The sequence below is a fragment of the Puma concolor genome, chromosome B4, assembly GCF_028749965.1.
Source record: "Puma concolor isolate L17-30 chromosome B4, mPumCon1.1.hap2, whole genome shotgun sequence".
Taxonomy (NCBI): Eukaryota; Metazoa; Chordata; class Mammalia; order Carnivora; family Felidae; genus Puma; species Puma concolor.
In genome coordinates this window covers 63709122-63767820 of record NC_141673.1, presented here as the reverse complement: position 1 = coordinate 63767820, position 58699 = coordinate 63709122, and the positions used below count along the sequence as shown (strand labels likewise).

At 50.9% G+C, this 58699-nt stretch overlaps 3 protein-coding genes across 4 annotated transcripts; all 3 read right to left on the bottom strand.

Moving 5' to 3' along the window:
- Nucleotides 1-2343: 2343 nt before the first annotated feature.
- On the bottom strand, nt 2344-11186 carry KRT74 (keratin 74). Its single transcript, XM_025930821.2, has 9 exons — nt 10649-11186; nt 9825-10039; nt 9321-9381; nt 8732-8827; nt 8092-8256; nt 6765-6890; nt 5081-5301; nt 4588-4622; nt 2344-3643 (listed from the first exon to the last, which is right to left on the bottom strand). Exons 1-9 carry the CDS (start codon nt 11117-11119, stop codon nt 3453-3455), a joined length of 1581 nt encoding a protein of 526 aa, XP_025786606.1. The 5' UTR covers nt 11120-11186; the 3' UTR covers nt 2344-3452.
- A 10422-nt stretch (nt 11187-21608) lies between these two features.
- Nucleotides 21609-33589, bottom strand: KRT72 (keratin 72). Its single transcript, XM_086713307.1, has 9 exons — nt 33059-33589; nt 30963-31177; nt 28225-28285; nt 27780-27875; nt 26929-27093; nt 26228-26353; nt 23613-23833; nt 22948-22982; nt 21609-22188 (listed from the first exon to the last, which is right to left on the bottom strand). Exons 1-9 carry the CDS (start codon nt 33515-33517, stop codon nt 21998-22000), a joined length of 1569 nt encoding a protein of 522 aa, XP_086569433.1. The 5' UTR covers nt 33518-33589; the 3' UTR covers nt 21609-21997.
- A 6481-nt stretch (nt 33590-40070) lies between these two features.
- Nucleotides 40071-51126, bottom strand: LOC112867796 (keratin, type II cytoskeletal 73). 2 transcript variants are annotated; one of them, XM_025930820.2, is made up of 9 exons: nt 50608-51126; nt 48900-49114; nt 48044-48104; nt 47077-47172; nt 46195-46359; nt 43594-43719; nt 42976-43196; nt 41714-41748; nt 40071-40938 (listed from the first exon to the last, which is right to left on the bottom strand). In XM_025930820.2, exons 1-9 carry the CDS (start codon nt 51052-51054, stop codon nt 40682-40684), a joined length of 1623 nt encoding a protein of 540 aa, XP_025786605.1. In that variant the 5' UTR covers nt 51055-51126; the 3' UTR covers nt 40071-40681. The 2 variants fall into 2 exon arrangements, with proteins under 2 accessions (XP_025786605.1, XP_086569432.1); XM_086713306.1 differs by having other exon boundaries at nt 40071-40935.
- Between the last annotated feature and the right edge of the window lie 7573 nt (nt 51127-58699).

Genomic DNA, 58699 nt, shown 5'->3' with positions numbered 1-58699 from the left:
TTTTCTTTTCACTGTCTTGATAGTGTTGCGTCATGTACAGAAGTTTTAAATTTTGATGAAGTCCAACCTCATCTATTTTTTCTTTAGGTGCTTGTGCTTTGATGTCATATCTAAGAATCCTTTACCAAATCCAAAGTCATGAAGATTTATTCTTATGTTTCTTCTAAGAGATTTATGGGTTTAGCTCCTATATTTAGCTTGTTGATCCATTTGATGTAATTTTTGTATATGATGAGAAGTGGGCGTCCAACTTCATTCTTTTACATGTGGCTAGCCAATTGTCCCAGTATGTCTAGGCATGGCATTGGCATCCTTGTCAAAATGGTCATAAATGCATGGGTTTTACTCCCCCAAATCTTTTGAACGCATTTGTGCTAGGTAAAAAGATCCCAGGAGCATTATCTCCTAGGTGCCTCTGTTAGGTAAAGCTCCCTTAAGTGTAAAGCCCGGAAAAGAATAAGGCAGTCCTTGCCCTTGAAGCCCCCAAGTCTGGCCCTGATGGAATCAGTCACACAGAGAGAACATCTCAATCACGTGTGGAAATGTCATGTTGGAGTAAGCAATGGGCACTGCAAGATCCTAGAAAATAGGCACTCAGCCCAGCCTAGGGATTCGTGGAAGTTTCCAGAAGGAGTGGGTACCTGAATGGAATCTCAAAGGAGCATTAAGAGTTGTCCAGGTAATGAAAGGTGCAAATGACAGTCTATGCACAGAAGCTGAGTACGAGCATCACCTGGATAGATGATTCAGCTCCTAAATACATCTTCATTGGAGGTCTACACAGAGCAAGTAAACCAGATGCTTACCCTCCCAAACAGTGTGGACACTCCCTCATTCCCCGGGGCTGCTCTCCAACCAAAAGTTCCATGCACACCTGTTTCTTCTGGTCTCTTTGTCCTGTGTGCTGAAGTCAGACCTACAGAATTGAAGTCAGTCACCACTGGTCCTACCTCTACGATTTCTCCTTCTTGGGCTTCACAGAGATCTCCAAATTGAGTCCCAAAGCAACAGCACAGTCACCCCTGTGCACTTCTCAGGATCTTAAGTCAGCCCTAGATAACAAAGAATCTGTCCTTTTCTCAGGTGGATAAACTGCAACCAAAGGAGCTGCCCCTCTGCTCTCCTCAACACCCCAGCACAGGACACGTTGCCTCAGTCCCTCAAAACCACATCTATCTAGCCTCCTTCACTGTGCACCCAGGACTGGGCACAGCACCCAGGCCTTACCACTCCATGGTCAGAGGTATAGCTGCACTGTGGCCCTAGAGGAGGTAACCCCTATGAATGGCTCATGGGTTCCTCTAAAGGCTGTTTCATGTTACAGATCCCATCCACCCATCCCCTCCCCACAGCCTCTCTTACTGGGTCACTGGGAATTTGGTCTTTGAAGAAAGGCAGAGCATCAGTGCTGGGAAGGGCTTTAGGGGTTCATGACCCACAGAGTCCGTGGATGGGCTTTGTGGGTTTGCAAACCTCTGAACATGCAGACACATTTCTGTACCATTTTTCAGGGGGGATGGTCCACAGCTTTTATCAGCTGGTCTGAGTGCAACAGGTGATGGTTAGTGGCTGAGCCAGAACAGAACCCCCATAACTCCCAGGGCACTATTTCTAGTACCCACAGTGACAACAGCGGTGACATCAGAGAGAGGCATTTGGGCAGAAAGCCCACCAGACTCTTGGGCTCTTGTGCTTCCCAAGGTTTATTGCATCTTGGCACACACAGAAGGGGACTTCCTTAATACATGAAAGGCACAGTGAGGTCAATGGAGGTGGCAGCTTGGGACGAGAGGACCCGCCCTCGCAAGGCCTGCCCCTGTTACCCTGAGGGCTGGAGGGGCAAACATCTCAGGCACATTTATGATACCAGATGGATCAGAAAGCCAACCAGAGGGCTGAATTCTGCAGGCCAAAGCTGAGGGACTCGGAACCCCACCCAGCCCCACTGCTCACTTTGGAAAATCTAAGACCTCCCACTCCCCACCAAAATAAGCACACAAAAGCTATCGTGTGGTGTGCTTTAAGTTCTCTCTCCAGGAATCTATGTGCCTATCTTTCTAGTTATTTGATTAAACTTTCCTCCTCCTCCAGGAAGCCTTCTTTGCTTAGCTTCTACATCCTGGTCTCTTCTCAGCACTGTTGCATGGGACTGCCATTCCCTGATTTGTACGAGGACATGATTTGCATCTATGTACATCTGTCCCATCAGCCTGCGATGGCCTCCAGAGCAGCTTGCTCTGATCTGCCTCCTGACTTTCTAAAGGCTGGTGCATGTGGGTGGGGCGGGGCCCATTATCATTAGGGGGTGGGCAATTTGGTGAGATTGACACACTGACAAGAGTGTACCTCTGATATTACTCAAGGGCAGTTTATTGACTGTACAGCAGGAATCCAGAGTTCTTAAGTCAAGCAAAGAAGGGACTGGGTGTGACCACTTTTAGGAATATTTACATCAAGAGCCATGACTTCTGGCCTGGGCAGTACCATCAGAGATAGATCAAGCTCCCCCCACCAAGCACAGCTCATAGCAACAAGAATTGAGAATCACAAGCACAGCAGGATACAGCCCCAGAGAGAGCACTCAAGATAAGTCACACACCCACAGTCCTCAACACAAAGGCAACATAATCATGCTGCCCTCATCAAAAGAACCATGGGTTTAAAAAAACTCCCTTTGTGAAAGAGGCAGTGATATGCCAGGGAAAGTATATAGACCCTGGAGTCAGCCAGACCTGGGCTTGACTCGTGGCCCTGGTACTTCGTGGGTCACAGGGACAGATTCTACAGCCTCTCAGAGGATGGGGCTTCTCCTCTGTCCTGAGGATGCTGGTTACATCCACCCAGCAGGTTGGGTAAGAAAGACAGGCATGCGGGGAGCCTGGCACGTAGCAGGTGCTTAGCATATGGTTGTAGCTATTACCAGTAAGGGAGGAGTGGTGGGTGACCCAAGGTGGCAGGAGATCCCTACGTTCTCTGTCACTTGGCTTTGTAGAGACAGATACAGCTGGTGGTCTGAGAGAGGACACCTTTTCTCCTAAATAATGGAGTCATTTGGCAAAGATCTTTCTGAGGGGACAGGCAAGGGCTGGCTGACCGCTTGCCTCCTGGGTGCACGTGGAATGAGCCTCAGCCTCAGCACACAGCAAGACTATTCCCCCCTCCCCTCCCGCTCCGCCACCCCCCTCCCCTCTTCTTCTGGGGAGGACCAGAGCTTCCCAGGGCCAAGAAGGTAATTGGAGCCTGTGCCCCAAAGCCTCCTGAAGGCAGTAAGGGGAAACAAGAAGTCAGAGTCCACGCGGTACCCGAGGAAACAGGACAGTCAGGGGAGGCACGGCACGGGTGGCAGAGCGCACTACAGACAGTCCTGGGACTCGGGGGTGGAGGGTGGGGGACAGCAGACAACTCCAGGTAGGGCGGTGGCCAGGATCTCTCTTCTCCCCGGTACCGGGAGTTTATCGGGTAGCTTTCCTGGAGGGGGCGCTCTTGCCCCGGGCATCCTTGAGGTCTCCCACTCGTGCCCCTTTGGCCCTGGACTGTCCGGCCCAAGTGCTGCTGGAGCTGCCCGCCAGGCCACTGGGCCCCGTGTCAGCACTGCCAGAGGTGCTGGGGTGGTAGTAACTGTTTCCACCGCTGCTGATGACAGCTGAGGAGGAAGGGCCGAGAACAGAGAAGGGCAGTGAGGGTCAGTCAGCAAAGAAGCCATCCCCCCTCAACCCCCAGCAACCTTCAGCAGCCTGGAAACATCACAAAGACCCACAGACACCCTGCGATGTGCCAGGCTCCGCGTGAGGCGAGGACCACACAGCACAGACACGGTCCCTGTCCTCCTGGAGATTCTTGGACTGTTTGGCGCCCAATGTACATTCTTTTTTTTTTTTTTTAACTTGTTATTTAAAGTTTATTTTATTTGGGGCGCCTGGGTGGCTCAGTCGGTTGGGCGTCCGACTTCGGCTCAGGTCATGATCTCGAAGTCCGTGAGTTCAAGCCCCGCGTCGGGCTCTGTGCTGACAGCTCAGAGCCTGGAGCCTGTTTCAGATTCTGTGTCTCCCTCTCTCTCTGACCTTCCCCCATTCATGCTCTGTCTCTCTCTGTCTCAAAAATGAATAAACGTTAAAAAAAATTAAAAAAAAAATAAAATAAAACAAAGTTTATTTTATTTATTTTTGAGAGAGAGCGAGAAAGAGAGAGAGAGAGAATCCCAAGAAGGCTCCACACTGTCAGTGCAGAGCCCAACGTACGGCTCGAACTCACAAACTGTGAGATCATGACCTGAGTCAGCCGCTTAACCAACTGAGACACCCAGGCGTCCCTGCCCCTGTGCACATTGTTAACCTCTCTCTGGATGACAATGCCCTGGGAAGAGACAGGAAGGAAATGGGGTAGGCATGACTTCAGTCACTGTTTCCATGGGACAAAGGGAAATAGGTTTCCTTTGAAGCCAGAGAAGCTTCAAAAGACAGTTGCAGAAATTCCCAGACTGGGGGTGGGGCAGAACCACTAAAGGAGGTGGCATCGCCCTATCCTCGTGTCCACAGCTTTCCCATCCAGCCAGAGTCCCCACCCAACCCATCTCTCAGGGACACTTACAGATGCTCACAGACGATGGATTCTCACCAGACATCCTGTAAGACAGAAAGTTAGAGAAGGATAAAACCTCAAGGAAGTGTCTACATTCAGCTAAACCTTGATGAGCACCTGCTTTAACCTGTAGATTATTTTCATTCATCCTTAAAACAATCCTCGAGATGGGGATTATAATCTCATTTTACAGGTAAGAACATAAAGGTGCAGAGACGCTCAATGATTTACCAGGACTGCAGAGCTTGTGCGTGGCAAAGCTAGTGATGAAACCCAATCTGGGGTTTCTGTGTGACCCCACCTGGTATTTTCAGAGCACCCCTCATGCTATTTGCTTCATGTTTGACCTCCATCACAGGAAGGAAGGGAAGCTGAGCTCCCCAGTCAAACCACCACCTTGTGCTCATGTTGTTCATCTTCCACTTCCCAAATGTCCCCAGCCTAGCAGTGAGCCACCCACAGCCCCTTCTCCCCTGCTTCCCCCCGCCCACCCCCCCCCCACCTGCACTCCTCGCCCTCCAGCAGCTTGCGGTAGGTGGCGATCTCCATGTCCAGGGCCAGCTTCAGGCTCATGAGCTCCTGGTACTCCCGCAGCATCCGGGCCAGCTCCTCCTTGGCCTGGTGCAGGGCGGCCTCCAGCTCGTCCAGCTTGGCCCGGGCATCCTTCAGGGCACTGTCGCCCCGCTGCTCGGCATCGGCGATGGCCGTCTCCAGGTTGGCACACTGAAAGCCAAAGACCAGGGAGATCATCAGAATGCAAGAGAGTTTTTAGATCTTCTGGGTTAGGTAGCACAACCCCCATTCTTTACAGATGAGGCCCGAGGTGATAGCAATTAAGAGCTGCAGAGCCAGCACTCGACCCTGGGTCTCCTCTATTTTCTGTCGCAGATGGATATTTACAGGAATTGGTGTGAGAAGCTGTTGAAGCAGTTACATGTCATGAGTATAGGAAGAAAACTTTGATGTTCGCAAAGTTGTCTAGTCCCTGGGGTTGGAGGCCACCAGTGGCTATAAACTCAAAGGACACCAGGTCCAAGAGAATCACGCTGAGACCCCAGCCAGAACGCCTCTAAGGAGCAGACAGCATGCCAAGGTGCCACTGTAGTCAGATTCCTGCCTGCAGGACAGCTCCCAGTCAGGACCCTTGCTACCTGTTAGCACCAAGAGCAAGCATTTCTGGACCAATCCAGCACTCTGCAGGGAGTCTGGCTCAGTGCTCCCCCCTTGGCGGCCTGAATTGGGTGAAGGAGGCTTCCCTTAGAGCAGGAGGTTAAAGGTCTGAAATCACAACTACAACCTCAGAAACTAGATTCTGACAAACACCTAGCAGCACTGTGATCTCATGTACTGATGGGGAGGAGAGCTGTCCCCGGGCTCCCCCACATCGCCTGGAGTAGAGGCCTCAGGGAGGAGAGTAGGCTCTGGTCTCTCAGTTTGGTGACTCTGTCACTGGCAGAGTTGACCTGGTTCTTTGGGGAGAACCAGGACAGGAAGGATTCCCCACCACCTTAAAATCAGCTCCCCACTGACATGGTGTTTAAGTCTTGCTGCTTCCAGGTGAGACAGGATCCCCCAGCTGAAGTGGACATCCCACGTGGTACAGGGCAGGGCCACCCAGGAGGGCTTCATCTGCTGTCGTCCTCCCTCCGTCACCAGGACTACGCCCCACCCGGGAGGGCAGGAACTTAACGTGGCCATGGAGGGGCCCGGGATGCATTCCCCACGCATCCCACATGTGTTGAGTGTCCATTGGGAGGAGGAGGTGTGGGAGCTGCCGCCAGAGGGCACATCTGAAGGGTTGTTCAGCAGGTTTGTTTCACACAGAAAAGGTCTGAGAAAGAGGGAAAAAAGAAAGAGGAAACCTGATTTCTAATGTTGGCTCTGTTGATGACCGGCTGGAGACCTTGGGCAAGTCACTTTCCCTCTCCAGCTCATCTTCCTTACCTACGACCTGGGAGTCAGATGAGGTGAGCTCAAGGCATTTCCCAATCCTGAGCACAGTGCCAGCTCTGACCACAGGGGCACAGAGGCAGGTGGGAAACAGGGACAGTGGGTGGCTGAGGGGCTCCCACGCCCAGGTTGGGAGATTTGCTTTGCGCAAAAGGGTGGGCTCCAGTTTCTCCATCGCAGGGGATGAAATTGAACTTCACCAAGAACTTGACAATCTTTGTGAAGTTGCTGCCCACCTGCTTCTTCACATTGGCAATCTCACACCGGATCCTCTGGATGAGCCGGTTCAGCTCTGACATCTCGTTCTTGGTGTGTTTGAGGTCATCACCGTGCCGGCCGGCTGCCAGCTGCAGCTCTTGGATCTGGTTTCCCAGAGATAGAAAGTTGGTTATGAGACAGGACTGCATCCCCTGTCCCCCAACTTGAAGTAGGGGAAGGGTCCTGAGCAAACAATCCCATGGCTGGGACCAACCAGGGGAGGTGGTTCTGGTTCCAGAGCAGGAAGTGATAGAGCGGGGGCCTGGGCACCCTTCCAGGGGTTTTGTGGTGGTTCCGGCCCAGAAGTCCACCCCCTTCTCTAAGCAGAGCCCGTGTGCTGGGTCCATCCTTTCTCCTTGCTCTGCTTGTGTTATTTCCTCAGCTGGATGAAAGAAAGACGTAAGTCACATTTATTAAGCACTTTCAAAATATAAGAAGTGCTTTCAGCTTGTTTAGCACCTCTTTACAGAAGCATCTGCATAGGCCAGGCTCTGCTCCAGGTACTGGAGGACATAGCAGTGAGCAGGACAGGTGAAGTCCCTGTCCCCACAGAACATAAATTCTCCCATAGCCCTTTCTCAGTGACAAGTGGAGAGCCAGGAAACTGACCGCCGTGTGTACCCTTAAGATGGCGGGATTGTTGGCTCGGGGCTCGTAGCCCATATCTGCCCCTCTCCCCTTGCCCAGTCCTCCAGAGAAGAGGGGATGACATATCCATGGACAGGGGACGAGGAATCTGTGATCTTTGCTGTTAGTGGGATTTAACAAACATGAAAAGGGGGGCCAGAGCACGGCAGGTGTGAAGCCCTGAAGAGCACCCAGGCAGAGTCTCCTCCAAACACAATTGCCATTGCCCAGAAGGTGCCTAGACTTTCACTTCCTCATCTTGGAAGTCTCCCCACACTGATCAGGAAAGAGCTCGGGGCTTCCTCTTCCCTCCCCACCCCACCTTGGGTCTTCCCTAGTTACTCTCCCCCATATTTGTTACTCTTCTGCCCCATAATGACATGCCATAATCCCTGGAAACACATTTGTTTTACAGCAGGAACACCTCTCTTCTTTCTTCCGTCAATGGATTGCCTGTCCCTCTCCGTTGAATATGCCCATCCACACCAATTTTATGTTTTACCTTGGATAATAGTCTCTACTAAGAATTCTTTTCGAGTAGGATGTGGTTAAAGCATTGGTTGTAACCATTCTTTCTTTCAGCACATCTACAAAGATGGCTTTTGAATTCACTGATGGAGGTGTTCCTTCCCAGGAGAGGAGAGGCTGGTGGAGGACAGCGATCCCCCTGGTGCCCACCTTGCTCTGGTACAGGGCCTCAGCCTCTGCCTTGCTCTTCAGGGCGATCTCCTCATACTGAGCTCGGACCTTGGCGATGATGCTGTCCAGGTCCAGATCCCGGTTGTTGTCCATGGACAGGATAACAGAGGTCTCACTGGCATGAGTCTGGATCTGGGCCATCTCCTGAATTGAGAGAGGAGGAGAGTCAGTGTCACCCAGCCTCCCTCTGCTGCTTATTAGTCTTCTGGGCTGACGTGGTGGGAAGAAGTGCCTGCTCCAGATCTGTCTGTTGGAGCCGAGGGAGAAGGCTCACAGCAGCAGGATATACCCCACAGGGGCAGCAGGCAGTCGACGGCATTTCCCATAATTCACAGGGTTAAGAACCTGTGCTTGAGTAGAACTTCACAAGGTCATTTTTTCCTGCCTGCACACAAGGTCACTATCATAGCCCAGGTGGGATTGTCTCTTATGTATATGGCTTCTGGGGACCAAGATCCTACACTTCCGTGGTCTCGCAGTGCAGAGTTTTGCACCTTTCTATAAAAACAGGCTTCAGTCTATTTATTCTAAATCCTTCTAATTGGCATCCCAGGGAAGAGGCAAGTGAAGCCTCCAGCTGGCAAGAGGCAGGGTGGGGAAAGGGTAGGAGTATCCTCACCGCGTCATACAAACACTTGAGGAACTTGATGTCTTTATCCAGAGAGTCTACTTTGGCCTGAAGCTCCACCTTGACCGTGTAGGCTGCATCCACATCCTGCCAAGAGGGGCCCAGAACATTCAGTCAATACCATCCCATCTCATCAGCTTTCCCTGTCCCTGATCCCAGAGCCATCTGATTTCCTATTTTTTTTTGCCTGCAAATGGAAGCATATGGTTGAATAAAATCACTCAATATTGCTTTTTCTCATACTCACTTACTCTCTGAAAATAGGGAAAGGGGAATGTTGCTTGTTACACTGGAGAAAAACAATGCCCAGAGAGGTAGAATGAGTTTCCCCAAGTCACACAGGAAGGTCAAGCTGGACCAGAGTTTCCTGACTCCCAGGCCAGAATTCTCTGCCGTCTGTCTCTCTGCCCATCCCCTGGGTGTGTGTCCTGTCTCTCCAACTTGCTAGAGGCCAGAACAATGACTCCGTCCCCATTTAGGCGTAATCCCCTCCCGAGGAGCCCTGGGCTGGAGTCCTGAGTGGAGGCGGTTCAGATGGGGGTGCAAGAGACCAAGGTCCATAGGCTCTTCTCTTTCTTACCTTCTTGAGCACCACAAACTCATTCTCAGCTGTTGTGCGCTGATTAATCTCCACCTCATACCTGGGAGAAAGGAGAGAGGATAGCAGAGACCTCAGTCCCACTGGCCAAGTAACCTTCCCTTCCCACTGTCCGGGCAGATGCTTGGGTGCAGAGTCCCTGCTGGATCGCCTAGTGTTGCACAGGCTGGGAGTGGCAGGACTATGTCCCTGAGTTGCCTCATTTATATTCCACTCTCTGGATCCTAGGAAAATATCCAAGTGTCCATTAGGCTCCCTAAACTGGCCACTGAACCAGTCGGTGGATCAATGAGCATGGAACTCCTTCCAATCAACCAGATAGGACGTTCTTATCAACAGAGCAAGCTGTTGTGCCACAACCAGGGGAGGGGTGTGAGCCCCTGGCCCTGGTGCTTGCTCCCTCCCCACCGAAAAAGTGGCACAGAGATTGGGTTTGCCAAGAAGCCTCTGGGAATACGACCTATGACCTTGGTGGGCCGTGCTCACCTCTTCTTGTAGTCCTCCACCACGTCCCGCACGTTCCGCAGCTCCGAGTCCAGCCGCACCCTGTCCCCGGACAGCATCTCCAGCTGCTTCCGCAGGTTGCTGATGTAGCCCTCGAGGATGGGCTCCAGGTTCTTCCTGCAGCTGTTCAGGTCCAGCTGCTGTAGCAGCTCCCACTTGGTCTCCAGCACCTGGTTCTGCTGCTCCAGGAACCGCACCTGGGACCACAATGGAGGCTATTGTGTCCATGGACATGGGCCATTGACTCCCAGGTTATATGAATTTTTCTAAAGTCGTTTGGCTTAAGTGCTGACTCTCCACTCATGGGATTCCATGCAAACTAGACCTTTACAAGTGCTCATTCCATAGCCTTCTGGACAAAACCAATCCCTGAAATCTCGAGGAAGAAGGAAATTCCATAGCTTTCTTCCGTCACCTGACTCAGCACCTGGGAGATGCTCCCCCTGATGACTCAACCAAGGGTTTCTTCTGTACTGTGAGCCCTCCCCTCCCAATAGTGCTGATCCTACCTTGTCTTCTTTAAAGAGCTGGAGATTCATCAAGTTGTCCTCCAGAAACCCAGCGCTTCTTTCTCAAGGTGGGGCTATGCTTCACTCAATTCTCCACCCTTCTTTGCAAAATCCCCCAAGAAAGCAGCACATTCATTCATCTCCTTGTGCTACCTAGCTTACAAGATGTTATGATCAGGGAGCCCTTCCTGACACCCAGCTGCCACCTTCCCATCCACTGTGCCCTGTCTACTCCCAGGCAACAGGGATTTGTTCCCATCTCACTGGACTGTCTCGTCCTCCTCCTGTGAGACCCACCTTGTCGATGAAGGAGGCGAACTTGTTGTTCAGAGCTTTGATCTGCTCCCGCTCCTGGGTGCGCACTCTCTGGATCTCAGGGTCCAGCTCCACGTTGAGGGGGGCCAGGAGGCTCTTGTTGATGGTGACCTGGTGGATGCCCCCGGGTGGGCACATGGATGGGCACACGGGCCCCGAGGCCACACTGCCAAACATGCTGCCCGCAAAGCCAGTCGCCCGGCCCCCTCCATATCCAGAGCCAGGCCCAAAGCTGTAACCTCCAGTCCAAACACCACCGCCAGCCGTATTGAAGGAAATACACCGATTCCCTCCAAGACTATAGAGGCTCCGACTGCTGAAGCCAGCCCCAGGTCCTTTGCCAGCGGCACGGCAAGAAGCCATACTGCCCACAGCCTTCCTCAGCACCACGGCTGAGCGCCCACTGAAGCCACCCTTGTCACCACCAGGCTTGATGTTCAGCTGGCGACTCATGGTGGGAAGGATGGAGTTGACAGAGCTGGAGAGAATACCAACGGGTAGTGAACACTCTGACGGGACACCCAGAGTGCTGCCTCCTTTTATCCTGTTGAGCCCAGGACACCGGAAAAGGGCGTCTCTCCACTATCTCCTTTCCTAGTGCTAAAGGGCCAGGGGCCATGGGCAATTTGTAGAATAGAGATCTCCAACCCTTTGTGCGAACAAAGCATTTCTGATAGCAAGCGGAATATGCTGTCCTTGCAGACCGGAGTGGTCTAATCTGGCATTTATCTGTGCTCTTAATTAGGGAGCAGGAAACTTATCCCCTTCGGAGATCTCCTAGCTTTATTTTTCCAGGGCTTCCTCTGTCTTGTTTATGTATCAGTGAGGAGCAAAGGCAATGCCTGGCTTTATCCAGAGAAGACCCATCTGAAAACCCAAGGTTTCCTCCCAAGAGAACCCATCTCCCATTATTGGGTTGGTGGTAGTGAGGAGCCGAAGTGTTCATGCCAGAGAAGAGGAGACTTGGAAAGAACATGGTGTCTTCAAAGATCTAGATCCAAGACAGAAGTTCCAGGAGTCATTCTTTCGGTCACTGTCGGGACCCCAGCTGTTCAGCAACGGAACGAACCATAGGAAGATAATGGAAGCAACCACACAGAGTCTGCATGGCCCTCAGCAGGGGTATTGTCTGGGGCTTTCTGTGGGTGAAGCCTGCGGGGGGTGGTGGTTGGTGGTGACCTTGATGTTGCCTTTTCAACAGTAAAAACCTTTTCAGGCAGCTGGCAGTTCCCGCAGCCACGTTTTTGCTCCCGAATAAGGTTGTCCACCCCATACTGGGTCTCCCCAACCCCTGTGATCCCTGGAGAAACACTCCACACCCAGGGACCAAGCTGCAGGAGTCCCTGAGTTCGGGGTGGACTGTTCTGTCAGTTTCCTGATCATTTCAGGAAGCCACTCAATTAAGGGAGGGGAGAGAGCAGCTCTTTCTTAGTTCAGGTAGTCCTGGTGGGGTGAAATGTTACAAAATTCCTTCAAAAACAGGCATCTGGTAGCTATCCTGATGCAGGACTGCGGAAGCTCCTTCTCCAGGGACCCTGTCTCCCCAGCCCCCCACCCTCCCATCCCCCACCGCCCCAGCAGGGCCTCGCCCCAGGGCATGGGGGGGGCATAATGTAAGTGGTTTCTTGTGGCTTTCTAAGCCATATTGCAGGTGCTGGTTTGTGAATGAGTCCCTTGACCAACACACAGCCCCAGCCACCAAGGAGCTGCGGACCAATAAGAGGAATCTCCGTAAAGAACTTAATCTGGGGCCAGAGCTCCAGACAGAACAGCACTGTGATGCTGGGGGAAGCACACTAATTTTGACCATAGATGTCAGGAACCTCCAGAAGGCGGGGCTAGTACCCCCCCCCCCCCCCCCGCCCCGCCAGCACTCTTGGGGGCGGGGGCTGGTTCGCAGCAGCTGCTCCTAGGGGACTGACATATGACTTGTAGTGGCAGCAATGGTGGCAGCAATAGAACCCACCCACCGTAGTAATAGTGACAGAGCAGACAAAAAGAGTTCGCATCAATCGTTCACACCGCATGTGCCCAGCATTGTGCTCAGGACCACCAGCATTTCTACTTTAACCCTGACCTTCCACACTTTTCTTGACAGGTGAGAACCGGAGGCTTAGAGATGATAAAGAATTTGCCTGAGGGCACTGGGCTAGGAAGTCAGAGCTGGCACTGGAATTCGAATGCGTCTGGTCTCAAGGCCGCGTTCCCAACCAGCACGTAATGGGATAAGATGTCAGCTAGCAGCAAAGACGCAGGGCTTTCTGTGCTGGGGGCTGGGCAGTGATAGTGATGGCGGTGATGACGGCCAAGGGCTGGGGGTGGTGATGCAGAAGGAAGAGGAGGAGGCAGGGGGGACTTTCCAGACAGGTGTCATCATCGCTGCCACGCACAGGTGCCCCTCCCAGCGAATTCTAGGGGACGTAATTGCAGGGAATTGTCTCCGACCCACATTGTGGGATCTCTGGCAGTCCCGATCTTTGCTGTGATGGCCACCTTCTAATCAGCCACCACGCTCCCCACCCCAGTCTTTGAGTTCACTGGGCTACTGAGCATGCCAAAGTCTGAAGAGATCAGTTCATTCAATAGCCGGAAAATTGAGTTCCTACTGTGTGTACCGCTCTCCGTGGGACAGTGAGAGAGAAACGTCTAAGACACTCTCCTTCTTCTCTAAAAAACGGAAACTGAAGTGGAGGAGACAAAACACAAGCGTGTGAAACTTGTCTGGGCGTTGTTCTTGCAGTTTTAACGCCACATGCCTGCACTGGATTACGTGTGACTCCGACAAGCAGTTACTGAAATTCCGATTAAAAAAAAAATCAGAATAAAATACGTGGGGCTTGGGGCTCCCGGGGGGGGGGCTCAGTCGATTAGGCACCTGACTTCGGCTCAGGTCATGATCTCGCGGTTTGTGAGTCTGAGCCCCGCGTTGGGCTCCGAACTAACAGCAAGGCGCCTGCTTGGGATTCTCTCTCTCTCCCTCTCTGCCTCTTCCCCACTTTCTCTCTCTCTCTCTCTCTCAAAATAAATAAATAATAAAAAATACACATGGGGCTTTCTGAGGTGGGGGTCGGGAAGTGAGAGGTGGGCCAGGCTGCACAGGGGCAAAGGGGACAAAAGGGAAAGACGGTGGAGTGGCCGGGACACCTGCCCTCTCCCTGCGGACAGTGCGGCATCGTGTGAGGGTAAAGACGGGAAGAGACGTCACGCTTTAGCTTAATGAGCAGTCTCTGTGTTGCATGAGGACTGTCGGGAGACAGGTACCCCGGGGAGCCCCCAGGGAGCTGAGCCTGTAGACACCACCAGCTCCTGCCATCTTGGTTAAGGATACTTCCGGAGGGTAAGAGGCCCGCTCTGCAGGGCACACCACACTGGAGGTAAATCAAAAGCAGGGCCTCGAATAATCTCAAATGGACACAACCAAAGTCCCGTCTGCCTGGCTTGAGAATGGATATTGAAGGCCATTTTCCTCTAGTCCATTGGCCTCTGGACTACCCCTCAACGCAGTCTACGGAAACAGTGCTCTGTAGTTAAAGGCCATTAATGGAGGGAAGAAGAAACCTGAAGGGTCCTTGACCGAACCTTGGGGCTGTAAGACTTGGGGACACACCACTGCGCCTTAGAAATGGCAAAAGCCCTTGAAACTGAATTCCCTGATTTCCCTTTAAAAGTGAGCTCAGTGCAGAAACCTAAGACTCCTGACCTGTCTGAACCAGTTTGAAAGGAGGCTGTTTTTCCATCCTTGTCCAAATTTAGCTAGCCCCAACAATAGAGTTCATGTGCTTTTCTGCCATCCTCACCACACCCCCTCCCGGCACCCTTCCCCTCCCTGCCATGAAATGCTCTGCATCCTGGAGGATCCCATCTGACAGCAGATAGAACATGCACCTGCGAGGTGGGGCCCAGCCCACCGCGGCAATCTGGGGCTCCAGATGCAGGATGAGAGGCAGAGGGGCAGACGATGTGGAGGGAGTGAGACAGAAAGTTCTGCGTTAGGAAGAAGGGGCACGGGATATGAGGGAGAGCACCCCAGACAGGACGGCTGGGAGAAGTAGCTGAAGACCATTTTGTAGGGTGACCAACGATCCCGGTTTGCCTGGGACGGAGGGGTTTTCCAAAACACGCGTCCTTCAGTGCTGCCCCCTGGGCAGTTCTGAAACACCCGGACGGTTGATCACTCTAGCACCCTCCATATCGCACTGTACAGACTAGCAAATTCTCCAGCAGTTTGTAGGGGTCACTAAAGTTGCATCTCCCCCAGTCTGTAAAATGTCAATACCCAAGCAATTCTCTGGTCTCCCTCCCTCTCTCTCTCTCTCTCTGCTAATCCCCCCAACAGCCCCCTACCCAAGTGTTAGCATGAATTCCCCCCACCCCAGATTATTGAGAAGACGGGTAGCTAGATGACATCAATTTAACTCTATTCCACACTCACTCACTTAAATGCTTGCCCCATTATAAGGTGCTGTGCTGAGCGAAATCCCAGATGGGCCATCACCATGGTCCCCACTGCCATTTCTTGGTGCCACGTTAGCATAGAAGACGCTGTACAAGACGCCTCTACTGACTACAACTTAACAGAGGATGTTTAGTGACTTGAAACTTCTCCCTGCTAGTTCTCATAGAACTCTACAGACACGCCTTGGTATCTCTCCACAAACACCCTTCTCTGAGTCGAGGGCCTTCCCCACGTCCCCTCCTCCGCACCAGCATCTCTTTCCTTCTTGCTGGCATAGTCCAGCTCAGGAGGGGCGCGACTCCTCCTTCCCTCCTCAGGAGAAAAGCGGCAGGGCAGTCCCGTCCCCTGGGTGCACCACTGGATTTCAGCCCCACTCGCCCCCTCACCAGGTCCCGGTGCTGGGCACAACCCTCGTGGCCCGCAGGGCAGCCTTGGGTGGCTTGCCTGAGTCCCAAGGATGGGCTCATGACGTACGGTGAGTTGGAGCCTCTGGCCAGAAGTCTCCCTCCTCCCAACAGGAGGGTCGCCAGAGAGTCCTGGCTTCCCTGTGAGGTCCCCCCCTGCTTCTCCAGGGCTGGCTGGGCTCTGTCATCCAGTCCCCTGGGTCTCTTCCTCACTGAGCCCCTGGGAGAGGGCGGTGGTCTCCCAGTTCCCACCCCTGTCCACTCTGGGCTCTATCCACAGGGAACTCTGTCCTGCCCTCCTTCCCTCCGACTGGTTCTGCAGTCTGGTTTTTGATTTTCGCAGACTGGGTACCCTTTTGCCTTCAGCATATCCCGGACTGTGTCTCACTAAACTCCTCCATTCTTGTTTCCTTCTCTGTCTTCCTACTCCCTGGCTCCTAAGCCTTTAATGGCTGGACAGACCCCCAGTCCTTTAGTGTCGATCAAGAACTCGGTAGCTCTTCATCCCCCCCCCCCCCCTTTTTAAAAAGAAAAGTTCTCTAAACTCTCTACAGCTCCACCCCACCACCCACCTAGTCATCACAGGGCACTTTCCTCTCAGCTCAAGTGCACAGAGGTATGTGCAGACAGGCACAGTCTTGCTCTGGAAGAGGACACGTTTTCTTCCATTTGCTTGTTTGAAAATACCACTGGGCCCCCATTCCTGTATTACTTCATCTGTCTCCTTACCTCAGACCCCTCCACCCCAGCCGCTTCTGGAAGAAGTTTGCAAGGTATTTCCTGGTCCCCTTTATTGCTCGATTCTTTTTTTGAAAGACAATGGAGAGGCTGGAGGAAATGAAATGTCTTAATCTTTCCATCGTGACTGTGAACTTGGGTGCTTGATCTGCCTCTTTGCCCATTTCCAAAGCAAACAGGCTGGGCTGTGCAGTGGGCTGTAATTAAGCCACTCTTCACTAATGACATGCTCTCTATCTCCCATCGGAGCATGGTGCAGGCCTGCCCAAATAGGAGGGGAAACCCCTCCCCACCCCCATCCGGTTCCTAGGGAGAAACAGGAGTGAGTGGTGAGCTGGGCCTGGGGGGGACGGGCACCTGCTTCAGGTGTGGGGGGAATGGCCATCCCCCTTCCCTGTGCCCTAATCATACCTGAGCCTGGGGGGTCCTGGGGAAGGGCGTTGGGAAGGGGACCGGAGAAAGGAAGAGGCATCCAGGCAGGACCGAAGCACTAAGGGGTCTGGGGTGACCATAGGCAAGGTAGGAAGTGGGAGGAAAAAATATAAAAACGGGACATCTGGAAAGAAATACAAGAAATAAGAAGCTGTTGTTTTAGGAAAAGGAAGCTGGAAAAGACTGGGTCAGTGGGGGCGGAGGGAATGGGTTGGTCCCGGGGGGAGGAGCTAAGGCATATAGAGAGGGTACAGGAAGAGTCCCTGGAGGCAGAGGCTTGAACTGAGCTGTTCCAAGAAAGGCATTTCCATCCAGCCCCAGCCCCGGTGGAAGGGGACAGTTGCCTGCAGGCTACTGTGCTGGGAGGTCCTAAGTACCACTGTCTGGAACGCCAGCCTGGCATGGACCTAGAACCTCAGGCAAGTGGGGCTTCGGTGATGCCCCACGTTGGCACCTGAGGCTGGGGTCAGAGCTCCATTCAGAGCTGAGACCTGAATGAAGCATCTTTATAAGATTCTGTCAACCCTCCCTTCCAGAGCAAGAGGACTGGGGACCCCAAGTCCCCCTCTCCTCAGTATTGTGGGCTCCCACTGAGGCACGTGAGACTTTATGGCCAAGCTTATAGGTGCAACACACAGCTGTGGGCTCAGGAGGCTGGTTGTGAAAAGAGACTGCAGATCGGACAGTGGGGGACGGGGCCGCACACCAGGACAGGAACGGTCTGGAAGTGGGAGCCAGTGAGCACAAGAGACGGGGGCGCACTGGTTCCCATTAGGGCAGAGGAACAGCTGGGCAGCATGGAACAAGGGTGGGGGCCACATGTCATAACTGAGAGCCAAGGAGAGGGCTGAGAAGGACCAGCGGCTGTGGGAGAGAACCTTCTAGAAACCGATGTGAGCTGGAAGGGCTGAAGGAAATAAGACGGGGAAGAGCTGCTGGCCTGGGATTGGAATCCAGCAGGGAATCCAGCAGGGATTGGGATCCACACAGTGAAAGAGCTGTGCTCAGGTGTAGACACCGAGTGCTCGCTTGTTGAGGGCTTGCTGGGTGCATTTTGATGCATTTCATCCTCACACCCGTCCTGTAGGTAAATGCTCTTATTTTTCCCACTTGACAAATGAGAAAACAAAGGAGCAGGCAGACGGGGTTGCCCAAGTCACAGTTTTATAAGTGGCAAAAGAAATACTCAACTGGCCAACTGCAGACTGTGCCCTTCCACACAGGGCGACTTCCTGCACACAGGTCCCCTCTAGCCTGGGTCCACTGTGCTATGGTTCAGGTCACTTGTTGGGAGCAGCTTTAATCTGGAACTTGGTGCTGCATCTGGAGTGTTTGGACCCGCTGAGAGTCCTCCTGGGGAAGATGGATGGATGGATGGATGGATGGATGGATGGATGGATTGGAAGCAAGAAGGAAAGATTCAAGCAACAAGCCTCTAAGAGGGACCACATCTACATAGGGGTGCGGTGTGGACGTTTACCAGAGGGCAGCGATGCGCGAGGCCATGGAAAGTGGTTCACAGGAGAGAAGAGACTCTCACTGTCTCTGGTGGTTCTGGCAGCACTTGCCAAATAAAGCGATTGTCCTACAAGCAGTTGTCATCCTGAAGGTGATAGAAGTGGTGGAGGCCCTGGAAGAAAGATTGGACACAGCTAGCAAAGGGCAGCTGGAAATCTCAGAGCAGCTGCCAAATGTGACATAAAAGGTCTTTAAGATGCCCTTTCCACCTCCTCCAGGAAGCCTTCCCAGAATGTCTGTGTTCAGCTCTGATCTCTTCCTTCCTCTGTTACCCCTTGGCTGTGCCTTGCCAGCACCTCCATGCCTGTATCATCTACTGAGAGAGACAGAGACAGAGAGATAGAGAAAGAGAGAGATCTCAGAGGGGGCCGCCCTGCATCAAGGCAGGGATTTGCACACAGTGCAGATGGGGCTGGGGGAGCGTATTGCTGAGGGATGCGGGTTTCACCCCCCAGGACCTCCAGATCAGCACCACGATTCTCAGGCACTCATTGAGGAAGAGCTGGCTGGAAGCCCCAAGATCTCTGAGTAGAGATGAGGAGGTGCAGGCTTCGCAGCCAGCGCCCCTCACCCTATGTGAGTGAGAGGTCAGAGAGGAGAGGGAGGGGGCAGGAGCCAGGGTCTGGGCAACATGGAGGCTGGGGCCAGCCTGGGCGCGCCAGGGAGTGAAACAGCATCTCCTCCAGCTGGCACCCTGTGGCGGGCACAGAGCCTTGTTCCAGATCATTCCACACCCTCTGCACTAAAGGGAAGTCTCCTCTGGAGCCGCGGAAAAGGAAGGTGCAGCACCTGGGGCTGCTGGCAGAGGGCAGTGTGTGTGCACAAAATCCAGGCTCCAAGGAGTTCCCTCTCCTGCTTAGAAATCAGCAGTTCGTGACCGCATGGGAATGTGTTTCAATGAGAAGACCCAGTGCCCCCTGTCCTGCACTTAACCCCTCTCAGCCAGGTCCTTGGGCACAGTCCTGCGGTGGACTGATGGGTCGTGAACCAGTGCAGAGCCGGCATAGAAGGCCCCTGCACGGGCAATAATATTGTAACAACCAACATCTGCTGGCTGCAAACTATATTCCAGGCAAACTGTAGTTCTTCCATGATCCTTTTTCATTTATTCCTCTACAATGAGAATCTTGTCAGTAACGAAGTGTCCTGTCTGGAAGTATGGGCTCTGCAGCTGGGCTGGCGTTCGGTTCCCAACGCTGCCATTTCTTAACTAGGTGACATTGGATGGTTTCTTTCACTCCTCTGAGCCTCAGTATTCTCATTAGTAAGATGTGCATTATGATCATTGCATCTTGTAGCAATAACACCTATATCAGATTGTTGGAAGAATTAACTGAGTTGCCGGACGTAAAGTGCTCAGGAGAGTTGGGGTCGAGAACAGTGCCTGTCATAGGAAAGGCTCAGTGATGGCCAGCTTGTGTCGATCCTATCTTGCAAGGGCAAGATCTTGCACGAGGGCCACAAGTAGCCATTAGAAGAGCCAGGATGGGAAGCCACGCTTATGACACTCGACTGGTATGCTAGCAGGGGGACCGTTTGCCTGAGACAGGCTGGCTTATGCCTGTCATCTGACCATCCAGTTTAGCAAGTGTCCAGATCCAAAGGGTTCCAGATTGGTTGATAAGCTATATAAACTTCATATACATGGATGTCTATAAAACTCAAATTTATTAACACAAGTATGTTTCATTACTCACAAACCAAGTCATCAGGGCACCTGTGTATACCCCAAGCCCCTTCTCCCCAGCGAAGGTGGACTAGACTAAGCCATGCATTCTTGCAGCAAACGTGTATTGAGTCCCAACTGTGACGCAGACTGGGGACCCTGAAACACGGGGCTGAGAGGGAGTGGGGTGAGGTGACACACGTGTGTGCAACTACCAGGACACCAGGAAAATAAAGCACCAACTATAATGCAGATTCTGGAATGGTGCTGTGGATGTGTGGGGCTGTGAACCAGGGCAGAGCACAGAACCATCCAGGCCTCCATTTGCTGGCCTATAAAGTGAGGAGACAAGGAGGGATGCCTGGGTGGCTCAGTCAGTTAAGCATCCGACTCTTGATTTCAGCTCAGGTCATGATCTCACCTTTCGTGGAATCAAGCCCATGTCGAGCCCCATGTCGGGCACCATGCTGACAATATGGAGGCTGCTTGGGATTCTCTCTCCTCTCTCTGTGTCTCCCCTACTCACATTTGTGCTCTCTCTCTCTCTCTCTCAAAATGAGTAAATAAACATTTTTTTTTTTTTTTTAAGTAAGGGGACAGGGAGAACTGTCTGGCCACCAGCTCTAATGTTCCCTCTCATTTAATGTTCAATGACTTTGATGGAGTCTGCCAGGAGGGACCAGAAAAAGCATGAACGTGGGAGGTGGCATTTCAGCCAGGCCACAAAGGATGAGCGCAGACTTTCCCTAAATGGGGCACGGGCACCTGCAAGTGAAAAAAATCATATTTGCAAAGATCCTTGGGTATGAAAAGTCCTGGCCCGCTGGAAAGAAAAACCAAGGTTAAAGCTAGGGATGATGTGGGAGGAGAAGGCGTCATTGGGCACCTCGAATGCCCCCCTCAAACAAGGCTCATCCCTGGAAGGTGGTCTCACTCTTAGCACCTTGCTGGAACCAACGGTGGGAACTGAATCCGAGAAAACAACACCCCTGCAGAGACACGCGCGTGCCTCAGAGAGCACCCTTCTTCCTTCACTTAATTTCCACTCGTGGCAATAATCACTGCTTGACCGTGTGTTGTGGATGTCTCTGTTAGTTGCGTGGTTTCACTCTTCTCATCGGCTGTAAGCTCTGTTGAGAACACAGTCTGTGCCTGTTTGTTTACTCCAGTATTCCCAGTACCTGAAGACTGGTTCAGTGAGCCGCTACTTTCTGCGCCCAACAGATCCGACGCATCCAGAAACGTACACACAGGCAAGCCTCAAACTTTGGGGTGGAAAAGAATCGGCTGGAAAAACAGAAAGAGGCCCTCGGTGGGGCAGCAGAGTTAAGGTGGGTTGGCAGGAGAGTGAGGAGGTAACGAAAAAGAAGGAAATAAGAGGCACTTAGCGTGGGTGCCTTTGAGAACCCGGGCGAGAAGCCACGCCGAAGCTCGCGTGCCTGAGCGTCCTGGCGTGACCGCGATGTGAGCCTGTCTGCAACAGGGGTGATAGTGCCCACCTCACACTGTGTGCACAGGTGCCCCGGTGCCCCGGAAGCAGAGCCTGTCCAGAGGCATGTCAGAAACAAACCCCAGCTGCTGACCAGGAGCTGCCCTCAGCAGTACCTACCTGGCCACAACCAGACGGCAGAGACCCACGTCGGGCCTGGCACCCCAGAATTAGACCGAGGAACTTTAGAAGGGGCGCTGCCAACGTCAACTTCCTGGGCAACAGATTCAACACGGGAATCAAATGGCACTGATCATTTATTGCAGGAGAAGCGGAGAACCGGACATGACCCGAAGCAGAGGACAGAGAGACCCCCTGGGCCGCAAAGGCCCAAGAAAGGCATGGGGACAGAGGGGCTCACACCTGGCCAGGGGGAAACCTCCTACGTAGATGCGTTATCTCTGCACTGGGGGCAGCGACCCAATGATAAATGGCCAAGAAGGAGGTCACCGAGGGCACTCGTGACCGGACTTCCCACAAAAGAGCGTGCACCACCCGGACCACAGGGACAGGGGACGGCTCAGGGACTGGGGCTCCAGAGGAAGCACTTCAAGGCTGGGACAGGGTGGGGGCGGGCAGGGAGTGGGGGTGGAGCAGACGGGTTCTGCAGCTTTCTGCACACAGCCCTTCATCTCGAGGCCTTTTTGGTTGCACAGCTGCTGCCTGAGGTCTTGGGCAGGGGATCCTTGAACTCGCTGCCGCAGTTGCCTTTGGTTTTGACGTCCACGGCCGCGGGTTTAAAGCCATAACTGCTCGAGGCGCCGAAGCCCACGCTGAAGCCAGCCCCTCCTGCCCCAGCGCCAGTGCTGCTGATCACAGCTGGAACAGGGGGGAAGAGAAGACCCCTGGCCTGTGGCATCCCGGCCACTCCTTCAATTCCCTCCCCCTGGGGACAGATTCTCTCTGCAGTGTGCTTTTAGTTTACAAAGAGGTTTTCAGCAGCACTGATCATTTTTCAAGTATTTGGCCGCACGTATTAGACCCTGTCCTATCGGTCTGCGTCCATCCACCAGCGACACACTTAGAGCTCCAGCGAGCTCTGGCAGGGACCTTCCCCCACAGGAACAAAGACCCTTCGGTGCGGCCCCCAAGGAAGGGGCTGCTGGAGTACCCCCCCCCCCACACACACACAGTAACTCCCCTGCACCGTCCCTAGCTTTCCAGCCTGTTTCAGCTCCTTCCACAGTCCTGCCCTCAGGCTCCCCCCAGCCCCCACCACCCCCAGCACCACTACCCCCCCCCACCCCCCTCCCCACCCCACCGACTGCAAGCTAGAGCCTTGATTGTGCGCTGGTCTCAAGATCAATAGAATGTCTCCAGGAAGCCTCATGCTTACAAGAGGCGTTTGGATTATCCACTACTGGGCATCATTTGATCTTTCCATGGATTGTGCTTCTGTCTTTCACGGTATTATTATTTTTCTCCATCCGCTGCTTCTCATTGGCTACTAAAGCCTCTTCACACCCCTACATCTGTCCTGAACCCTCCCTGCTGTCCTGACTTCTCTCTGGTGTCATGGAATTGGAGGCTCAGACTTCTGGTAGGTGACCAAGGGCAGAACCAGGTCCTGGTACTTACAGATGCTCACGGAACTGGGGTGTTCCCCGGACATCCTGGAGAGAGAAAGTGGGGGAGGCAGATAAACCCTCTGTAAAGCAGCACTGCATCTATCCAGGGGGTCACAGGGATGCCCCTCAGAATGCACACTGCCCATCCATCCCTTCTTCCCACACACCCCAGCGGGACCTCTCCGGAAAGGAACAGAGACAAAAAAATCTGCTGTGAAGGCTCCCTTCTCCATCAGAGCGGCTCTGGAGTGGTCTGGTGGCTGGAGTGATCATGTCCCTGCTCCCCTCTATTATGCCAGTGGTCTCACACAGTCAAGAGGAACGAGCTCACATCCTCGCAGGGCCTCAGGCTTTGCCAGAGTTACCTTGCACTCAGATGACTCTTGGAAGCCATCCTGCCCGCCCCCTCCCCCGACTCACCCTCAAGCGCGCAGCACAAAGGGCCAGGGACACTCTGTTTTGCAACCGCTACAGATGTTAATATTTCCTCTCCCACTACCTCTCTGGGATTTTTACAACTCAGTCCTTCCTAGAGTCTAACTTTGGTCTTTCCTACTGCACCATGTCAAACCCATTGCCTCAGTAGGACCTGAACCGACCCAAACTGTTTGCCCTGAATCTTCCTACTCACGCAGACGGGAAACTGTTCCAGATTAGAGATATCTGGCCCCCCACCTGCACTCTTCACCCTCCAGCAGCTTGCGGTAGGTAGCGATCTCCACGTCCAGGGCCAGCTTCGTGCTCATGAGCTCCTGGTACTCCCGCAGCATCCGGGCCAGCTCCTCCTTGGCCTGGTGCAGGGCGGCCTCCAGCTCATCCAGCTTGGCCCGGGCGTCCTTCAGGGCGCAGTCGCCCCGCTGCTCGGCATCAGCGATGGCCGTCTCCAGGTTAGAGCACTGCGGAGCAAGTGCATCCAGCGCTTTGAGCCAGAACGCAGTTCTGAGATCCTGCTCAGACACCTTCCCCTCATTTGGTCCTGACCGATAGTAAATGCTCTGAGGTCCTCCCAGTGTCCCCCGCTTTGGACATTGCTACAGATGAATCTGTCCTTTCTCCTAACTCCAGCGTGGCTCACCTCCACTCATGCGTTGGCATGTGAAGCTGGAGCTTCCCTACCTTGGGAAAGAGGAGGAAGGGCACTGAGAAGGCAAGCTCCCTGGGCCTGTGGCCCCTGCCCTCTCCCTCCTGGTCTGTAACACTGGCTGCAAGATTCTAATGCCAACCCAAGACAAAAACCAAAAAAAAAAAAAAAAAAAAAAAGAGGGATTAATAAAGTTCCTTACTGATGAAATTTCTGTCCAGTAAACCTGCCACACTGAGTCTGGCCTCCAAAATTCCAAAGAGCATCACCCTAGGGGAGTAATAGCCTCAAAAGATACTCTTGTTACCAGGTTTCCCAAGTGGGCAGGCAGCTGCTGTCAGGTGGAGGCTAACGTGCAATATAAAACTGCAGATGAGGCTCTGGGCTGCGGCCATGGTCCCGGACGGCTGCCGTGGGCTTTTGGACCTCTTAGTCTTGGTGTGCGTTCCATCACTAGGCCAAGGTTTTGGTGGGATCTAAAACTCCGGCCTCTCTGTTCTGGTGTGTCCCCTTCCTCTGCAGTCAAATTTGCTTCACCCCAAGGAAAGCAGCTGATGCTAAGGCCAGACGGAATTCTAGATTGCGGTCCAGCCGGCACCACCCCTGTGCCGGGCAGGCCCCCAGCCGTGCAAACACCCATAGTGTTTTCGGGTGAGTGGCTCACAGCCTCAGGACCCAGCCACCCGACCACAGAAGACCACGTCCCATCCTCGGGACTGTGGAGGTCTAATCATTCAGGGCGTGGCAATACACTCTGTTGGGCTGGGGCAGGGCCTTCCTGTCTGACAGGAAAGTGTGCCAAATTCTGCCAAGCTGGCCTCTGCTCCTTTTCACTGACTGAGGTCCCGCACGGTGAGCCCAGGAGGCTTCTGGGTCTCGTGAATGTGGCGTGAGGGGAGAGGGCATGAAATTGGGGCATCCTTGACAACAATCATCCCATGGATCCTGGGGTCAGCAAATGTCAAGACAGTCTGCAGGTGAAACTATGTGCTTCTTTGGTGGGAAGGCCAGAGGGCCAGAAAGCACCCTGAGTGAGGGCCCTCTGGAGGAGCTTCAAGGGGACCAAGCATCGAGAGTGACCCCCATGGGCTCCCCCACGGAGGACATCTTCCCTGACCTCCTAGGTGGTGTTCTGATTGCAGACGTCACTTTCTGGTAATAAGCTCACCCAACCGTGAACACACGGCATTTTGCCAGCTACACATTATAATCTGATACTTGAGGGCAGCTTCAAACACCTTGTTGTTTTTCTTTCATGTATGCAGACCTTGATTAAATGAAAAACGCCATGAGTTCTTGTGTAATGTGGTTTTTTTTCTTTCAGCTGCCAGGAGCCTGGTGCACAGAAGAAGAGCGTGTGTATGTGTGTGTGTGTGTGTGTGTGTGTGTGTGTGTGTGTGTAGGGAAGGGAGGGGTCTATAAAGAAGAGGACAAGGGGACAGGGCCACTTGACTTGCCCAGGAAGCCTTTGTGCCAGCCTCCACCAACTCTGGGAATTTCCTGGGTTTGCTTCCTACAGACTCAGATAACCCAAATGATGCACCTGGGGTCATGGGGTCACTCAGTGCCAGGCCACCACACACAGCACTGCCACAGCAGGGTGCAAACACAGAGCAGAGCCCTAGGCCAAGTCTACGCTGGAAAGCTCTTTCTCTCCCATTCTCCTAAATTCCACTGCTGGGCTCTCCTTCCTCTGGCACCGATTCATCATCACATGAAACCTCCTTTTCACCTACTGTGTCGGGTCTCAACTCCACTGCCCAGCTTCACAGGTGCCCATAATCTGCCCCGTGCTACCCGGTGGGGGCCCGCCCCCTCGCACCCCACCCATCACAGAACTTGTGCTTGAGCTAGGTGCCTCTCACCCCTGCACACATGCCATGCAGCGCCCACCTTGGATCCATTGCTCATGCCGGCTCCCTCACCAGGACCCCTTCCCTCTCCTATCTGCCCATACCCTCCCACCTCCTGTAGGAAGCCTCCCTGGGGTCTTCATTCCGCTCTGGCCACTCCGGACCCCTACAGCCCTTAGGAAGCATGTTTCACAGTGGGTGGAATGCTTCATCCTTCTATACGGGTTCAGACTATTCTCTCTTCCTGGACTGTAAATGCCTTCAGGACGGACCATGTCTTATCCTTGTTCCGTATTTAGCCTCATACCCTTGGTGCTCAAGACAGCCCGTCAGCTGACTCATTTCATGGAACCCACCTGCTTCTTCACATTCCCTATCTCTGAGCGGATCCTCTGGATCAGGCGGTTGAGCTCTGAGATCTCAGCCTTGGTGAGTTTGAGGTCGTCCCCTTGTTGGCCCGCTGTGACCTGCAGTTCTTGGATCTGACGTTGGGGGGCGAGAAGGAGGAGCAGAGGACCATTGGGAATTCACCTCCCAAGGGTCCTGAGCATGGAGAGGGGGAGGGGGACCACATGCTGTTCTCACTGCCCAAGCAGCAAAGGTACTAGGAGGAGAGATGGGGGGGAGGGACTAGGAGGGAAGGAAAAGGGAGAGAGAGACCACCCTTTCCTTTCAGACAGGAAGGCCCTGCTCCAGCTCAACAGGGTCCTCAGGTCCACAAGGGTGAGAGCCTTGGTGGAGTTCTACGAAGTTGGGAACACAAAGAAAAGCCAAGATGGATGGATTACCCACAGAAACTGACAGAGTCTTCCCTGGGTTGTGGCTCATGTGACCTCTGCTGTCAGCTAGGGCCAACAGCCAAGCCCATATATGCCCCTAACACATGCCAAAGCTGTGGTTGCCCTCCCTGGACCACAGGGGGGCCTTTCCACAAGGCTCAACTCCAAGATAAAAGAGGTCTCAACCCAGCCCAATACACACACACATGCACATGCACACACGAGGAGAGAGTGGCAGCCGTAGTCACTGGGCCTTGCACACCCGGCACACAGCCCACCTTGGTCTGGTACAGGGCCTCGGCCTCGGTCTTGCTCTTCAGGGCGATCTCCTCGTACTGGGCGCGGACCTCGTCGATGATGCTGTCCAAGTTCAGGTCCCGGTTGTTGTCCATGGACAGGATGACAGATGTGTCGCTGATGTGGGACTGCATCTGAGCGATCTCCTGGACAACAGTTAGGGAAGTGGAGCCAGTTAGAGGATCCCCATGAAGAGAGCACATCTCCCAACCCTCCCTGGCCAATCCCTCACTGCCCTCCCTCAGCCTTCCACAGAGCCTACCAGTGCCGGTGTGTGCCAGGCACGAGGGGAGCGCGTTGGGCTTTCAGCCCCAAGGTGGGACTGCCCTCTCCATCATGCACTCAGGCCTGCACCTACCCCTATTCCACACTCTATGACTTCATCCGGAATATTAGATCTGAGCGTGGCACACAGAGCTTCTCTAGGATCACCGGCCGCCTTCCCTTCCCCAGGCCCCTCACGGTTTAGCACAACTCAGGCCACGCATCCAGCTCCCTCAGGCGAGACCCCTGTGCCATTCTCAGCACCCCCTGAGATTTTCCTCATCCTTCTCTGGGAACCTTCCCTGGCGGCTCAGGCAGAACTCTCTATACCTTCCTCTGCTCCCCGCCAGAGCTCATCTGCAGGTTGTTTTCCCTATCGGACTGGGACTTCCTGGAAGACAGGGATCACTTATTCTCCATCAGGCCCTCCTCAAGCCCACCTCATTGCTCAGCAAACGTCAGCTGCACTGAGCTGCCAACCTTCGGTCGACACGTCCATGCAGGCCGAGGGCCAGAAGCCACTTGTGAGTAGCACAGACCACACAGGAGAGCTCAGCGATATCCTTACCCCTTCATAGAGGCACTTGAAGAATTTGATCTCATCCGTCAGGGAGTCCACCTTGGCCTGGAGCTCAACCTTGTTCATGTAGGCGGCATCCACGTCCTGGGGGACACAGAGAGGAGCCAGCTGCCTTCCCCTGCCCTCCCTCCCTGCCACAAGGAGCCTCAGGTTCCCTACGGGCTCTACTCCCCTCTCCCTGGCCTCCACAGGGAGGCCCGGCTGCTGAGAGCAAACCATCCAATGCGCGGGGCGATGGCCGTGCCAGAAGTGTGGCGAAATGTGTGGTCTGGAAGGTGGCAGGTTCTGGGAGCATGCATCCCAGGCAAGGGGACTTAGGAGAGCAGGGAAATTAGAACCCCGGTCACCCTTTCCTCAGCCTACCGACATCACTGTGTCAGATGTTCAGGGAGCTTCCCTAGGCCTCCTCCAGCCCTTCCTGCTCCCCTCTTACCTTCTTGAGCACCACAAACTCATTCTCAGCAGCTGTGCGTCGGTTAATCTCCACCTCATACCTGTGTGCGGCAAGAGAACGGAGGTGGCGTTGCCACTGGGATAATTCAGTTCTGCAAATGCTCCCTGAGCAGTTGGTGATCACCTCCATGCCCAGAGCTGCGTGGCAGTGGCCTACAAACTGGGGTTCACGTACCCTTGGGGCATGCACAGCCTTCTAAAGGGGACGTGACGGGAACAGGTTTAAAGGAATTCACATCCAGCTCCTTCGTTCACATGTGACCTATCCTGCCGTGCAGCTGCCCTAGAATGCACCTGTGGGGGGCTTCACTGTCCCTCCTCTGTTTCACAACTACCCCCACCCTCCTGACAGCAGAAAGACGCACCCCTTCTGCCATCCGGCCCCTTAGCACAGTGCATTAGCCCATGGTGCAAAACGTCCCAGGCACCAAACAAAACACTATCCCCACCTTCGAGTTGTTTCTACTGGGTTTTTTTTATATATATATATACATATTTCTGTTCCAGATGAAGCAAGGTCTTAGAAACAGGATGCTTGGATAGGACTGGATGTTCTTCATGCAGATATATCATAGATTGGGGAGACAAGAGTATAGATGACTCAAAGACCTATGTCACCTCTCACTGTTGTCAAAGAATGTTGAATAATGAATCTTAATTAATGCTAGAAAATGGCTTGTTTCCACATGATTTAACACGAGCAATCCATTTCAGCTTTTCCCTTCTTCCTAAGGCATGCCACTGGCTGCCAAGGGGGAAAAAGGCCTGCTGAATGACTCAAGTAGTACAGGTTAGTGAAGTGGGTTATTTTAAAATGTGACTGGCACATTTTCTGAACCTGCCGGATTTTGTCAGTCACATGGATAAAATACATAAAAAACAGTTGATACGATTTATCTCAGATTCCATGTGGGTTACTTAAAAGACAATTGAATACCTCTTTTTATCAAATAGTTGTTTCTATTACAATTTATCATTATCTCACATTATCTTAGAAAATATTCCATCTTTCTTCCTCCCGTTAACAAGTAAGAGCATACCCTAGTTGCAGACCAATTAGTTTTTAGCCGATCTTTCTATTCCATAAAATACATAGAAAAAGTTTGATCATGATGGCTATCAAAATTAATCACGTTCATTTGGCCATAATTTTTCATTAGGTACTTCTAGAAACCAAACAGCAGAACATACACATCTACACCCTTTTATAAAGAAAAAGAACGCATCTCATAGCACTATTGACTTTGGAACTAACTTATAATTTACAAAATACATTATAATGCATACATAAAAGTTAAGCCACAGCCAAATGCATATTGATTTTTTGTTTTAGAACACAGACATATTAATTATATTAAATCTCTATCACTTTAATCTTGAATGCTTCCAATAACCTACTGTACAAGATGTAGACTTTCATTCCTTGCCAAGTGGATTTTACAATAGTTCCCAATTCATTTCATTATTTCATTTCATCCCCACGGTAATCCTGAGAAATAGCCTCTATTATTATCATCTCCCAATTTTATACATGAGGCAAAGACATAAAGCTAGTTAATAGTAAAGCTAGGATCTCAGTGACATCAGGACACAAGGCCTTAGTGTTGCCTAGCACTTTGGTTCTTTTAAGAGCTGTTAATACATTACTTTCTGGCATTACCCTCTCTCAACAGCTCGTGCAAGTGGCGAGGCAGGCAGCAGTATCTGAATTTTATAAATATTAAAGCTGAAGTTCTCAGAGGACTGAGTGACTCATGGTCATGGTGGTGACTCCAGAACACCATGGCTTCCCTGGTCTGAAAAGCCCAGAGGCAGCATGATCTTTGGATGCTTCTGATCTGGACATCTGGGCTCTGCCTGGAAATCCCCTCTTTTCCTCCAGAATTCTACCCAAATATCCAATGGGGTGGCATTTCCATCTTAACGCCACTCAGTCTCAGTTCACACTGTATTCATTTCCACTGCCTGGGGGCTCTCTGAGCGTGTTCTTTAAGCCTGTCCCCATAATCTGTGTGCTTTCAGCACTATAGACTATGTCACCTCCTCCCTCAGGATTCCACGCAGGTCTCAGGGCAGAGTTCCACTTGGGACTACTTCAGAACAGGGGTGGACAGGCAGACCGAACATGGAGCAAGAGAAATCACTTGGCTCTGACCATCTCCATCCCCTTGAATTGTGGAAGAAGTCATCTTTCCCTAGAGATCCTGGCACCTGAAAGCCAGCTTCCAAAATACCAGATCACACTGAGCCGGGATGGCTCAAGCCTGGGGGAAATTAATGGGATTCAGCAGCACAGATATGCCGCAGCATGAAAAAAGTTTTTAAAACCCTTGTTCGCTCAGCTTTAGGTTTTGCTCTGGGATTGGCGTGATGGCTCACATCCTAGGTACTCCTGTGGAAGGCCCCTCACACAGGAGGAGCTACAATGCCACCTGGGCTGTCCATCTGGTTTTGAGACAGCCCTCTTGTCCCCATGTCTCCATTTCCAATGTGAGAATGGGCACACCATTTCCTAGGCGATTCAGGGCACCACTTTGGGTAGAGATCCTTTCTCTTCCTATGTCTCAACCTGTCTGGATCTCCCTTCCTCCCCAGGGGAAAGGAAATCACACATGGTATCAGCAAAGGACCTAAGAAGGCAAAAATGCTGGCTGCAAATCGAAACCTCAATCTGTCATCAAGACCCTCCAGTGGCGGATTCTCCGCCTCTCCACTCACCTCTTCTTGTAGTCCTCCACCAAATCCTGCATGCTTCTCAGCTCCGAGTCCAGCCGCACCCTGTCGCCTGTCTGTGTCTCCAGCTGCTTCCGGAGGTTGCTGATGTAGCCCTCATAAATGGACTCCAGGTTCTTCCTGCAGTTGTTCAGGTCTAACTGCTGCAGCAGGTTCCACTTGGTCTCCAGCACCTGGTTCTGCTGTTCCAGGAACCGCACCTGGAACCCAAAGGTGGTCATAGCACAGAATCCCCCTTCTGTTCTTGCCTCTCCACAGTGGGGAGAGAGGGCCCCAGAAGTCAGATACAGTCGGTCTTGGATGGGAGGGAGGAAAGAGCAAGACTCATCAGAGAATGGATTCAGCCAGGGGGACGTGCCTTTCTGGGTCTCCAAGACGAGAAATCAGATTGAGTCTAAAAGAAATCGGGAAGTAGGCTTACGCAGTGCTATAACTGCCACCGTGAGTTATCATGTGATGGAAGTAGCTTCTTTTGCTGTAAATGCTGGTGTTTTCAGAGTGAAGGAAGATGGGAAGCAAGGGAGGAACAGTGCAGGGGTGGGGAATGGCATTGGAAAGTCACTCTGGCCATTAACACGTTCTCTCTTATCTGCAACCTAAGTTGCTCTTGGTTGGTTTCTTCGGTTTTCATTTCAAAGCGGGTTCTCACATCTTTAGAAGGTTCCTTCATACTTGACCAAAAGTCTTACATGTTTGGGCTCAGTAACTTCAAGCCTCTGCTACTCGCTAGCCTTCCTCTTCTTCCCTACCTCTAGCTTGAGGGAGAGAAGGAAACATGAGGGGGAAGAACAGACTTTGAACAGGAAAATGAGCCCTGTCCTCTGGGACAGTAGCTCTGTTTCTTCCAGTCCTTCCCTCTCCCCTCCAACCACTTCCTTCCTCTTCCTGAGCACAGCGGTGAGGGACACAGTCCTCTGTTGCTGTTCTATCAGCCTGGGCATGTTTACTGGCCTCCTGCCATGTTGGTTTCCTCATCCGCAAGGCAGAATGATAACACAATCACGGGTTGTGTGTTGATATATGGGAACCCCTTGGGACAGCACCGGGCACTGAGTAACATCAGCTCTTGTCAGTATTATGTCCCCTGTGACTCATGGCCTAGACCTTCTGCCCCAGGTTGGATACAGAAGCACACTCCTTCTCTCCTCTTCATTCTTTGGGGTCACTGCCTCTGAGTCACCAGAGACAGCTTCCCTTTTAACCTCCGCATGCTCCCATCCCCACAGACACATAGAGAATGCACACCTGTAACTCAACATGCCCTCCTTCTCAATCTCCCTTCTCCCCTCCCCCACCCCCAGCCCCAGCTTTCAGTTTTCTGGTCCTTTTCTTTTCTTTTTTTTTTTTTTTTTTCAACGTTTTTATTTATTTTTGGGACAGAGAGAGACAGAGCATGAACGGGGGAGGGGCAGAGAGAGAGGGAGACACAGAATCGGAAACAGGCTCCAGGCTCTGAGCCATCAGCCCAGAGCCCGACGCCGGGCTCGAACTCACGGACCGCGAGATCGTGACCTGGCTGAAGTCGGCCGCTTAACCGACTGCGCCACCCAGGCGCCCCTCTGGTCCTTTTCTTTCCTCTCCTCTAGACACCTTCCTGGCTTATACCCCCATCCTACCTCCGACTTTGTTAAGTCCTTTCCCTTCACCAAGCATCACGTCCTGTGATACTCCCTGGTCAGTGTCCCTCTTGTGCTCCTGTCCTGGATATATGTACCCATCTCCTTGTGTGATAATTGAGAGCTCTCAGAGGGCCATTTCACAAGTCTCCTGCCTGTGGCGCACCCCGTTCCGACCCCGGGTCTTGTCCACAAGGATAAAATGAAGCTTCTGTTTACCATGGGTCGTGGGTCGGGGGGTGGGGGTGCCTAGCACTGTTCCAAGCACTTTAGAAACATCCAATTCACCCTCACATCCTCATGTGGGGTAAGAGCCACAGTGTGCCCATTTTACAGAAGAGCCAAGGGAAGCCCAGAAAGGATAACCGGCTGGCCCAAGTTTTCACATAGCTGTCAGTGGCAGAGCCAGCACCCCGGTGCACACTGGTCACCAACGCAAGGCCGCACAGATGCCTGAGGACCCACCTTGTCGATGAAGGAGGCGAACTTATTGTTCAGCGCCTTGATCTGCTCCCGCTCCTGGGCGCGCACCTTCTGGATCTCGGGGTCCAGCTCCACGTGGAGGGGGGCCAGGAGGCTCTTGTTGACGGTGACCTGAGGGATGCCGCCGGGTGGGCACACGGACGGGCACGCGGGCCCCAGCCCGGCGCTGCCGAAGACGGTGCCCACGAAGCCGCCCAGCCGGCCGCCGGTGCCGGAGCAGTGGCCCAGCGCGTAGGCGCCGCCCCGGCCGGCCGCGGCGCACAGAGCCAGGCGCCGGCCGCCCCCCAGGCTGAAGAGGCTGCGGCTGCCGAAGGCCGCCGTGCTCTTGACGCCGGCCCGGAACGAGGCGGAGCTGCCGCTGACCCGGCCCGCGATGACGGCCGAGCAGCCGCTGAAGCTGGGGCGCTCGCCCGCGGGGCGCTGGTGCAGCTGGCGGCTCATGCTGTGGGGACCGGGTGCGGGCGCGTGCGGAACGCGGGATAGGGGCGCGGAGGCCGGCTGCGCTGGTCGGCCTGGCTCGCCCCCAGCCCCTTAAATAGGCGGCTGGAGGCAGCCTAATTTGTAGGTCGGGAACACCTATTAGCCACCTGGGGCCTCTCCGTATAGGAGATTACCACCTCTCCCTGAGATTTGTCTCCCCCCCACCCCCCAACCGTGAACTCCCCATGAATCCCCTATAAAATGGCTCGGAACCCCGCATTTGGTTTGCTCACCTCCTGCATTATAATAATTTGGCTACCTTATCTTCACTTGCTGTCCTCCAATTACTGGGGTTATCACTGTCAAGATCTGTGGTGGAAGCTTCCAGTGGGTCTGGCTGGGGTTGCGGGGAGACACCCTTTAGAGGTGGAGGGGTGTGGTACAATGGAGCAGATGGCCAGGCGGGTTCTGCTTCCGAAGGACATGAACAGGGTCAAGAATATTCCAGAGAATCATCCTTAGCTTGTGGGCTGCTGCTTTCCCAAGGCTTCTGGATAAAGACGGCTCTGACCTGAGTACTGGAAGGAAGTCCCAGAGGGTGGAGATTTCTGGTCTGTCTACAAGGAATTCTACGTCTGTTGAGGCAGATCAGACACAGTGACAAAGTTAAGGCCAGTGGGAGCTCTGGTCACAAGAGGTGGAGGGTGAGGACTTTGGGCCAGAGCTAAAAGGGTTCTCCAAAAACACTTCTGGAATAAAAGTGAGGGAGATGCTAGAGGAGATGGAACAAGAAAGCTTTAGGAAGATGGTCTTTCGTGGGATTTGCGTGTTTTCTTTTACTTTGATAGCAGAAGATGATCATTCGTCCCATGCAAGGAACCCCTGATCGGGACATTTGCTGCCTTGGCATTTCTGATTCTGGATCAAAATGTGACTGATGATTAAGAACAAGTCGAGAAGGGCTGAGGAAGAAGACTCCTCCAATCTGAAAAACTAAGAATTAGATTCTAGAACTTCATTCCAAGTAAGTTCAAGAGTATCTTTTCCAATCGAACCCAATTTCCTTTTTCCAACTTAAGTTGCCTCTAAGTCTTCTCTTCTGTTAGAATCGGCCCCTCTCAGGGGCACCCGGGTGTGTCAGTTGGTTAAGCAGCTGACTGCAGCTCGGGTTTGGCTCAGGTCATGATCTCCCAGTTGGTGAGTTCAAGCCTGGTATCTGGCTCTGCATTGACAGCCTGAGTGGGCTTGGGAGTCTGTCTCTGCCCCTCCCCCACTCTCACTCCCTTCCCATAATGCCCTTCTGACACCCTGGTGGGCTTCTGCTTCATCACTCTTATTGCTCAGTCTGTCTGAGTCCTGAGTATATGTCCCATTTCCACCATCAGGTTAGCAGGTCCTTCTGGATTAACCCTTCCCTCCCCTGCTCACTGGTGTTCAGTCCCAGCCTTGGCACCAGGGACATTCAGGATGAGTGTGAAACAGACTGGTGCTTAGGACAAGGCTCATTGCTGTGCCCTCAGTTATACCCTGGAGCCTGGACTCCCCCTTGGAACCCTCGTGGAATGGCCAGATGGTACCTGGGTGTAGTTGAGTGACACAGCCTCCACTGAACCAATCAGAGCATAATAACAGCCAAGGTGTTTACCCCACAGGGAACAAGGCTGTGGGGACATTGGTGAGTGATAGAGATGGCGCCAGCCACAGATAAACAGATAGAGGAGTCTAGAAGGTCCTGGGTGGAAAAGAGAGTGGGCTCTCTATGCTGCCTCAGGGGAGACACTACAGTCTATTCCCTCTGAAGAGGAGAGGGGCCATGTCAATGAAGCTGGGTGACCAGCAAGCCCTTTGAGAAGTTCAAGGTTAGGCTTTCCATTATTTCATGAGATTGTTTCTTATGCCCCATAAATGTAGCCAGGTTTTTGTCCCCCACAAGCACAAGAGAGAGTTTATTAACTCTGACCATTGAGAATAGAAGAGAAAAAAAGTATTTATTGAAACAGAAGAAACTTACATAGGATTGGGTTTCAAAGGGAGCCTTTGAAGTCTCCTTTTTTTTTCTGGACACTTTCTAAGAAGTTGAGACACCCAGGCATCTGGAACCAAGCCACTTCTGCCCAAGGTCAGGGAACAGGCAGGATGACCTTTTCTCATCTTCCCTTGAGGGGTTGACTGGCCAGATGAATCAGGAATTCCTTTGAAGCCCCAGGCTTACCTTCCTTACAGATTATGGAGAGACAGAAGTGATACAACCAGGTTTGGAAGGCATGGGATGTGTGGGGATGTGGGCAGGTCAAAAGGTGGCTGAGGTCTGGGAGGAGGGCTTCACATTGGAGGTGCCTCTGACAGCAGCCTACTGTCATTTGGGCTCCAGTGACTACCTCTGCCATTAGTTCCAGGTGGGAACAACACTTGGGTTGGTAGACTAAGCCAGAAGCATCACCCTTTGAAACAAGAGCTCAACAACAAAGGATGGACGGATGGATGGATCCTTGAAGCAAGGCTTTGCAAACATATTGCAATTAAACTGGCTCTCGTTTGCCCGGGAACCATAGTTCTTAGGAGATTAATAGGTACCGTGTAGAAAAAAAGCGTGGGGATGGATTCTTTTTTGGGTTTTTTAAAAAAAAAAAAAAAAGGTTAAGCAGGCATCATATTGTGGGACTTTTTAGATCCATCACTATGCTTAGGAAAGCTACACCAAAGGATGCTGCGAAACTCAGTGTTTTCCAAAGATGGTGACTGGGAAGTGTTTTTTTTCTATTTTTTAACATTTCCAAATTTTCTCATGTGAGCATATCATGTTTTTATAGATGAGTTATTGAAAAAAAAAACTGGAGAAGAAAGGGAGGTAGGCCGATTCCAGTATCAGAAATAAAGAACTGTTTTTGTCCAAAAAAAAAAAGTGTGTGTGTGTGTGTGTGTTCGTGTGTGTGTGTGTGTTTCCCAAGCTTTTGCTTGACCATAAAGACCTCTTTTTGGCCAAATATTTTATAGGAACCAGCATTTCAAGGAATGTGCTTTAAGACACACTGAACAAGTTATCTCTATTTCACCATTAGATAGACTTACATTTCCCAAATCCAAGCAGTCTTCCAATATCTCCTTAAAAACATGAAGGAGAACTAAATATAATTACCATAGCGTGCAGCCTCATCTGGTCTATAGCACTGTGCCTAACATGACATTGTCAAAGGCAGAGGGAAGTTATTTGCTTGGACGAGGGCACATGTGCTGGTGCCATCTCAGCACGGCTCATGGGGAAAAGAATTCTCGAGCTGGTCACCTGGTTGGTTGGTCACCAACCAAGAAGGTTGTGCCAGAGACTTCTAATGCTTATCAAGTATCCACCTTCTTGTCCTCATTTCCCAGCCTCCTTTGGGGTTTGGTTGGGGCTTGGGACCCTATTGGCCAGTTAAATATGAGTGGTATCTAGGGTGAGGCAGTTAATAGTCCATGTGTCTCTTTCACCTCTCATTTTCCCTTTTCCAGTAAGTAACCTTGAGGCCACATGTCCCATGTGGCCAGGCTCAAGACAGAAGCGCGTAGTTCTGTGGGGCACCCACTGGGAGAATCGTGTGGGATTGCTGCCCAAATCGGTCTCGGACTATGAGTGAGAAATGAACTTCTATTGTGTTGAGACACTGAGACTTCAGAGTTTGTCCATGGAGTCAGTCAGTGTTCATATTCTGATCTAAGCATACGATGGTAGAAATACCTCTTAATAGCCAATGCGTTTTCTCTTTAGTTCATTTTCACATTTTCATCGAATAATCTGATTGCTATCAGACCTTCTGCACTTCACATCTCAGCCTTTTTGAAAGACTAGTCTATCCTAATAATGCTAAGAGGGACAGTAGTAACAATGATATAGTAGCAACTATTTATTGAGCACACACTATGTGCCAGATATTGAACAAAATAATAATTCTTGTGCATTCTTCAGCTAAACTTAATTCTCATGACAACTTTATGCAGGAACTTCTAATAGTAACTTCTTTATGCGATGAAGAAACTGAGATTCATGGAGCAAAAGTGTTTTGCCTAAGTCACATTGTGAGTGGCGGAGGGGGACTGAAACCTGGGTTTGTCTGATGCCCAAGGTGTTGGCTTCTCCTGTGAGCACTATGGTGTAAAATCCCAGCTCTGTAGCCAATTGAGAGGACCTCTCTGATGCGGCTGCTGCCGCCCTCCCCAGCCCCCCAGCACCACTGCACCCTCCCTCTCCACCTGCTGTAATCCCTCCAGCAGCCTCCTCTGACCTCCTTGGAGCTCCTCACTCTCCTCTGTGCTGTCTCTGTATCACCTTTTGTTACCAGCATCTCACTGTGTTACAGTTACGTTTATTACCATCATGTCACCATCAAGAGCATGGACCAGGTTTGCCTACCACTATATCCCCAACACTGTGTGCCAGGCACATGCTAGATACTCAACAAATACTCATTGGACTGATTATAAGTTCTTTACTGGCCCCGAGAATGTATTCTCTGAGACTAGCTATTCTGCCAGCCGATTCTCCTGTGGGCAATAAATGAATTGGAATATAGTTTATGAGATGGTCTCTTTAAATTTTTTTAATGTTTATTTATTTATTTTTTGAGAGAGAGAGAGAGAGAGAGAGAGAGTGCAAGCTAGGGAGGGACTGAGAGAGAGGGAGACACAGAATCTGAAGCAGGTTCCAGGCTCTGAGTTGTCAGCACACAGCCCAACGCAAGGCTCAAACTCACGAACCGTGAGATCATGACCTGAGCCAAAGTCGGACACTTTCTTAACCGACTGAGCCACCCTCAGGCGCCCTGAGGTGGTCTCTTTAAAGTTTGGAGCTTGCAAATTGCTTTGCCACCACTAAACACCTCTTTTCAGTGAGCAGATTTAGTCAAGTGTTTGAGCCAAGAAAATTGAGGACAAGATCCTGTTTCCACTGACATTTATTAAGTATGAACTTTGTACCAGAAGTTGCATAAGACATGCTTACATTGCCTCATTTGGGCATAATAATCATCCAGGGGTGATTGGTCTGCCTATTTTATAGCTAAAGAAATGAGGCTTAAAAGCCTTGAGAGCTTTGCTTACAATCCCAAGTCAGTTGCAGAGTCTGAATCTGAATTCAAAACCATTGACTTGAACTCTAAGATTCTCTGGACCCACAGTGACCGTGTTCAAATGCACCTGTGAGTCACAGCCTGAGTGAATGCCAGCCTCTCACTGGCTCTTTGCATCCTGACAGCATCATCACGGCCTGGGAACCTGGCAGAAGTCTCTCAGCACAGGAGTGTTTTGGAAGCTGAATGGTGTATATAACAGAGATGGCACATGCTTCAACACAACTCATGCACAAATGCGTTCACTTCACCAAAGACTGATGGAACACGGCTCATTGTTTTAAAGAGAATCTACTGTAGGGGCACCTGGGTGGCTCAGTCAGTTAAGCGTCCAACTTCTGTTCAAGTCATGATCTCATGGTTCCTGAGTTCGAGCCCCGTGTCAGGCTCTGTGCTGACAGCTCAGAGCCTGGAGCCTGTTTCGGATTCTGTGTCTCCCTCTCTCTCTGACCCTCCCCTGTTCATGCCTTTGTCTCTCTCTTCTCAAAAATAAATAAATGTTAAGAAAAAAAATTTTTTAAAAAAGAATTAAACCAATTGGGGGCGCCTGGGTGGCTCAGTCGGTTGAGCGTCCACTTTGGCTCAGGTCATGATCTCACAGTTCGTGGGTTCGAGCCCCGCGTCTGGCACTGTGCTGACAGCTCAGAGCCTGGAGCCTGCTTCCAATTCTGTGTCTCCCTTGCTCTCTGCCCCTCCCCCACCTGCACTCTGTCTTTGTCTCTCAAAAACAAACAGACATTGAAAAACAATTTTTTGAAGGCCATCTACTTCAGCCTTTTCCCAGAGATCAGGGAGCAGCCATAACTCGAGCCCCAGGCTTTCCAGAACTGGCTTCCTTCTGTCTCTTGATCAATTTTAAATCCTGCCACAAGATAAATGCTGCCTCCCTCCCCCTGCTGATAAGCAGCCCGTTCTTCGAGATTGCCTGTTCACTGGAGCACTGGCTTGAGAAAAACATGACTTGAAGGCGCAGCTACTGGGGATGGGGTAAGAAATGACTCCAGGGTATCACAAAATCCAGTGGGATCCTGCAGTCCATGCAAGGATCTTTCTCTCAGATTAAAAGATACTCTGGGGTGCTGTGGAACACACCAGACCTCGATGCCCCAGGTTTCAGGTCATTTACCTCCACAGATAGAAAATATGTGGTCTGAGGGGCTCCTGGGTGGCTCAGTGGGTTAAGCGTCCAACTTCAGCTTGGGTCATGATCTCATGGTTCATGGGTTCGAGCCCCATGTCAGGCTCTGTGCTGACAGCTCAGGGCCTGGACCCTGCTTTCTCTCTCTCTCTCTCTCTCTCTCTCTCTCTCTCTGTGTGTGTGTGTGTGTGTGTGTGTGTGTGCCTCCCCTGCTCTCTCTCTCTCTCTCTTTCTCTCTCTCAAAAACAAATAAACATTAAAAAAAAGACGAAGAAGAAAATAGGTGGTCTGAGATGAGGATTCCCGTAGAAGAGAGAAGCAGCCTGGTCCTGCATGAGTTTTATTAAGTTTATTGGCGAGATGCGGGAATTAGAGAGGTAAGACCTGAACAAGGAAAGGAACTCACATATTGAAGGCACAAATCCCTTCATGGATAAGACCAATCTCCAGGGCTACTCCCAGCTCTGTAAACGTGTAGGGGCCACGCAAGATAGAACCCGTAACCTAGTGTTTTGCCTGAGCTGCTGTTGCTGTAACAGGAGACAGTCTTTGTGGGTCTGTCGGTGGCCCTGTAATCTCATGAACCCAGGCAGCATGTGGCCAAATAACTCCCTAAGTCCAGGCTGTGGAGGGGGGGGACTGCTGAGAGAGACCTTTCTCTGCAAGGGGCTGTGTGGGCCAGGGAAAGATCTGGGTCTTCATCCTTGGCAACGCTTCAGGAAGGGGAGCCTGAGTTAGGGAGTCTCTTAGTATGGAGGCAGCAGGATGGGCTAGAATCCAGATTCTGAACGAAGGAAGACTAAGGCAGGAGGTAGAAGAGAGGGAATGTCAGTGGCAAGGAAAAGCAAGAAGGAGACGATGATAAATGTGATGCAGGAGTGTCCTGGAGAAGGGAGTCCAGAGGAAACCAGGGTGAGGTGGACAGTGGGGAAATACACTTTCACTTTATCTTGTGGTTTTCTTGGTGGGGGAGCTCAGAGCTGAGGTCTTCCCCTGGGCGTCCTTGAATTCGCTTGCACTGCCCAGCCTGGTTTTGGCCTCCCCGCGGGGGCCACAGTTGCCACTGCCAGTGACACAGCCCCCGGACAGCATGCCGTAGCCCCCCGAGACGGAGCTGGGCCGGTAACCAAAGGTGCCAGAACCGCTGAAACCAAAGCCAGCTCCTGTGCCCGTGGTCCCGGCCACCGTGCTGCTGATGACTGCTGTGGGGGTGGAGGGAGGAGTGATAAGTGTATGTCCCAGGACAGGGGTGACACCAAGTCCCCTTCAATCTCCCACCCGCAACTAGCTTAAATGTCTCCCTCTTAAGCAAACGCTTCACGTCAACTGTGGACTCTCAGGATATATGCTCAATTCCTGAGCAGCTCAGGCACTGGAAAAACTAGCCCAGATCCCACAGGATCCCCAAATTGGGTGTGTTCTCCTTCTCTGAACAAACAGGAGTACCAAGAGTGTCCCCTGAAGCATCACATAAGCCAGTAGGGCTCTCATTTAACTTTAGAATATGCTCTTAATTTTTTTCAAAGAACTTCCGGATTGCTTGATTTCAGGAAGGTTTGCTGGCCCGTCTTGGGAGACCAGGCTGACCGCTGTGGAGCCAGCACTCACACTGGTCGTGCACAGCGTGCCTGAGCACAGGTCTCTGCTTTCAGTGAGGAGGTGGGCTCTTCCTGCTCACAGCTTCCATCATGCAGGAGAGCTGTCGTGGGATGGGCGAGGCAGAAGAGGGTGGGCTGAGAGTTTTGTCCCAGCATAGGTGAGATCTCTGGGGAAGGGGCCCATGTGAAATACCAGAATGTGACGGGAAGCTGCCAGTGGGAGCTCCACGGAGGAAGAGGGAACAGGTCTTAGCGAGGAAGGGGGTTGTGACCAGGTGATCTACCAGGCAGAGCCCATGGGGGCCCGGAGGCAGGCACCCATTTCCTCTGTGTTCATTAATGGGCTACAAATATTCCCCCAGAGGCATGAAATACTCACAAATGCTCACAGAATTGGTGTGTTCTCCAGACATCCTGTGCAGAGAGAAAAGGGGAGGTAAGTCTCCAACGCTTGGAATCCAAGTTCCCCACACCGCAGCTTGAGATCATCAGCCACATGAGCCCAGCCTCCACGAACCCCTCCAACTGGCCAGATGTCATCATTGCACCTGCATGTCTCTGCTCTGCCCCGCCCCCCAGTCTACCCTTCCCACGTCAGACACGTGCCAACCTGCAAACTCGGGGCCCCCAACAACAGCACCTCTCAGGGCCCCTCCTCTGGGTCTCTCTTTATCCCATTTCTTCATTCCTGGGAGGCTACTGCCTGAATAAATACACGTGTGGAAATGCTAGCATCAGAAGGTGCCCCTAAGGAAATAACCGTCTGATTTTAGGACCAGTAACTTCTCCTCTGCTGGTCTCAGCACTACAATGGCGCTCAGTTAGAACAAGCTTTTCACATGTCAGTGTTTTATGTACCTCACTCTGACGTGCCATGAACCTGTACGACTCACACCATTACATACTTAGTATTTTTCATGGACTCTGCCTTTTATACCAAAAAAAATGCATTTCTCTTAACAAGAAGTTTTATGGGGCTCCTGGGTGGCTCAGTCTGTTAAGCGTCCAACTCTTGGCTTCGGCTCAGATCGTATCTCGTGGTTTTGTGAGGTGAAACCCCACATCGGGCTCTGCACTGACAGTGTGGAGCCTGCTTGGGGTTCTCTCTCCCTCTTTCTCTGCCCCTCCCCTACTCACGTGCTCGCTCACTCTCTCTTTCTCTCTTTCTCAATAAATAAATTAAAAAAAAAATTTTTTAAGACATTTTCCTTCACCAGGGTAAATAGAAAACCAACACTACCTGATCAAAAAGGATTAAAAAAAAAAAACGGTAGCAGTAAAAATAAATATAATGAAAATAAAGCAGTTTAAAACTTTAGGGCTAGATATTGTTGCCTTCCTGAGGCTCTGAACCTGGGATCTAGTATCTCTTTACTTATAGGGATATTTGCAAGGGTCCGAGCGGTGTTAAAGACACAACAGAACCATCCTAAGACTTTCTCCCTGTTGTGGTCTGGAGACTGTCAGGAAAACTATAAAGGAGATTGCTGTCTCATTGACTGACCAGATGCTGTTTAAAAGCTGTTTGTCATGACCTGAAAAGCATCTCCAGCCATCCAGCAACCTCCCCCACACTCTGGGAAACTGAGTCAGAAAAGTCCAAAAGTTCTTCCAGCTCTAAGACCCTCCCCGCCCCCCCACCTGCACTCCTCGCCCTCCAGCAGCTTGCGGTAGGTGGCGATCTCCACGTCCAGGGCCAGCTTCGTGCTCATGAGCTCCTGGTACTCCCGCAGCATCCGGGCCAGCTCCTCCTTGGCCTGGTGCAGGGCGGCCTCCAGCTCGTCCAGCTTGGCCCGGGCATCCTTCAGGGCACTGTCGCCCCGCTGCTCGGCATCGGCGATGGCCATCTCCAGGTTAGAGCACTGAGGGACAGGAGGTAGCATTTTCCCCTGAGTTCTAAGGGCAGGCACTCCAAGCCTCACTTCACCCCTCATCCTCGTGTGCTGACTGTGGTCAGACCCTCCTCTGTCTGGCCCCAACTCCTATAGCAAAGCCACATCCATGGTGATAGATAGAGTCCCCTCAACTGGGTCAGGGGAGATTCTTACTCTTAGCCACTTGGCTTTCTGAAAAGACCTTTCCAATTGTTCCAGATTTCAGATGGGAGGTAAGTGTGGAGGATGAGATCGGGGGCTCCACCTGAGAAAGTGGGTTCTGAGATGAAGGATGTAGAGTAGGAGAGAGGCCTGGGGGAGTATGTGTGATAGACCATTCACACCTCCCTGGAGAGTGAGCCAGGAACCTCCAAAGCCCCTTCACCTGCTTCTTCACACTCTCAATCTCTGAGCGCAGCCTTTGGATAAGCCGAGTCAGTTCGGAGATCTCATTCTTGGTGTGCTTGAGGTCATCCCCATGCCGGCCAGCTACTAGCTGGAGCTCCTGGAACTAGAAGGACAGGGGGCAAATCAGAGACTTTGACTCAGGCCTGGTGGAGCTCAGCCTGGCAGACCGTGCCTTTGCCTTCAGAGTGTGACAGAGGTGGGTAGGGGTCCCCAACTTCACCAGGCCTGTCAACAGCCCCCCACTCAAACATCTATCTGTTCATGGGATTTATTTGTTTGTCTTAAGCACAGTTCCCTCACTGATGGTTACATTTGGCCATAAGGACTGTTGAAAGTCTTCTCCTCTCCATACTGCAACCATATAACATACAACTCCAACTATGACACTGCTCTACTGATAGCCCTTCAAAGTCAAGGTCAAATTCAAACCATGAGCATGGCATCAAGGTGCTTTGAGATTTGCATCCACCAGTCTCTCCAGACTCATCTTTCACTACCCCTGCCCATCTGCCTCTACACTTGTGCTGAACTGTTCCCTAAATGTCCCTGTGCTCTCAAGTCTCTGAGACTTTGCATGAGGCTCTACCTCCACCTGGAAAACCCTTTCTCATCCATTTTCCCTTTTTCCCTAGCTAGTTCCAACTCAGCCAAAGCAGATCAGCTTCCTCCGGAAGGCCTTCCTTGATCTTCCTTGACTGGGTGTACTTCTGGTTCTGTAGTTCCTACCACTCCAGTTCATAGATCTTACCACACTGTACTATAAGCACACCTTTCTGTGTCTTCCCCATCAGACTTAGCATGACTGGATGACAGGGACCTGTATTCTCTGTGACTTCCTGCCCTTTATAGCTCAGCTGGGCCGTGGGCTACTGGAACTGTTTCTGGGAATGGAGGAACATTGTGTGTGTGTGTGTGTGTGTGTGCGCGCGCGCGTGCGTACGCACGCTTGTGTGTTGGTATATTCTGCTAGTCTAACACCACTAGCCATGAATTTGAGGTCATCTACTAGTTTGGGATCACTCCCGCCTTGAAGTCATCCATTGAACAGTCAATAGAGAATATTTTAGTTCTACCCCAGAATCTGGCTTATGAGGAACTTGGAAAAGTGTGACACTCAGAACTCTGGTGTCTGCACACTGCTTCTCTCTGTGTAACTGGTGCTTGGCCTTATGGGTTGTCATATCTGACCCTAACAAGGCCCTAGAGTCAGGATTCCTCTTAAAAATGCCAGGTCCCCTGGAAGACAAAGAGGCTTCTCACTATGTTCCTGTGTTTTATCTTTGGTACTAATCTTGGGATGATAAACACTGGGGCAGAACAGGTGGTCTTTCCCTGCTTCTCTGCAAGGCTATGTGAGGAGGATGGCCCTCCCTACAAACGGACAGGGAGGGAGGCACTAATTCCCTAAGTTCTGACACCAAGCAGGCTCCTTCTGAAGCAAACAGACCAGTGTCCTTCTCCACTCTGTTCCTGGCCCATCCTAAGTCGTCACTATAAATGCTTCTTAACAGAGTCATGTCCTGATCTTTTGTCTGAACACTGTGGAATTTGTAGTCAGTCATCTAGATTCAAATCCAGCTCCATTTATTCCCAGCTAAGTGACCTTGGCAAATTACTTAAATGCCCTGATCCCTGCCTTCTTCATCTTTGAAAGGGGAAGAAGAAGAAGAAGCCCTTCTAATTCTGTTGCTAGAACTACACTAATGAAACTCTGGTCAGTAAGGGCTTAGCTCCAATTGGAGACTTGCAGGTATGGATAACCCCATACTTCTTCTGGAAGGAGTTTGGGGTTAAGCACTGGCCACTGACAATCCAGAGTGCCTGGGCCACATGGCCGTCCCTGAAACTGGCTTGCAACAGTCACGTGGAGGGACTTGGGAACTGGAAACTTGGGTTTGAACACTTATCAAGGAGTCCTGGCCTGTGTTGTTGCCTGGACCTCCCTCTCTTCCTCCCAACCCTGCTGACCACATCTTTCTGTCCCTATGGTAGCAAGGAGGCAGGGGGAGAGATAAGGTCTCAAGTGTGTGAATTTTCCCTGGGAAGGAACCCGATAAATAGCATGGAACAATTAGGAAGTTGCCATCTGATCTGAGAAACTAAATTATCTAAAGAATCATTTCCCCACCCACGACCCATTAAAGGAGTTAAGATCATACTCCCCCTTTAACCTTGTAATTGGACTTGAATGAAAGGTAGGAATTACCTGATCTCAGATGACATTCAAGAGACCCCCTAATTTATTGTAATTAATGGAAGAGTTGAGATGCTAACTACCCATGTTTTCCTCCCTCTCAGACTCAGTTCAAACCCCTCAGCCTTCAGGAAGTCAGTACTGACCTGTCCCAGTTGGTCTCCTAACCTCTGTCTCCCCAGCATCCAGGACTCTGTTTATGCCACATTCATTTGCACTCAGCCATGGGTGTCTGTCAATGGCTGCCCCAGTCTTTGTGGATCAGTCCAAGAGCTTCATCTTCTCCTCCCTTTGGGAGTACCCCAGAACCCAGGACAGTGCCATGCTCCCGACAAATGTGTGGACCATGGTGGGCCATGGACTCTGAGGAGGTGTTCAGCCCACCTTGGTCTGGTACAGGGCCTCAGCCTCGGCCTTGCTCTTCAGGGCTATTTCCTCATACTGGGCGCGGACCTCAGTGATGATGCTGTCCAGGTCCAGGTTCCGGTTGTTGTCCATGGACAGGATGACAGATGTGTCACTGATGTGGGACTGGATCTGAGCAATCTCCTACATGGGAAGGAAGGAAACATGAAATGCCATTTGTGGATGGAGGAAGGCCAAGGTGATGACCCTTTCATAGAGAGCCCCTAGAGCCTCCCAAGTAGAGACAAGCTGTATTCTCCAAAGCCCCCCAGCCCAGATGTTTCAGTAGCACATCTGAAAACTGCTGAATGAGTTGGAAGCAGCCCAAGAAGAAAACAGTCCATCTATCTGTCACTTGAAACAGGTCAGGAGTCGAAAATATAGAGGAGAAACAGCCTGGCCACCACACAAGAGACACTAAGGACACAGGAGCCCACATATGCTTGGCCAACAGGATCAGGCTTTAAGCCAGATGATCAGAGGTAGGAGAAAGGGTGTGAGTACTCCCCCACATTTATCCCTAGAGATTCCTGTTCAAGATGCAGGGAGACACCCCAAGTGGCAGACAGAAGACAGGCAGAAATGAGAATATCCTTAGCTGAACATCAGTGTATCAAGGACCCATGGCTTCCTCAAAGATGTGAGCCTGTGACTGGGAGTCCCAGGTTGGGACTGATGGTCCACATCATTTGAAGGCAACAGGATAGATGTTATGCTTTCCTTTGATCTACATGTCCCCCAGCATCCAAATGCTGGAGATCCCCTGGGCTCTTAAAGTTACAAGGAATGAGTAACCACTCATTCACATGTCTGTCTTCCAGAAGACAGAGTTAGGGATGGGGCTGGGGGATGGAGACTTACCCCTTCATACAGACATTTGAAGAATTTGATCTCTCCATCCAGAGCATCCACCTTGGCCTGCAGTTCCACCTTGCTCATGTAAGCCGCATCCACATCCTAAAGGAATCCAGAGACCCCCTCATATCACCCTTCTTCAAGCCCAGAAGGGGCTCTCCCAGGAACTGACATCCAAGCACCAACACTGAGATGAGCTGCCCCCGGGAATGGAGTGAGGCCTCAGAGGGCAGGAACATAACTTCCACCCAAGACTCACTGTGAGCCTCTGGAACTCGTCTGCCCCCATCCAAGATGGGATCCTGTTCCTCCCCCTATTTCTCAAAGAGAGGCTACAGGAGGGAGAGCTATCTCCTACAGGGTGTCATTTGGCAGTCAGAGCCTAAGGCAGCCACAGCACTTTGCCAGAGACAGGCAGAGCTGGAAGGTAAGTGTGCAGCCCTCCCCAAAACACGTCCTGTTCCCCAAGCCAAAGTGGACATAACCTGGACATTGGCTATCCACATCTGGGCTCCCACCCATCGACGCCAAATATAAAAAGCTGACAAGGTAGGGGTGCCTGGGTGGCTCAGTTGGTTGGGCGTCCGACTTTGGCTGAGGTCATGATCCCGCAGTTGATGGGTTCGAGCCCCGCATTGGGCTCTGTGCTGACAGCTCGGAGCCTGGAGCCTGCCTTGGATTCTGTGTTTCCTCCTCTCTCTGTCCCTCCCCTGCTCATGCTCTCTTTCTGTCTCTCAATAATAAATAAACGTTAAAAAAACATTTTTTTAAAAAGCTGACAAGGTAATGTATTCTAGGTAAACATCTAGGTGTCCCAAGATATCCCAAGCAACACATCCTTCCATCTTCTTCTGGCACTTCAGATCCTGGTCGTTCTACAAGGAGCACAGACCTCAGTTTCCTCTCTGTTACCTCCCCCGCCCTCCATGCCCCACCGCCAGGTGACAGGCATATATATGCACCTCCTCCTCACCTTCTTAAGCACCACAAATTCATTCTCGGCAGTTGTGCGCTTGTTAATTTCCTCCTCATACCTATAGAAAAAGCATCACATGAGCAAGGTATGTGTGTGTGTGTTCTCATCACGAAAGCAGAAAAGAGGTGTCCACTCCTTGTATCTTTTAGCAGCTATTATTCTACATCTTTGCAAATCTGTCCCACTCACTAGGACTAGGTGGCCAGTGCTGTAGACAGGGTTTGAAAGTAACTCCCTCACAGGTCAGGGGACCTGATGATTTTGGGTCTGGATTGCCCCTGATGCGTGGGGAGTAACTAGGTTCTTCCTCCTCCCATTCAGTGACCAAATCACAGGAACATGCTGCTACCCCTTGTAGCCCTGATTCTTGCATCACTCCAGCTGCCTGACACCTTGCTAGTAACCTCACCCCATCCCAAAGTGTGAATCTAAAGGAACCTAGAACTGTCCCCGGACAGGAAGAAGGAGCAATGCCCAAATGTCCAGGACCTGAAGACAGTGAGAGAAACTCCACCTCCCTGACTTGCTGGTTTGGGGAAGGGGTGGTTCTTGGAAATTTGGGGGACCTCTGAGCGAGCTTAGGAGCTGAGGGGCTTTCTCAAGTGGGAAGCAGAAGGGAGTGTGCCAAGGAGGTGGCCACTTGCAAGAACAGCCCTACCACTGCCTGAGAGGCTGACTATCCACTGTCCAGACTGCCCAGTCACCCAGAGAGGGCCCTCATCTTGCCAAGGCAGGGGAACTCAGGACGGGCCACTGTCACCCAAGCTCAGTGCCCCTGAGCAAGTGTCCCAGTGCCTGCTGGGAAAGCCCAGCTCTGGCAGGCCAGCCAGCCCAGGCATGGGGTCCTGCTCACCTCTTCTTGTAGTCCTCCACCACGTCCCGCATGCTCCGCAGCTCCGAGTCCAGCCGCACCCTGTCCCCGGACAGCGTCTCCAGCTGCTTCCGCAGGTTGCTGATGTAGCCCTCGAGGATGGGCTCCAGGTTGTTCTTGCAGTTGTTCAGGTCCAGCTGCTGTAGCAGCTCCCACTTGGTCTCCAGCACCTGGTTCTGCTGTTCCAGGAACCGGACCTGGGACCCAAATCAACAGGCACTCTGTCAATAGGGAGGGCCTGTGGGGTTTCCTTTCCTGGGCTGTGGTTGTGTTGTCCTACACTACATTAGCTTAAAGCGTAGGCCTCCGGACTTAGAAAATGTCCCTCACACCCTTCCCCATCCAGGGCCCTTTGTCTGACTGAAGTTCTCTTTGTGGGGACAGCCTCTGATATTGGGCAGGGGCTCATCATCTTTATTTACCACTAGTAAATGTCTAAATCTGCAGGGACCTGTGTCCATGGGCAGCCAAGTCCCTAGATGTAAGCTGGCCTTGTACTGGCCTTCACACTCTTGGGCACCTCTGCTCAGGGCCAGGTAGCCTGGACTGTGCTCTGCCTGCCCTCTGTCTCCTCCATCATGGCATCTCCCAGCCCAGCCAGAGGCAAGCACTCAGTTGACTGGGGATCTTGGGCCCTCCCATGTTGCTTTCATGTCCAACTCTCTGGTCTCAGAGCATTAATCTGGGGGAAGAACCAGCATTCTCAAGCTGTAGCTTACAAATACCATACCATTCCCTTATTCAAAATGGTCCGGTGGTTCCACATCACCTGCAGAGTCCAGTCCAAATTCCTCCTTGTGCTCTTCACCATGTGCCCACCCCTCCTCCCCCTCCTCCACCACTCACCCAATACTCACACAAAGGCAAGTTCTCCCCATTCTTCAAATAAGTCCTACCATGCTACACGGGACTTCTCCCTCTCTCTAGGTTTCTTTTCCCCACCTCCATCCAGTGAACTCCTATTCACACTTTGCCACCCTACTCACTGCCACCCTTGGTGAGCTTCCCCTGCTCCCCTGAGCTCAGGAAGTCTCTATTTCTCAAGGCCCTGCTACCCCTTTTTTCCTCAGGGGTTCTCAAACTCAAGTGGCCATCAACATCACCTGGGGGCTCCTGGGCCCCACTGCCAGAGCTTGCGATTCAGTAGGTATGAGTTGGAGCCTGAGAATGTTCATTTCTACAGGTGCCCAGATGATGCTGATGCTGCTGGTTCAGGGAGCACTTTTGAGAACCACTGCTCTAGTACATTGCTCCTCCCCATCTGCCTTCCCCCATAGATTGGGTGTATTATAGTCTATGAGTCCAACTTTCAACAAGGATCTGAGCTGCTCTGGGTCCCATGAGAGGAGAAATTGGGTCTCATGGCTTTATAGAAATCCTCGGCTGCCATGGGCCTCTCCTTTGTCTGGCTTCCTAGTTTCATAAACTGTCATTCTCCTACTTCTCAACTCTGAGGCCACTTGCCCTGCTTCTTGGGAACATTCCCAAATCAAGCTCCCTGGCTCTTCCTGCCCCTCTGTCCACCCCCACCCTCAGTCCTGACGTCCAGGTTGGTCCAGTTCCTCCCTACTCAGTTCTTGCTGTGTCTGCATCTTGGGGAGGTGCCTGTCTCAGATAGAAAGCCACCTGAGGGCAGCAGAAGTAGAAGAAGGAAGGGGGTCTATGCTTGGCTTGCTCCAAAAAGACCCACCTTGTCGATGAAGGAGGCAAACTTGTTGTTCAGAGCCTTGATCTGCTCCCGCTCTTGGCTGCGCACTTTCTGGATCTCAGGGTCCAGCTCCACGTTGAGGGGGGCCAGGAGGTTCTTGTTGACAGTGACCTGGTGGATGCCTCCTGGAGGGCACACAGTTGGACACACAGGCCCAAGGGCCACACTGCCAAACATGTTGCCAGCAAAGCCACTGGCCCGGTTTCGACCAAACCCATAGCCCCCTGCCCGCCCACTGCCGCTGGCCATGTTGAGTGAGATGCTCCGGGCACCCCCCAGGCTGTAGAGGCTCCGGCTTCCGAAGCCCCCGCTGAGCCCTTTGCCCCCTGCCCGGTAGGAGGACGAGCTGCCCCCTGAGAGCACTGCTGAGCAGCCGCTGAAGCCCCCCTTGGCGGCAGCCCCCGACTTGTAGGTGAACTGGCGGTTCATGCTGGGGAGGCCAGAGAGATGGAATAATACGCTAACCCTTAGCTGAGATGCAATTCATGAGCCTACAGTCTCAGGCTCCCCCTTTATAAGGCTCAGGAGGGAACCACTGCCCTAATTTGAGGGTTTAGTTTGCCTGGGAGCAAAAAATCATTTTCTCCTAGCAAAATCAGAGACACCAGGCAAATAACTTGAAAATCCCCAAAGTGCTGGGTTTGCATGTCTTGCTCATGTAATTTGAGTCTTATCTAATTAACATGGGATAATTAGCCTAACCAAATTATCCCTAGAAAGATCTTGGCTGGGAGATTTGTCACAGCCTCGGTTGCCCTTTCCCAGGGAGTGGGGAGGCTGGATTGCCGGGGTGCAGAGGAAGACCTTTAATTGACAGAGTCATCTGTGAGAGATCTCACAGCTCTACCGGCATCAGATCAGGGACCCTGGCTGAGCTGCTTTTATGTGGTTAAGAAAAGGCTTTGTGGCCTGGCTTCCCAGGGCTCCTGGAGACAGTTCTCAAGGCTGACCCACTACGAATCCAGGGCCTCTGCTGTGCCCTCCCAGGCAGGTCTTACGCTCCCCTGTGCAGTCAGGCTTCTTTGTTGCTGTGCGTTCCCGCCATCCCACCCTTGACCTTGAAATAATGGCATTGCTACCATTCACAATAGCCAACACTAGTAAAGCACTTTACAGCATTAAAAGAGCTCCTTGCACACTGAATCTCACTGAGTCCACTCAGTCAGCTTGGGGAGGAGTATGATAACCCACATTTCACAAATGGGAAAACTGAGGCTCAGAGAACTGAAGATTGCAAACATTTCATGAGCCCTTTCTTTGTATGAATCCCAGAGGATGCAAACACCCAACAAAATGAAAGCCTTCACTTTGAGAGTCCCTGGTCTGGTCTTCTGACCCTACATACAGAGCTATGAAGGCCATATTTGTCCATCTGTCTGTCCACCTGCCCACTGACCTACCCATTCATTCATCCATCCATCCCATAACAGCCCTCTGTTAAGGGCTGACTCTGTCCCAGTTACTGTGTTAGGTTCTGGGGTCATAAATTTGTAAGACAGAAGCCTAGCTCACAATTCTAGGGGTGAGGACAGACACATTTCATTAGAGCCTTGACAACACCAAAGTATGTGACCCAAATGTTTCATTGTTCCCAAATCCCTCCATAAAAATGCAGTTATTTCAGCAGCCAGAGTGCTTGAATGAACAGTTTACCAATTCCTCTTTTCTACTTCTGTCCAGATACTCTAGCCCTCTTCTGAATTATATATTATAATACGCCCATGTTATGTCTCTACTGTAGAACCAAGCAATTGCCAAATTCAACCTCTCCTTCTCTTTTTATACAAAACAACTATTTTCAGTTAAGAATAATCATTTTCTAGGGAACCTGAGTGGCTCTGTCAGTTAAGCCTCTGACTTCAGCTCAGGTCATGATCTTGCACTTCATGGGTTCAAGCCCCCATGTCAGGCTCTGTGCTGACAGCTCAGAGCCTGGAGCCTGCCTCAGATTCTGTGCTTCCCTCTTTCTCCGCCCCTTCCCCACTCATTCTCTCTCTCTCAAAAAATAAACATTTGAAAAAAGAAGAATAATCTTTTTCTTCGATGATGTCAGTTTCACACCAGTAATAGCACTTGGCTTTCTTTTCCATCTTTCCATCTTTTCCATCTTTCTTCACTTAGGCACAAAGGTTTTATCCCTTTGCGATTTCTTTATAAGGCATGATGAGTGAACACCAACAAAGCTGTATTGTGATGAGGATACAGTGTCCCAGCCAGAATCCCTCCCTAATTGGCTCCTTTCAGCACACCAGCGGCAGAGTAGACATGATTCAGACCCGTGGCAAAACTACAGACTGCTGTCACAAGCTTTGAGATCCCTCCCTCAAGGCTGACAGCCAGTGGCTACACTGTGAGCGTCAGCTCTGCGGTGGTGTGTGAGTGCTAATGGGCAGCCAGCCTCCACTCTGCATGGCCTTCACTTCCCCTCTCCCACCAGCTTTTCCTCCCCATGAACCTGACATATGGATACCCCGTCAAAACTTCTCTTGTCACATCTCAATTCAACTCTCCTCTCTGGTCGGACTCCCAGACTGTACCTATTTTTTCACATGTGTCCCCAAAGTGTACCAATCTCCCTCAATAGCCAGAAACGTTCCTAAGGATGAGACCCACACCCTATCCTCCCTGTTTCCATCCCAGGACCACAGGAGTGAGGGACTCCCAGGAAGTCATGGAGGGACACAAAGACTCTTCAATGCCCCCTTGAAATCATTCCTCCTAAGGACAGGATCCTTAGCATCTGTCTTTAAAACTCCCTTAAGTGGGCCACTTCTGCTTCACATCCTGCTACTGCTCTTGCCAAGGAAAACTTGATGCCAGCTGAACACTTACCTAACTTTCACCCACTACCCACAGAGGTCAGTGCTGCCATTAGCCTTTGCTCACCTCTAGGCAGGCATCCCTGATGGGTGCAGCACACAAGAAGCAGGAAATCAACCTCCCATCACCCACAGAGGCAGTAAAATCATGTTATAGAAGAATATGTAGGATCTGTAATTCAGAAAGATGGAATAGACATACTTTTCCTTTCTTCTGATGCTGCTAGAGCAGAATAAATAGTGTGAACACTCTTCTTCCACTAACTATAACCAAAAACCTGAATATTATCTATCTATCTATCTATCTATCTATCTATGACATGAGAAGACTCTGAAAGGTGGAGAAAAGAAGTCATACTGGATAGGGATCTTGGGAGCCAAGGAATGGCATGGTGGTGAATTCTCTGGGGTTCCTATTTGTTTCATACATCCCAGACATGGGGCAAAAGAAAGCAACAGCCTGGAAGGGCACAAATTTTTTCAAAAACCCTGCAGAAGTCTAACTCTCTGGAGAGAAATATTCAAGAACAGGGCAGTCTAGAAAGACAAAACTCAGATACAGAAACCACTCTATTCTAGCCAAACATTACAAAGAACACTGAGGTCCCACCCCCACCTACTCCAACAAAACCTGAGCAGGAAGCCTAGATTCACCAGCCTATAATGAGGCACCTCAACTGCCCCCTTCCTCTGGCAACTGGGTGATGGCAGGGAAGGCCAAAGCAGAAGCTGGGACTTTCATCCCCACAAATAGAAAATTGTCCCAGGTCCATCCAACATCAGTGGATACCACATGGGGATCCCTGACTCCCACCCCCACCTGGCAATAATAGAGTGGCACCCAATCCTTTCCCCTGCTAGGGCAATGTCAGAAGAGGACAGCTAAAACAGAAGACGTAAACAAGATCATAACATAACATAGTACCCAAAATGTCCAGGTTTTGATAAAAAATCACTTAGCAGACCAAGAATAAGGAAGATCTCAAGCTGAATGAATAAAGACAATTAAGAGATGTCAACCTAAAGTGACAAAGATGTTAGAATTATCTGATGAATATTTTAAAGCAGCCATGATAAAAATGCTTCAAGAGCAATTAAGAACATGCTAAGCAGATGAAAAAAATAGAAATCTCAGAAAAGAAATACATATCAAGAAGAACCAAGTGGAAGGTTTAGAATTGATAAATACAATAACCAAAGTAAAAAAAAAAAAAAACTCAAAGGACGAGATTAACAGCAGGATATAGGGACTAGAGAAGACTGTGAACTATAAGATATAATAACAGAAATTACCCAACCTGAAAAACAGAGAGGAGAGAGAGACAGAGAGAGAGAGAAAGGAAAGAAGGAGAAAGAAAGAAAGAAAGAAAGAAAGAAAGAAAGAAAGAAAGAAAGTTGGAGGGAGGAAGGAAGGAAGGAAGGAAGGAAGGAAAGAAGGAAGGAAGGAAGGAAGAAAGAAAGAGGGAAGGAAGGGAGGGAGGAAGGAAGGAAATGGGCATCAGGGACCTGAGGAACTATAACAAAAGATCTTACATTCATGTCATTGGAGTTTTGTGAGAGAAGAAAAAGGACTGGCTAAAAAAGTACTCAAATAAGAACTAAAAATTCCCCCAATTTAGCAAAGGATATAAATCTAAATATTCAAGAAGGTGACAAATCCAAACAGAATACATCAAAAAAATATACACCAAGATATATCATAGTCAGAATTCTGGAAACTGAGGATGAATTAAAATTATGAAAGCAGGAAAAGAGAAACAACACTTTACCTATAAAGGAAACAATTTCAAAGGGAAGCTGATGCCTTGTCAGAAACCACGGAAGCTAGAAGAGACTGGCACAATTTTTTTTCAAGTGCTTGAAAGCAAAAAACTGTCAGCACAGTTTCCTATACCCAGCAAAAATACCCTTCAGGAATGAAGGGGAAATCATAACATTCTTAGATGATTGAAAACTAAAAGGATTTGTTACCAGCAGACCTAATTCAAAAGCATGGCTAATGGAAGTTCTCTAAGTAGAAAGTAAAGTATAATAATAGAAATCTTGGAACATCAGGAAAGAGGAGAAAGAACATGGTAATAAAAATTATGAGGAAATACAATAGACTTTCTTTCTCCTCTTGAATTTTCTAAATTATGTTTGATCATTGAAGCAAAAATTATAACACTCATGTGGTTCTAAATGTATTTAGAGGAAATATTTAAGAAACTATATTATGAAGGAGGGAGAGAAAAGGAATATAAAGAGCTAAGGTGTCTTCACTTGAACCGGTCAAATGATGACAGCAGTGGACTGTTGTAAGTTACGTATGTATCATACCTAGAGCAACCACTAAAAAAGGTATACAAAGACATATACTCTAAAACACTATACATATATCAAAATGGGCTCTTAAAAAATGTTCAAGCAGCCACAGGAAGGCAGGAAAACAGAGAGAAGTGAGAAGCACAGAGAACAAAAAAATACAATGACAGACCTATGCCTTAACAGATTAATAATTCCATTAAATATAATCTAAATACACCAGTTAAAAGACAGAGATTGTCAGGGTTTATTAAAAAACATTAGCCAACTATACGCTATCTACAAAAAAAAAAAAAACCTTACCTCAAGTATAATAATATATCCAAGTTAAAAGTAAAAGGATGGAGAAATATACATCATGCAAATATTAATCAAAGGAAAATAGAAGTGGCTATATTAACATCAGATTAAGTCGTCTTTAGAGCAAAAAAAAAAAATTGTGAAACATAAAGATAATGTAAAAGGGCCAATCCTGCAAGAAGACACAGCAATGCTAATGTGTATGCACAAAATGGAAGAGCTACAGAATATGTGAAGAAAAAATTGATAGAACCAAAAGAAGAAATAGACAAATCCACAATTAAAGTTAGAGATGTCAGTATTCCTCTCTCAACACTTGTTAGAACCACGAGAGAAAAAATCATCAAGGATATAAAAGAACTCGCCAACACCATCAACCAACAGGATCTAATTGGCATTTATAGAATACTCTACCCAACAAATGCAGAATATTCTCTCCACATTAATAGTCTCAAAACAACACCTGGCACATATTAAGTGCTGGATAAATGCTGCAAGATCAACATACATAAGGAAATTGAGACACAGAGAGGTTAAGTTACTTGGACAAGACCACACAGCTGGAAACTGAGAATGGAAGCCAGGCAGCTCCACTGTAGAGCCCACACTCTTACCTACTATTGCCTGAAATCTTTTTAAAACAACTCAACCCTGCGATTTTTATTCAAAAGGCTTGGGGTAGAGCCTGAGCTTATAGAGTTTCTTAAGCTTCTTCATACTTTCTTTTCTTCAGAGACTGAATCCACACTCAAGGTCCCCACCTTTTAAGGGCACAGCATGATATGATTTCAACTCACATTCCGTTGTGCACAAGTTTGCTTCATAGCCACAGTTTTCTGCAAAGGAGGCTTGAAAATGTAGTCTATATGTATGGCCATGTGCTCATCTGTAATTTCTATTTCTGTAGGAGAAGAGGGGAGAGGGTAGGAGGGGACAACTGGCAGGCTCAGGCACGTTCTGTCTGCTAGATAAACACTCTTGCCCCTTTATCAGTCTACTGTTTTATGCTGAGGGATGGAGTCCAAATTGCTGGAGCTAACAAAGTGGCAGGATGAGCCACCATCCTGGTTTGCCTGGGACATAGTGGGTTCTTAGGACATGGGATGCTCAGTTTTAAAACCAGAATATCCCAGGAAAACAGAGCAAGTTGGTCACTCTACCCAGAAAGGTCCTCATCAACCTCTCCTGCCACACCTCCTCCCAGCTGCCCCAGATTGCACTTCTGGGAAAGAGACCAAAGGGCCAAGCTCTTGTCAAGCTCCTTCAATCCTTCAACCAATATTTATTGACCACCTACTATGTGCCGGGTACTGCTCCCATCGCCGGAAGATAGCACTTCTGTCTAAAACACTCCCTTAATTCCTCCTTAACATTTAGGTTTGAGGGTTCAGCTTGAGGACTCTTCATCAAGGAAGTTCCCCCCATCCCGCTAATCTGGCCCCTTGCTCCTGATAGGGACTTCCCCTAGATAACACTTACATCCCTGACTCTGCACATTCTCTTGCCTGCCTTCCCCATACATAGGTCCTGGTCATCTTTTTGCATCAGTATCAAGGACAGGATGTAGCACATAGTAGGTGCTCAATAAATGTCGAATGAATGAATGCTGCCTCTCTAGACACCTAGTGCCTGCTCAAACGAGGAGCTATGCCCATCCCCTGCCTGGCCATGTTCCCTCCTCTCAGCGCTCCCAACAGACCTCATGACAGGGAACTGATGAGACTGTCCTCCCAATCCCACTCCACTGGACTCCACGCGTGCTGTGCTGGGAACAACATTCTGGTGGCAGAGTGCCCTTGTGACCTGAGCCCCCAGGCTGCGGCTTCCCACTCTACACCTTCTGGCCGTTACCTGATAATAATTCTTATAACAATAACGATAATAATACTATTATTCCTTAATTGGGCAATAATGACACCTGCTTGGCTGCCAAGCAAGGCTCGCGGACCTGAAGTTAATTGTTTTAAAAACGGAAGCTGGGCTTCTTCAAAGAGGAGGGGAAGGAAGTGTCATTTTTGCCCACCTTCCAAAGCTAAATAGAAATAACACATGCTTCCGCCAGCAGAGGTAACCGAGCGTCCCTCTCTGACCCTTCCCCAGCCTGGGCTCAGGGCAGCCGTGCCCAGACTGGGCAACGCTAAGGAAAACTAGTCCTTTTTTTCTCTGTCTTTCTCAATGGTAGGGCAACCTCCCCACTTTGCCCTTTGGTCCAGAGGTCCAGAGGGAAAGTTCGGAGGAGGTAGGGACTCCAGCATACAGGGCTGGGGCCTGTACTATCACATGCACTCTGGTGAAACACTCTAACCAGACACCCCCCTTCCCCACCACTGACAAAGCTCAGGTTGTGTTTCAGGAAGAAGTGAGTTAAATAATTGCCCAGCATCCAGATGGTAAGGCTGACACGGGTCACTGCTGATGGACGCTCACTCATTCTCTCTCCTCTGAGTCACCCACCTACTCTCCTCGCCCTCCAACAGCTTGTGGTAGGTGGAGAGCTCCACATCCAAGGCCAGCTTGGCCCCCAGCAGCCTGGTAGTCACACAGCAGCCGGGCCAGGTCCTCCTTGGCCTGCTGCAGGGCGGCCTCCACCTCGGCCAGCTTGTCCTGGGTATGTTTGAGGGCCACCTCACCCTTTTGTTCTGCCCCCAGGA

Bases quoted from the DNA above. Each gene is read 5' to 3' on its own strand.
- KRT74 (XM_025930821.2), bottom strand. From the start codon at position 11,119: ATGAGTCGCCAGCTGAACATCAAGCCTGGTGGTGACAAGGGTGGCTTC. The intron at 8,828-9,320 runs GTAAGAAAGAGA...CCCTCTTGGCAG, and splicing joins AGTTTGTGGTGCTCAAGAAG to GATGTGGATGCAGCCTACAC. The intron at 4,623-5,080 runs GTGGGGGGGGGG...TCTGTCTTACAG, and splicing joins CTGGAGGGCGAGGAGTGCAG to GATGTCTGGTGAGAATCCAT.
- KRT72 (XM_086713307.1), bottom strand. From the start codon at position 33,517: ATGAGCCGCCAGCTGCACCAGCGCCCCGCGGGCGAGCGCCCCAGCTTC. The intron at 28,286-30,962 runs GTGAGTGGAGAG...TGCCGCACACAG, and splicing joins GTGGAGGACTACAAGAAGAG to GTATGAGGTGGAGATTAACC. The intron at 22,189-22,947 runs GTAAGTACCAGG...CCCCTGTTCCAG, and splicing joins CCCCAGTTCCGTGAGCATCT to CTGTGATCAGCAGCACTGGC.
- LOC112867796 (XM_025930820.2), bottom strand. From the start codon at position 51,054: ATGAACCGCCAGTTCACCTACAAGTCGGGGGCTGCCGCCAAGGGGGGC. The intron at 49,115-50,607 runs GTGGGTCTTTTT...TTTGGGTCCCAG, and splicing joins TTGCCTCCTTCATCGACAAG to GTCCGGTTCCTGGAACAGCA. The intron at 43,720-46,194 runs GTGGGCTGAACA...CTGTCCTTCTAG, and splicing joins AGGCCCTGTACCAGACCAAG to TTCCAGGAGCTCCAGCTAGT.